Source organism: Poecilia reticulata, linkage group LG5 (assembly GCF_000633615.1).
Source record: "Poecilia reticulata strain Guanapo linkage group LG5, Guppy_female_1.0+MT, whole genome shotgun sequence".
In the NCBI taxonomy this organism is placed as follows: Eukaryota; Metazoa; Chordata; class Actinopteri; order Cyprinodontiformes; family Poeciliidae; genus Poecilia; species Poecilia reticulata.
The window spans coordinates 11,474,449-11,533,509 of NC_024335.1; the positions used below are offsets into that span (position 1 = coordinate 11,474,449).

Genomic DNA, 59,061 nt, shown 5'->3' on the forward strand with positions numbered 1-59,061 from the left:
ATATATATATATATTGTATTTACCTCAAGAACATGTTCTCGAGCTCGTTCGTCATATCTGGTACTGTACTTTTCTTGATCATCCATTTCACCCTTGTTGCGAACCCATGTAACAGTTGGTGGTGGCTCGCCACTAACCATAGCTTTAAAAAAGGCTTTTTTACCTGAAGAAAGTTAAAACAATGACGGAACGGGAAAGTGCAAAAGTGGCATTTGACCATTTTATTTTAATTTTTTGTATATTGTGCAGTATGTTACTTTACCCTCTTGAACAGTTGTAGTCATTGGTTTCCTGGCAAAATCTGGTGTAGATTTTCCTGCAGGAAGGTGCTCTACAAACTGAGTTATCGTAACCCCAGGGACTCGGGACCTTTTCTTGATGGCCACTGTTGGGATTTAAGGAAAATATATTTAATATGGAAGAATCATTGTTGTATATTTGAATAATATACAACCAAGTGAAATAATATGCTGGTAAAACAACTGAAAGCAGCATGCAGATATTTCCAAAGCATCCCAGAGTGAGGTAAAGAATGTACTTAATTTGGGGTTATTTACAATATGTATAAAACTAAACTTTTGAAATTAGAAGGTTGAACATAAGATTAACTTAAAATTTCTAATGTTAACCATAAACCGAAACCTCATTTTCATCTATTTAAGCAGCAACATTAATCTCTATATAATCTGGCGTAAACTCTACAGTGAAAACATTCGTTTCTAATTTATTACCCCTAAAATGTTTTCACCTTTTGTCATATATCTTCAAACTTTAACAAAGTTTAATATTTTAAGTAATGGATCCAAACAAGTTGCACATAATTTTAAAATATTAGGGAAACTGTTGTTCAAATTGTTTTTAAAGAAAAGAGTATGATACTTCCACAACCATCATATGACCAGTGCACCTTCCTCTACATACTGATTAATGCTCTCTCTGCATGACTCTAATTTTAGGTGGATGACTGTGTGTAGTTAAGTTTACAATTATCCATCCATCCATCCATCCATCCATCCATCCATCCATCCATCCATCCATCCATCCATCCATCCATCCATCCATCCATTTTCTGTACACCTTTTACCCTAGCGGGGTCAGGAGGGTTGCTGGTGCCTATCTCCAGCGAACGTTTCGAGCGAGAGGCAGGGTCACCCTGGACAGGTCGCCAGTCTGTCGCAGAAGTTTTCAATTGTGCAAAAGTGAATTCATATCTAAGCTATACATTTTGTAAATAATTTTACAAATTTCATTCACAATTTTTCCCTGGCCCAGTTAAGTACTATTATGTGCTTTTCTATCAAATGGAAGTCCAATAAAACACACTCACATTTGTAGTTGTCACTAGATAAAATGTAAAGAAATTCAACAGACACCAATACTCATTATGTGCTGGCTGGAGTTTAACATCAGAATAACACCAGGGGTCACTGTTGACTTTCCTATTTGGCCAATACCTATAGTTGTCTACATAGTGACAAATCATGTTTATTTATTTGATGTAATACCATTTTATTTGTTAGTTCTTAAAATTATTTTTTTATCTCTAAATCAGCCAAAAATTCACAAATGTATACATTTTTGCCCAAATAAAGTATATTTTCATAATTTTTCCAGTCTTGTTTTAAATGTGTGTGATGATTTAGTAGACAACATAAGATTTAACCAAAAGCTACTGCAAACACAAACACCAGCAGACCATCTGTTTCAGTGCATCACCTCTGAACTGCTCCTGTTACCCTCTAGCTAACACATTAAGTGTATCTTTACTGCTGCTTTACATGAATAGATCAATGATCTACTTACCATATAGCACTGCTGTGTGAAGTGTCAAACTTGCCAACAAACTTCTGCTGACTGCGACTTATTTGACTCTAAAAGTTTTCACACTTGTTTTGTTTAAAAATCATACAAACTTACTAGGAGCTTACTTAGAAAAAAACATATTGTGAACATGATTTTATGGGAAATTAGTCAAATTAGTATAAGCAAGTGATTATTTTTTTATAAATATACAGTCAAGTCCAGCTTATTTATTATTGCACTTTGTCCTCTATGAGTCATTTATAGACTATGCATTTGGCATAATTATTTCCCCAGCTGGCGTACTGCAGCTTTAGGACATGCATTGAATATTCATCAAATTGTGTGTCATCTCTCCAGGGAGGAAGGTTTATGTTCTTATATCATTTGAATGCAGGGAGGATTCTTGTAACCTTGTTCCTTAAGCATTGATTCTCTCAAAATCCACGTCTGTTCTGATAGCAGTCTTTCGTTTTCTTCTGCATACCAATTGCTCCCAGAAGAACTGTTGGATTTAGGCGGCAGAAAACTTGAGGATATCTTCCGTAAGAAAATGTGTTGGCTGTTCTTGCAGATATTCCTGTCCTTAACCATTCCGAGCCACCACTTTTTGCCTTGAGAATTACTGTGAGTTGCTTTAAGACACTTTGAAGTAATCTTTCTTGAAGACAAAATGGAATGGTACATTTCATTTCCTACATAAAATGTATAGGATCACATCTTTTCTTTTTATCTTAACTACATAAAGCATTAATTTCTGGTTATATTCCCGTTTTTCCAGAATTTTTTTTTTACAAATTTTGTAATTTTTGCTAGTAGCTTTTAAGGAATGATAAGTCTGTACTCTTTATATAGTTTTATTTTACACATCTTAAGTTTAGATGTGTGAAACAATACAAAACATGTTAGGTTCAGCAATTTAGAATTATATTAGAATTGATGGATTAGCTTCTATGTGTTAATACTTGTTTACAATGTTGTGAATGATAAAGTTGTTTCAACAGTGTTTGCTTAATTACTTTAATTCCTGAAGTGTGAACATACTGTTTATCATGTACATAAAAATTGTGCGTAATTTCAGATAATATTTAATTTTGTGGCACTAACATCTGCCGAAATGGTAGTGAAGGCCATGTATATCATTAGCTCTTTCCACACAACAGTTCCTTCATATGAGCTAATAAAAACATGTCCTTGTGAAGCAGCTGATGTTCCACTTTCATATTTACACACAGTCACCGATGCAGCTCATAAAATTACATGTGGGATAAGCCAGAGGAGAACAATATTGTGTCGAGAGGAGAATTACTTTCACTTCTCACCTATTCTGCTCATGCATGCCAGTTCAGATTTGTGACTTCCTTCATGTCACAAATCTGACATGGAGGGCACAGGTGTAATTCTAATGGATTTTCTTCAAAGTCTTCCATTTCAACTTTATTTTTTCCAAGTTTGCTACCAATGGAGTGAGAGGGTTCTCAGGATTGTCTTCAGAGCGAAGTAGTGGGGCTGGTGTGTTGCATTTACAAGCATTTGTTTAAAGGTATAATGTCTATAATTTAGTGATATTTAGCACACAGTTATCTAATAAATATGCAGAATAAATTCCCAAACTTTTTTTGTACACAAAATTTATATAAACCTGTGAATCTCCACAATTTTGAAATCCTTTGTCTCATAATTGTTCCAGATGTTTTGCTGACAATCATCCACACACACACACACACACACACACACACACACACACACTGATGCCTATAAAAACAATTTATCAAAACACTTTGACTTATTAGGACTGGATGAAGCAGCTGGAGTACCAAAAAGGAACCCACACATGCATTTGGGAAAACATGGAAATTCCATGTAGAAACACCTTATTAGAACCCCCAAGGCCTTTTTGCTGCAAGGCACCAATGCTAATTGCTCCAAGAAGATGTCCGTCCAGAAAACAAAACACACAAACAACAACAGCTACAAAGACAAGTAATTAAACTCACCCGAGGATTTTGGTTGCTCTTGGGGAATTTTAGAACTCATTGTAGCTTTTGTGTGTGGATTGTGACTCAATTCTTGATGTCTTTTGGCTAAAGTAGAAAAAAATGAAAGATTATGAAAACTGAACTGCAGTTGTGATGTGATATTATGTTTTATTGTGGTCTGTATTTATTCATATGGCTATTTTTTTAATTTACATTATTTGTTTCCTTTTAATTTATTAACTATTGCATATAGTTCTGAATTGGTTTATTTATATATATATATATATATATATATATATATAACGTGACATAAATAGGTTATAACAATTTTCATTCAGTCAGGACTTTACGCTGACTCTAGCCCAGTGGTTCTTAACCTGAGTTCGATCAAACCCCAGGGGTTTGATGAGTCGGTCTCAGGGGTTCGGCGGAGCCTCTGCCGCGGAGGTAAAGACACACTTGTGTAACGCGCCCCGCTTTGCCATCACTTGCTGCAGAGGATCACGTCACATTGCTTAGCCAATCAGTGCTGCGGAGGAGCACTGATTGAAGGAGTTCCACTCTCAGCATGGATTTGAACTTTTGTGTTTAATTACTTCAGCAAAGCTCACATTTTTTACCAAATTCTATAGTCTAAATCTGCTCCTTAGTCGCATCCACTGCTCTAGCCACATGCATAACAGATAGATTCCAGTAAAGCATTGATTAATGCCTGATTATAAAATTGGTTAACTGGACTTGTAGCCATTGTTTGGTGCCCATGTGGCTGGACACCACACGGCACGATTGAATCCAATCAAACCATTATACCTAGGATTTCTGTCGGCTAATGTGTGGTCGCTCAGGTTTTGAAAATGGGCGGACAGTCGGCTGACAACTCGTGTCGTGTGCGCTGGACATTACACTAATAAAATGAGGAAGGGAGGATCAGTGGAGAGCACCGGAGCTGAGCCTTTTCTCATTCAGTGTCATCAACAGAAAGAATAAAAGGCAGGAAGAAACGATAAAGCCGATAACTAAAATGAGGTCGATAAGTTTAATTTATCGTGCGATTAATTGATTTATCGCGACAGGCCTAGATTACAGTTTTTATCATTCTTGAGCAACTCTTCCCTCATGGCTTCAAATAACGCCAGTGTAACACCTAAAAACAGAGCCATGGCACAGGAAAGGTTAAAAACACTGTCTTGAAGCTTCTCATGTGGCAAATGTTGCCATATGACATCAGTCTGTCAATTGGGAAGCCATGAGCGCTGCGTGACTTGTGGAGACAGTTGGAGACAAACTGGGAAACTGTAAATGAGGAATGTGAAATCCCACCTAGTGCATTGCTTGCCAGCAATTTTAACTGCTTTTGGACCAAACATAGCAAGGCATGTCATAGCAACCAGACAAGTAAGAGGCATATTTTCAGTTAAGTAGTTAAGTGTTTTCATGCCTTAGGTTATGTTTTGTGTCTTTATTTAAAAATAAAAGACATTTAAATCATATTTTAATGATTAAAATATTGACGTTGAAGCCTACTAAATATTTTAGTAGATTTTTGTTATACTACAGCTACAAACGCTGTGCGTTTTTGAAGCATAAAATAAATAAATCTTTATTTTATTAAGTTTTATGATAAAACTGCCATTTTAAAATGCCATTCCAAAAATTCCAGTAAATCAGAAGAATAGAAGTATAGGGGTCAATATTTTCTTAGTTCAATGATTCTGATATAAGCAAATCAAGACTTTTTAATTAAAAGACAAAAGAGAAAGAGTTGGGAAAGACATTTATCTCAGTGATGTTTTTGTTCTAATTTTTTTTAGATTTAAAAAGACAGAGTGTAATTTTTCAAAAGCTGCAAATGTCCTTCAACATCTATGGCTTTGGAAAAAGTATATTAAGTCTTTGATGTGTCACACATTCTGTTTGACAAAATGATCACAGACTCCTGCTCATTCGTAAAGGTCACATTCCTCTGTCACTTTCTTTTTTGTAATATTTGATCATAAGTAAGGGTGTTTTCAGGACGTTCAAACTATGTTATAGACTTGCCTATAGCATGTCAGGCTTTATTTCTTTGGATTTTTGCTCTTTAAATGATCCAATGTATTAAAATGTTTGAGAGTACATCATGTCTCCGCCAGTTATGTTGGCATTTGACATTATGACTCCTTCAGTTTGCCATGAACAAAATTCCATGCAACATAAATATGTTCTTCAATAATGTCAATGAAATCTACCTGTATAAGTCTACTGAACGACAAACGCAGTATTTACTTTGACAAAAACAAGTTGGAACTATCGTATCTGAATGGTTAACCCTGTTTTTTCAATTTATGTCTTGTTTTAATAATTCTGCTAGTTTTCTGACAATCGGAGTAATTTATTTAAGGACTAATTAAAACATTGTTTCAGTTTTCTAATTATAAAAAAGTTTATACTTAATTACTGATCATAGAACTTTTTTCTGAATTAATAATAAATCATACTTACGTTCAGCTCTCAGTTGATTTTTCTCAGATAAACGTGTTTTAGCTTCTGCTCCTCTCACTAGGCGATATTACAAATGTGGCGCCCCTTTTTGTTTGGTGATTAAAGTTTGGAATGCTTAATAACTCCTTACAAGGACACTTTGTAAATCCCATTTTACCACAGCGTGAAATGATATCTCTAGGAAAGCGATCACTCTCCAGTTGGCACTGAACAATCTTTATAACTGTTCATTCAAACTGATACCAACATATCAAGTCAACATCTTTCTATCATTTATATTAAGATCATAAAAGAGAATGTCAGCAATATATATTAATATCAGGAATGTAAAACTAGGATAAATTGCTATGCATCACTATTAGCAGTGCATTTGTAACAGACATCACAGTACCACACAGAATCTGACAGATAAATCTCCATTACATGTGTGTTTTAGTTTTTCTCATGCAACATACAACACCATCCACAAGCTTTTCATTGGCAGCATCATGCCCTTTTAGTAATGTGACCACTCAAGTATGGACTTTATTGGTCTATTAAGATCAACATGATACATTTTACTTAGTAAAATGATCCAAATTTTTTGGTATTAATGGATCCAATGACCCAATAATTATCCATATGCATCAGCTGGAATCTCACAGCAGGCCTGTGGAATTTTATTGGTCACGCTGAACCTGCTGTTGCATTATAAAAAGACAGCTAATCGCTGAGTGTGGGATGCTCTGGACACTGTGTGCAGAGACTTTTTTTCAGTTTATATTGTCATAGGCTAAATACGCTTGACATTTTCAGACAGTGTGAGAAGGAACCCCAAGCTTGTTAAAGAAGGTGACACAGGTTTGATTCCAGCTTCCTCCTGCCACATGTCGATGTGCCCCTGGGCAAGGCACTTAACCCCAAATTGCCTACCGATCTGCGTATCGGTGTAGAAATGTGTGAGCGTTTGAGTGCGAATGGGTGAATGTGACTCTAGTATAAAGCGCTTTGAGTGGTCAAAATGATTGGAAAAGCGCTATATAAGTTCAGTCCATTTACCATTTTACCATTTACAGCTGAGAAATGGTAAGAAGCTGAGAAGGAGCCTGATGACATTTGTGCAGATTAACAGAAATGTTACCCCTGACCTGGTGGAGAAAATGAGGTAATCTCTCAGATATAATGCCAGGCTGGCACTGTATCTGGCACTGCCAGCAGAGTGTTGGTTGTCAAAAAGTCTGAACTTATTACATATAAACTTTCTTCTCATGGCTTAGCTGTTGGTGAAACAGGTGATACATTGCTAGTCTGCTTGTTCTGGATGTTGGAATATCAACAGATTACTCATCTTAGTTTGTAGAATGAATGGAGTGTTTACCTATACAATACCTATAATTATAAAACCTTAGAACCATTGACAGAAAGAAGTAAATATAATCATTTTAAGGTTTACAGACATGTTGACATGTGGATATAGAAATCCAAAGCAGTGTGTACTTTAAACGTGAGAATTTATTAATTCTGCTTAAGAGAACTTTACGCTTTCAATATTTCTTTTACATATGTTCCCATTGTTTTTATTACTTTCGCCATCCTGTGGTCTGCACCAAGGGTCATCCTTACTGTGGAATCCCCAAGTTATCATCAAACTTATTTTAGAGTTTGTATATCCTACTTGTTCTTGGCTTGGATATGTCTGAGAAATCTGTTTCTAATATTTTTATTATCATTAATTTAAATTTCAAGATGGCTGATAAATGAGCTGTCTAACAGCATCATTAAATCATACCACAAGTGCTACTGCAGGTGGTCATTAGTGATTTAACGTCACTGTTTCTGTAATGTGGAGGAGGAGGCTGAGTTTTTTCATACAGATTATGATTACTGAGGTGAATGGTGGGCGGGGAGGTTACTATTTTTTTAACATTGCTTAAGTAAAAGGACGGTTTGAAATTATACAAAGCATTTTAAACTAGGAATCTGAAGCAGGTTCTTTAGGAATTTAAGATGCATTGAAAAATACAATAGGTGGGAGTGTATGCGGGAAAGAAATCTAAAAGAAATAAATTAAAAACAGCAGATTTACAACTAATACTGACAACCATGCTCATGTTGTCAGTATTTGTAATTAAAAGTTTCTTGCACTCCAAATGAGTTGTGACATTTCAACTTGACTTTAGAAATGTCAGCACGTAGGTCACTGGGCAGATAGTCCTTCATGGGCTGCCATAAATCTTTTTGTGGTTAATGTTGCGTCTTACATTTCATTTGATGCTCCAAGTGAAAAATTAACAGATTTTCATGGTTTAAGAAGAACAGTTTTTTGTGTATGTATAATTACATTTAGTGGGAATAACTACCAAAGCAAACTGATAATTGACCAAATTAAGCAGAAGAACCACTGACTGATGATTGACCAAATGACCTTGTGGTAATCAAACACCTTCCTCTGCTATTTCTTTCTTTCTCAGTCTTTGTGACTGAAATATTTTTTTCCTTTGTGCATCAATCAGAACATTACTGTTTAAAATTGCTGTAATTTGATAGTCCCCATCACTTGCCTCACAATTATTCTTATTGGTTTTGGGATCATATTTGGCCTGGTTTCTTCATGCTTAAGAAATATCTATTATTTTTACTCCATGTTATCATTAACTTTTTACCTCCAATGTGAACTTTGAAGAAATCAGTTTTCCTATTTTAAAAGGAGGAGAAAAGATGAGGGATAATTTTAGACAGAGCAGACTAACCAGGGCTGGAGAGAATGCACGCTTCATAATCTACCCTTGTTCAACTGGGGGCCATGGCCTCCAGTAAAAACATCTTCATTGTTGCTTGACAACAAAGTTTCCCAGTATTTGGCACTTCGAGATAATCTGAGGTGGGAGTCTTCAGAATCCAATCACTGGTTTCTAACCTGCTTTACAGACATAGAAAATGCTTGTGAAGTGGATTAAACTAATATGAATTAAACTGTTACTTTAGTTCAAAATGATACACAACTTATAAATGTACATTTTAATAACATCTTTAAGTAAAATTTTACTTTTGCTATTATGATGACCGGTGGGAGATTAATAGTAATTTGTGTCACAATTTGTTTTCCTCTACAGCCTGTCGTTGCTCAGTGTTGCCACCATCCTGCAAAGACATGCGATATTCTAGGGTTTCAACAGTATGGGGTTGCGAGTAGATAAGTTAACCATTCACATGATAGGTCACATGCTGTGTAAAACTCTGAACCTCTCACCCTAAGCATCTTGATATGCTTGTAAATCACAGTTGACAACATGACATGAAACATGCTGTGCAACAAATTTTAACCTTTCTGTTCATATCTTCTGATATTTTGAGGCATAATTGATACTTCAGCTTCAATTCTGTGTTTATTTTTTTTCCAATACAACAACATTTTTTTTGTTCTATGAAGCTCATATGTACTACATTCCTAATAGCTTTACGTGTGAATATATATGTTTAAATATAAATGTTCCTGACTTACTTCATATGTAATACTGGTAGTGAAAAGCTAAATATATTAAATTCAGCAGCATTTTGAAACCTGACCTTTAAGATAATTTCATCATTTAACATTTGTTTTGACTACTTGGATGTGATTTTGTTGAAAGTCTACATTGCCATTGCTGTGAGAGGGTTGTGTAATGTTTATTTTTTAATCCTAAATAGCTTTATGTGGTTGTTGCTGGCTGCTGATCTTAAGGCAACCAGCTGCTTCTGTGACCAATGCTGCTCCCAGCAGGAGTCCATATCCTCACAGATACTCAGACCAAGCTGAAATTATTTAATGCAAGGCACAGCTAAAGGCAATTTACAAAAGCTTATGGGTATCTTTAAAGAGGCTGATTAGAGCAGGAAAAGTTAAAGTTGTGAGTTCTGCATAATTTGTAATATTAGGTTCAAATATTGGGGACTGAAAAATGCAGACACTGAATAATTGCTCCAATAGAAGCATCCATATTAAGATTTTGGTTATGCAAAAAGAAGTAGGAATTAGTCCAAAGATTCTTTATCATACATTATATTATTTTGATCACTGTAACGCAAAGTACAAATTAAAGTATGATTAGTGTTGCTCAAACATAACGCTTTGCACCTGGGATTTAAATTCATCTTAAATCTTGAAGGCATTAAATACCATTAAACTTTATATTTAACTTTCTAACTCTTTTTTTATTTATTTATTTTTACAAAAATTTTTGTTTTTAAATATTGAATCACACTCACAGAGCTGTGGGAGACAGTCGAGAGACAGTAGGGACCTAATTTTTAATTTTTCAAACTTTGAGGCATGAAGCAACAGTACAATAAAGCATGTACAAATTTTAATTAAACTTTTCCAATTATTTTTTAATTAGCAGAAAGCTTTCTCATAAAAGGCAAGTATGAATCTCGTTGTTGAAATTATGTTTGCAGGAAAATCTCTGGGAGTACATACACATTTAATTGCATGGTTTATTTTGTCAAATGTCAATGTTAATACAACTAGGCCAGATTAGCCATGGAGATTCTAGCAGGATTTGGATTAGAAGTAATGTTTTAGTTCTGGATTCATTTTATATAGAGAAGTATTTTCAAACCAGTGAGTCTTTGTTTTTTGTCTCTTTTCAATCCCCTGGTTTGTATCAGAGAAAAGTGGTTTGCGCTGCTTGGTTCTGCTGAAAAAAGGGAGACATTCCTTTCCACTCCATCCATTCTCAGTTTGAGGAGTTGATGAAGTTTTAACACCTTTGGAAAGTAAACATTCCCTCTTGGAACATCTTTGCTGAAAAGAAGAGATTGTTGCAAAGTCCATGACTCAATGCAATCAACTGGGTTTCCATAGATTAAAAACCTTGTACCAAATGAATTTAACTGCAATATAGTAAAACTATGATTTAATTAGTCTGGTTCAAATTAAAATTGTCTATACAATTGGATTAAGTTGATGATGTACATAAATTGGATCTGTGTAAGTGTAGCACCTTGAGATAACACACTTTGCAAATTTTATTTAATTAAACCCCATAGAGAAACGGGAGAGAGAGCTAAAGATGAGTGAGGCTTTACAACCTCAAAGATCTTGAGTTTAAGATCAAAAATAAAATTGTCAAATACCAGAGTAATCATTCAAAGGGGCTTTTGATTACTGTAAGGTCAGGTTTAAACTTTAATTATTCAAAGAGGTGTATATAATTTTCAAAATATTTTTGACTTGTATATTGTTCATAAATCCCTATAGTTTCTTCATTAATTTGTAAAGATGATCACTTATAAGCTCATATTTTTCATTAAAATAAAGTATAATCTACTAATAATAAAAAGTTTGGAATATTTGAAGAAAATCTGAACATTGATTTTGGAGAAATATACTTTTGTTCACCTTAGTCACCTAGAGTTGCTTTTCTATTTCAAAAGTCTTCAGGAGACGGGTTTGTCTGAACTTTGAACCACCATTCTTGTCTTAGTAACTGAACGATGCTCAGCTGGTGGGGAATATTTCAAGCTATGTAACAAAAGGAACTACAGCTGCTCTGACGCATCAGAAGACAATGTGTGACTTCATATTTTCACCTTTCATATTTTTTTACTTCAACAGGTCATTGCTCTCAAATGTTCTATATTCTGGCTGATGAAACCATGGAGAAAACAAGCTAACATGAGTAAAAGTGCTGGTAATAAAGGATCATATACTTAAAATTTTACTTATTTCACAAAAATTCAATGAATTTCAACTGAAGGAAAACACATTTCACAGAATGCTAAAACACATCATCAACAATAAAGATACTAAGCTATGTTTGGCTTGCTGAAAAGCTTAGCCAGGGGTGTCAAACTCCAGTCCTCAAGGGCCGCTGTCCTGCAGTGTTTAGATGTGCCACAGGTACAAAACACTGGAATGAAATGGCTTCATTACCTCCTTCTTGTCCAGAGCCTTGCTGATGACCTAATTATTCTATTCAGATGTGGTGCAGCAGAGGCACATCTAAAAGTTGCAGGGCAGTGGCCTTCCAGGACTGGAGTTTGACACCTGTGGCTTAGACTGTTGCCAGATGGTAGCTTTTGTTTTTAATATCATTACATTTTGGTGAGGGTGATTGTCAAATATTCTTTCGTCTTTGTCTGCAGGTCCACTCTAAGTAGAATTTCTTGAATTTAACGCTACTAGTTTTATATGATTTTAATCTTTATTTTTCAGTGCTACAGTTTTATTTTATCAGACTTGATTTAATTGCATTACATTGTTTCACACTTAAAATAGAATCAACAATGCTGACAGACTTCAAACTGATGCATTTTCTCCATTGATTTTGATGCAGCGGGGCTCGATAGCAGGTCAGAACTGCTCCAGCATGTTAATCTAATGGAGTAAAAGAAGAGAACAATGATTAATGTTTTTCATTGGTGTTAAATGTTGTGTGTAACATTTTATATTTAGGTTTTTTTTACCTTTCACATCAAGTTTCGTTGAGCACTCTACTCTCCCCAGAGAATTTTCTGCAACAACAGTGTAATCCCCACTGTCTTTGTGCCCAACATTGAGTATTAGCATGGAGCAGACTCCACAGGTGTTGGTGATGTAGTAGTTAGTGTTGGTGTTGAGACTGATGTTATTTTTGTACCAGGTAACACGGGGCCTGGGGTTCCCTGTCACAGCACAACTCATGTAGCACTCGTATCTTTGAGGACTTTGGTGCATTTTTAGGGGAACAGAAAATGATGGAGATGTCTCAAGGCTGCAGCTCTTGGAATCTTGAAGTTTCAATGAGAATTTCTCTGAAAAAACACAAGAAAAATTTAGCACATAATGACTATTTAATAACTGAATCATTTTTAGTTATCTTCTTGTGAAGATAACATTAAGCATCCGTACTAAAATAAATATTTTTTTACATTTTTAAATGTATTATTTTGTAAGGGAAAGGTCATGCTAATTTGCAGTGCCAAATTTATCTGCATTGCTGCATTGCAACGGTCACTTATGTGGCAAAGCACAATTATTGCAGCATGTTACTTAACCAGAAAATATCCAGATGTTGTCCTTCATATATGATTTTACTATGAAATGATTCCTTGTGAATTTCAAGATGTAAATTCACAATGAATCAATGTGCATGTGACTATTAAGAGGACACAACTTTACTTGATGAGTAAACACTAATTCATCCAGTCTTTTGTTGGATCTAAAGCTGTGCAAGAAGGATATAAATGAAATAAATGCCTCTTTATATTAATAAAATACCTCTTAGGTGCCACATTGTAACAAAGATTTAGATTTTCTTTTCATTTGGATTTTTATGTGACATTTTATGCATTTGTAATGTGGAGATCTACAGTTAAACAATACTGCATCCATATTTATTTTTACCTTGAGTACCTAATGTGGTCATTCATAAAGTTTTCATGCATAATTGCATCAAATAATGTAACATTAATGTTAATGTGCATGGGATGAAAGTATAAGCTTTTGCACTAAGATGTGGCAGAATTACAGAGGTCAATCCAAATATTGTATACTGACATAAAAAAATAGTTTAGTAATGAAAACTGCATGTATGTGACAATATGTCAAAGAGTTGAAAATGCCTTATTTCCTTTTTATTTTTGACTTAGTTTCTGCATAGTTCATTCAAAATAATTTACTTTTAACAAATCAGTTCTTAAATCACAGATTTGCTTCAAAGCTGTTAAAACTTGCCTTTCTTTTTGTTTACTTCCCAGATTGGTGACTCGGACGCTGCAGAAAGCCCCATGTCATTCTTGGCATAGATCCTGAACTTGTACTGCCTTCCGGGCATAATATTGACAGCAGTGAACCTGTTGTTGAAGAGATGGTCAGCCACAGTATGCCAAGTGTGTTTAACAGAATCGTGCTTGTCGACCACGTAGTGCAGTCTGTCATCTTTCTTCTCATCTGGAGATGCAGTCCATGAAATGGTCACTGTTCCCGGCACATTTTCCTCAAGTTCTATAGGGCCTGGAGGCTTAGGATCATCTACAGACAGGTAAGAAATCATTCTGATAATTACTCTAAAGTAGAGCAACATAAAAAATGGCCAATACTCAACACTAGGCATTATTTCTGATCACAGAAATGATCATTTTATAAAAAGACAAAGGAAAAAAATTAACTGACTTGATTGATATCTTAGCTTTTCTCTGTACCTGTGACTCTTATTTCAACACTGGAAGTCTCCTGACCAACAAGGTTCTTGACAACAATTGTATAGATTCCAGTGTCATGGCGCTCCGATGAGGGTATCATTAGCTGTGATGATGTGTCGGTGTTGCTCACTGTTATGTATTTGGGTAGAGGCAAGCCATCCTTGAGCCATGTGATCACTGGCATTGGAGAAGCCTGTCAAAAAAGCATGTTTTTGTAAGCAAACAAAGTAGCAAAGCTCTTTTGTAAAGTAAAAAAGATTGATCATCATCGATCAGGTTCCAGCATTGAAAGAACTCATTCACTCAAGCATAAGTATGTAAATGAGTAGAGGTTCACATTTTAGTGATTCCTTATGGTTCAATTTGAATACCTGGGCTTCAAACAAGATGCAAAAGACAGAGAATGCATCCATGTTACTAGCTACTATTAGCTTAATGATTGCTATTGTCTGTTGCTTATATTAAATACACCATTGTTTGTTGTAATGGAAAATGTGTTGATACCCATTTTGTTACTAAAAACACTATTAATATTGCAGTGTGCAACAAAAATTATGAAATTTACTCCCAATGCAATCATTTTGCGTTAATGTTAACCAGCAGACGATTTTTATGAGTTAAAAAAGTTGTTGGAAAGTTCAGTATAAATAGTGAAGATATTTTGTGTTTAGGAGAATCACACAAGACACTGAATCATAAATAAGTTTTTGATTTTAACAATATGCTAGACCAGGGATGGGCAACTCCAGGCCTTGAGGGCCGATCTCCTGCAACTTTTAGATGTGCCTCTACTTCAACACACCTGAGTCAAATAATGAGGTTGTTAGCAAGACTCTGGAGAACCTGACTACACTGAGGAGGTGATTCAGCTGTTGGATTCAAGTGTGTTGAACCAGGGAGACATCTAAGAGCTGCAGGACACTGGCCCTCTAGGACCAGGATTGCCCACCCCTGTGCTAGACTGATGTTCATTTAATCAAGAAAACAGTACCTTAAAGTTGAAGTTGATTCGAACTGAGTTCCCTGCCCTCACAACCATAAAGTTCTTCATTTTTTTGTCAGTGAAATGAGGTCTAACTGTAAAGATGAGAAAATATTTTAAACACTGATTGTAAAGTTTTAAAGCAGTTTTGTAATTTTCAGTGACTGACCTGGTGGCGGCATTGCAATGATGTAGTTGTCTAACTCTTGAGGCTCACCGTCTCCGCCTTCATTGGTGGCCATAACTCTTACCCAGTACATTGACATTGACTTAAGACCCACAATAGTAAATGTGGTCATAACAATGGGGCTGGTGTTACATCGGCCCCATTCAGGGTTTTCAGCTGGTCGTAATTCCACAAAATATCCCTTAGCCTCATCTTTTACACCTTCTTCTTCTACTGGTTTGGTCCAGCTCAGCGATAAGGTGGTGTAGGTAGAGTCCGTCACCTTCAGGTCAGTAACTTTACCAGGAGGTTCTGTAGGTGTAATCAGTTTCACAGTTACACATTGAGAGGTTTGTGATTTCAGAAATCTTAAAACTATTTATTTATTTATTTTTAAGTTATTACTTACTTTTTGGATCTCTGGCAATCACAAATTCTGAGGGTTGACTTGTGTCTCCAACTCCAGACATATTGATAGCTGACACTCTGAACTCGTACTCTATGCCTTCAACAACATCCTTTACTGCATATTGTTTTGCTGTTGAGATGAAACACTTTCATGTGTTAAATGGAATTTGTTTCTTTTTTAAGACTTGGAAAACCAAAATTAGTAATATTAGAACAGCCTGACCTTTGATGGGCTCATCTGGTGGGTTGACCGTGCCCCACAGATTACTCCCATTTTTGCGTTTCTCCACATTGTAACCCAAAATGTTTGCTCCTCCTGTATTTGCCGGTGCCGTCCAAGCGAGATTTATACAGTCCTTGAAAGCACTGACAATTCTTGGTGTTGAGGGAGGTCCAGGGTATGCTAAAAAAATCATAAAGTGTGCAACAAAGCGGCCCACAAATGTAAAAGTTTTCGCTCAACCACACTGTATTTCCAATCTTGTGAAAACTCACCCTTTGTTCCAGCCTGGATGTCATCAGTCTCTATCATGTCACTTATGCCTTGTTCAGTTTCAGCCCTGATGTGGTAGCAATATTTTCTGCCATGATCTACATCTGTGTCCCTGTACTTGGGCTCCGGACCAATCTTACCCAACTTTTGCCAGCTGTTGCGTCCAATTTGCTGGCGCTCCATAATGTAGTTGGTTACAGGGCAACCACCACCATCTTTGGGAGGTCTCCATTTGAGCTCGATGCATGATGAAGAGCTTTCAATGACATCCACAGGGCTTTGTGGTGGTGTTGGCTTAGCTGTATTAAGAAATTGACCATATGGATCTGATATTTGTACTGTGTAGTGTTTACAACATACATTTTTTTCGAATGTGGTGGCAAACCTTACCTAGGACAATAAGTTTTGTGATGGCCTCAATCGTTCCACATTCATTTTTAATTTTGATCTTAATTTCTCCAGTTGTTCTGCGTTGGCACTTGGTTAGCAATAGGCGGCTATGGGAGGAAGACTTCTCAATCTTAATATTGCTCTCCTCCATCAGCTCTTCCCCATCATTGTACCACTGGATTTTCATTGGTTCACGTCCAACAAATGTTAGCTTAAAGGATGCATCTTTTCCAGCTTTGATTATTACAGGTTTCGTAAACTCGGCAAGGTCATCAGGATTGATTCTTGGAGGATCTATGTCAGGGAAAAACGGTGTTTATAATCGTGTCCTAACAAAATTCACTGAGCTATGCTTTAATTTTTAACTGTACCATTTTAGTTGAACAACCCTTCAACATAGTAGTGTGGATGACTTCAGAGAGATTATATTACCTTCAACGTTCAACATAGCTTCCGTCTTACGCCCGTCAGCTTCACATTTATATTTTCCAGCATCCTCTTCTTTACAGTTTTTAATAACTAGTTTCCGATAAGACCCCTCTTTAATAATATTAATGTCCTCTGTTGCTGTTATCTGAAATTGATGTAATGTAAATCTTTTGCCATCACAGATGATGAAGGTGAAGTTATTCCTTAATGAGTTTAAATAATCTTTACCTCTTTTCCATCTTTGTACCAGGTTGCGTCACAGTCCTCGCTGCTTAGCTTACATAGCAGTTCTGCATCATTTCCTATAACTGCAGTTACATCTGAGAGTCCACCAGTGAAATAAACTCCTGGGTCTGAAATAAATACATCATAACCTTTGGACATGATATACAATATTACCAGCAATACTCAGAATAAATATAGCTTCTTAATGCACCTCACCAGTTACAGTTTCAGGGACAAGTGGGCCTGTTCTCACTCTTTGTCTTTTCTCTTGAACATATTCTTTCTCTTCAACAACAACCTCCTTCTCTTTTGCAGGATCTGGTGCAGGTTCTTCTGTTTTTCCTTCCTTCACTTTTTCTTCTACAACTATTGGTTTAGAATCTGCTACCACTTCTACTTTTGTCTCTGGCTTTATTTCTGCTTGTTTCTTTGGTTGAGGTTCAGTTTTAGGTGTGGCATCTACCTCTGGGATTTCTACAAGTTCTGGTTCTTCAGTTGCTGCTGCCGCTGCCGCCTCTTCCTCTGCCTTTTCCTTTGCTTTTGCTATCAGCTCATCTCGTTCTTTTTGTAACTTCGCCTGCTGCTCCCGAGCAATTTTGAGAATATCGTCTCCACCACCTCCTGCACAAGTTGTCTTGCGAGCTTTCTTTTTTCCAACCATACTTGGATCCTTGTTACCTATTTAAGAATAAAAAGTGGAAGGAAAATATTTGCTTCGTCGACTCTTGTAATATTTTTAGGAAACTTAGTATACTGCTAAACATGGATAGTTACTGATGTATTAACTGTTCTAACAATCAAACCAAAATGAAGTGATGAATAATTGTCAAGGAGACACTCTACTCCAACTATGGATGTTTATAAAGTGGCCTGTCCAAGTTGTGCAGATAGGAGTAAACATCCATCCATCCATTTTCTTTACACCCTTGTCCCTTAGTGGGGTCGGGAGGGGTGCTGGTGCCTATCTCTAGCTAACGTTCTGGGCAAGAGGCGGGGTCACCCTGGACAGGTCGCCAGTCTGACAGACCAATTAACCTAACAGTCATGTTTTTGGACTGTGGGAAGAAACCGGAGTACCCGGAGAAAACCCGTGCATGCACAGGGAGAACATGCAAACTCCATGCAGAAAGACCGGGGCTGGGAATCGAACCCAGAACCTTCTTGCTGCAAGGCAACAGCTCTACCAACTGCGCCACTGTGCAGCCGGAGTAAACATCATTTATGATAATCATGTTTGTGGAGACCTGTTCTAACAAATAAATACTGTCAATCAACTAGAAGAAGACATCCTCCATCGTCTTCTGCTTATTTAGGATGAAGTTGGTGGGGGGTAATGTGAAAAACCCTGACCTCCTTCTGACACCAGACTCCAGGTTATTTTAGGATATCTCAACCAGATTATGAAACTTTTTATTGTATCTCCTAGGTTAAAACCAGTCATTTTATAGAGCAGGCTCATTTCAGGCATATGTGTTTGGGATTTTCTTCTCCAATTATATACAATATCCCATGACTATTGGTGAGAATTGGAACACAGACATAATAAATTGAAAGTAATGTTGAAGTTTTTGATTTTCTCTACCCTGACAGACCAGAGCACTGACCTCATCATTTAAAAATAGGCACAATTCAGTCTTCAATCTTTCATGCTCTACAGTTAAGCCAAAAAGACTGATCCACAGGGAATAATCCACTGGTTTCCTGTTGAGACTCATGGCTTCAGACTCGGAGAAGCTGACTCTGAATCTGAAGTAAATATATATTTATTGCTTAATCCGATACCATTATAATTTTGAATTTTTTTTTGACAACCCTTGTTTTATCATAAAACATTAGTTAATTTGCAATAACATATTACTGACTATTAATGCTTATATATGATGGAAAGTGTAGATTTTAATGTTATAAACTTGAACAAGATAAACTTCCAATGCACCATTGAACATAATTTTTCCATACCCTCTACTATGAGCCAGGCACTGCAGGATTTAAGTCCAGCCACGGCTGAATAGATTCCTTTGTCCAGTAGCAGGCAATCTTTCACCACTAAAGTGTGAATCAGCATGTCGTCCGATACGGTAACGTCATATTTATCTCCTTGCTCTACTGGGTTGTTTTTCCCCATCCAACAGATTTTTTTCATTGGATGTGAAAGCACACACTGAAACACAGCATCCTCTCTTTCCTCTGCTTTCACATCTTGAATTTTAACCAAAAAGTCCACATCTGGAACTAGACAAAAGAAAAAAAAAGAAACAAAAGAGTATATCTGTTTAACATGGGAAAAATCCAATATTTATATAAATAATTTAATAATTGAACAAAAGCCTTAAGAAATACATATTAAGTTGTTTATCCTCTTACTTTTTAATTCAGTTGAGAATATCTTGACTCCATCAATTTCCAGTTGATATAGTCCTGCATCCTCAGGATTAACTCCATTTATGCTGAACACAAACTTCTTTCCTACTCTTTTAAGTCCATGTTTTACCTCTGTTTCAGCATCAAAAGGAATCATAACTCCATCCTGTTGTAACAAGATGGAGAATAAAGTTGAATCCATATAAAAAACACAATTGTTACTTTCAGAAATTTTAATTTTTCTACTTTCTACTAAAATTTTGTATTAAAAGAACATTCACCTTGAATAGGAAAATGTTGCTGTTGGGGTTTTTCAGTGACATCTCAAGTTCAAACTCTGCTGCACCACTAGGTTTCAGTTCAATGGGCTTGAGGTTACAGAGTTTTTCAACAACCTAAACTCATTTAAATCAAAGAAAAATATATTGACATTCATACAAAAATATTTGCATATGTGGTTTCTGCAGACAACCACGTATGTGTGAAAACCAACCTTTTCCTGCTCTTGCTCTCTCTCTAACTTCTTCTCGTTTAGCTTCTTGAGCAGCCAGCGAAAATCGGTGACCCCATATTGTGCACAGATGCCCTCATATTCTCTCTTGTCAGCACTCAACAACAGTTCCCAAAATTGTTCATCGATTTCTAGCTTTTTCTCTTCCCTCGACTCAAAGTCCGCCCTCAAAAAGGGGAACAAACAAACATTTCAATTCAATTCAGTTTTATTTATATAGCACCAAGTCACAACACATTATCCCAAAGCACTTTACAAAAAAAGTCAATTCAGTCAAGTCTTTCAGACAGACACCCATTGAAGTACCTACATTTCAAATTGAACATGGTTATGAAATAGTGCACTCAAGTTCAGTTGATTATTAAAATTGGTTAAAAAGTTTTCTAAGAAAATCCAGCAGATTGCATCAAGTCAGGGACTTGCAGCATTCATTCCTCCTGGATGAGCACTTTTCAACAATTGCTATCTTTGTTAATAAAAAAAAATAGTAATGAAATGCTGGTTAGTTTTGGAAAAACAAAGCACGGACTAAAGGACAAAATATATAGTTAGAAATTTGTTTTCCACTTACGTGCTCCTCAAGTTCCTTTTGAAGTCTTCTGGTAACTCTCGAATTGCTAAAACAACAAGCAGCTGAGTTATACTTATTTTTGTTAAAAAAGGGATTGTCAGAAAAGTGGTCTGTATACCTGTTCTGGATTCTTTCATCGCTTTACTCTTCTTGTAGCCAACTAAATTAAGAAAATTTGAGTCATATTATAATTTTCTGTCTTTGAAAAAAGACACAGTATCTTACCTTCAATGACATTGAGGGTAACGGTTACAACTGCTTTTCCAAACTCATTTCTGGCATAACATTTGTAGGTATCCGCTTGATCTGCACATACATCAGGCATCTATCAAGAAATCCAAAGTTTCTCTGTTTTTTGAAAAAGAAAATTGTACAGTTTGTCATCCTCAAACAATGGAAATGACAAATACCTGAAGCTGATGTTCACCAGAAATAGAATCAAATGTAAACTTGTATCTCTTCTCATCGATTTCCCCATTGTTTCTCATCCAAGTCACAACTGGTGTTGGATTACCAGTAACTATTGCTCTGAAAAAGGCCATTTTTCCTACAAATATGATAGAATTAAAAACTTGCATAGTAGATTATGTCACAAAGACGAGGAAACTAAGCAAATTTTACCTTCTTGAATTGTGAGCGCGATAGGTTTCCGAGTGAAATCAGGGGTGCTCCTGCCATCTGGTAATACTTCCACATACTGAGTGATCATAACTCCAGGCACCCGTGACTTCTTTTTAATTTTCACTGCCATTCAATAAAAAAATAATAATAAAAGAAATAATCTGTACAATTTGATAAAGAAAGGAAATTCAGGATAGCATTGATAATGTCCATACTGTTAAAGTACCGTATTCTGAACAGTCCTTTTATAGGTTTAATCAAGGTTCTTGACATGTAATTTAGTTGGATACATTTTTTAAAAAATCCACTTGTTTTTTGACTTACCCTGCCCCGGAGCAGTTGGTTGCTCTTCCTTTGCTTTGCACATCTTAAACATCTTCACACCAACTTCTCTGTTAATGCAGAATAATCACAATGCACTCTTAAATCACTTAATGTTGTTTTGTTTTTTACCTGAGTGCTATTTGTATAGCAATTTGTCTCAATTTTCTTGAGTGAATGCCTGGGTTATTTGCTCTGTACATACCATATTACTAAATTTCAGTGGGTTCTGAAACTGGTCACTGTCTTTAAAATAATTTATGTGCTCCAGATGGTCTAAATATATTCTGCGTATCACTTGTCATTATGGAAACTGGAGGTTTATGGTTGGATGTGTTTTCAGAAAATGCAGTGTTGGTGGGAGTGTTGGTATCAATACTAAATAGTATAGATTTAATAGGCAATAGGCTAAAAATATATAAAATATAAGATGTACATTATTATGTGAAAATAAATGGTGTGTTTAGACTTGTGCCATGATGGCCTGTAGTTCACTTAGGCAGTCGTTATTTTACTGCTCAAGAAATTATCAACAGACTTAGTAAGAGGAAAGGCTTGTTTTTTTTAAACTTAGTTTCTGAATTAAAAAAGAAAACAAAAAAAACTGTTATTTTGCCTACTTTAAAAGTTCCTTTTTATTATAGATATTTCTATTTTTGCATTACTAAGTTTTTATATTGACCATTAGGCATCAGAATAAGTCCCTGAAATATATGTTAAACTATATTGTCAGATTTCTGTAACAATCAATTGATCACATTTATTAGAATACTTAGATCAATTTGAATAATCTTTAAATCATAACATCATACTGTCAAATTCATAACTGGAAAAGGTATAAAGTTTTTATTCATGTAACTTTATGGATATTAGCTTGATGTGGATTATATGTTTTTCCTATTCAAACAGCTTTGCTATGGCCTTATTTATTTTTCATTTCCTTCTCCAGCCCAAAAGGAACATCTTACTAACTACGTATGCACAATAATAATTTAAAGTTGGATTGAAAGAGCCAAGCAGAGTTCTCATATCACTAAAGTAGATACATATGTTAAAATTGTAGAAGTCCACATACTGGGCTATTGTGTAGATGTATATAAAGAAAAAAAACCTTTTACCACTGGTGTTATGAGTGCAGTAACTTATGAATGTCAGGTTTCTTAAATTTCAGAGCCCCCTCTTGAAACAGAACATATATTTTTGCTAATTTTTTTTACAGCCTTTTAATGTCACCGTTTGGAGGAAAGTGTGAAGAGGATTTTGTCATGAGCATATAGTTATTCTGATTGTGAAGTACATTTATAATCCGCAGCAACATTTTTGTTCTACAGTAATATGAAATCAGAAAATGTATTGTCATTATTCATCCCTTGGCAGAATACAGAATCCCCTGAAAAGTAACATAAGTACACAGCTATCGGACCACTATTGAAATTTCATAGTAGAACCTTAGAGATATTCTTACAAATTGAACCATTGGACCACTTTTTTACTTTAACCATGAAGTTAATTTATAAAAACATGCACAAAAACACTTTAGAAATACACAGATTACATCTGGTTTGATGTAGAAATCCAGTCACCTGCTACAAACAACAGATCTTACTGTAAATGTACTTACTTTTTTTTAATATATATATATGTTAGCTGCTTTCCTCTGCAGTTTGGTGACAGCCAAGGTCCAGTGGATTCCTGAGTGTGGGTTCTGCCTTTTAAGAGGCCATAAAGGCACTCAGAGATCCTGAGAGCAGCCCAACCCACTGCCTTTTTACAGTGGTACATGGAGATAGGTTTACTTGCATATTCCACCTTACCATAAAGTGCTATAGGCTACAGGTTCAGAAAGGGTAACAACTGAGAAACAGTCGAGAATTTCTGCAATCTTTATGTCTCAAAACTGGGAATCATAGCTTTAGGATGCCATTGGATAGTGTAGAAAGGTAGTTTTCCTGGGTAGTTTTTTATTCTCATGGTTAGAATACACATGAAGCCTCTTCCATGCTTTTTCCACATTACTTAAGAGGGAAGAGTTTTTATTTATTTTGCTCCAACACCAGATTGGATTTTGATAAGAAATGCTAGTATTGAAATATAGTGAATTTGCTGAAAGACTATCATAAAAGCTGAGCTATAATTTTAATTCTATTTTTTTTATGAAAAGCAAACTATACACATAAACCAGAGCATGTTTTTGTAGCTTCGACTTGCATTCAGGACTTGCATCCAGAAATTATTCATGTTTTTAGTTGTTTGGGCTGTTGACCTTTCCTTCTTCCATGATGCTTACGAAGGGATGTTGAACAATTCAAAAACATGAACAGTCACAACATGAGAATGGTAGACATACATTATTCAGACAAACTTTAATGAAGCTTGACATGTGGGATGAATTTTGAGGCACGTTATATAAAGACTTGTTACATGCGTCGTGGATGTTCTTTTTAGTGAATCAGTTTTAAAACTTCTGCATAATGTATTTTTTATGTCTAAAGTACTTGACTAACTCATTGTTCAGTTTTAAAAAGTTGCATCAAAATGCAATGTTCAATATTTATTAAAACTTTTCACACAAATTGGCATATGAATAGCATAGTAATTGCTTAAAACTGCAACCTTGCATGCACAAACATGGATATTTTCACAATGACCTACTAACATCTAGTGTTATCTAATAGTAATGTTTAATTGAAGTTCAGCATACTTTCCAATTCTAAAACAGTTCCTGTTTTCACTCCTCTCAGGAAGGCTCATTTTCTCCTACTGAGTTCCCACTGTGAAATCTTAATGTTTAGGAATAAGGGATTCAAAACTTGTCAGCATGTGGGAGCCCCTTAAAGCCCCGAGGAGCCTGACGTTTGCTCAGAACCCATCTCGTATGACTAGATTTTAGCAAAAGCAAAACCCCGCAAAACAAACAACTTTTTACGTATTAATCCTTTTTTTTTTTTTTTAGTTTTTCTGTTACTTTGCCTTTGCACCATATTTCATAACAGTTGGCATAATTCTCTGGTAAACTCACAACAGAATACAGGCAACCAAAACAAAGTCTGTGAGAATAAAATGATGGCAACCATCTATGTTGCAGAACAGCCTAATGAGAAACAGCAGAAAATTATATCACCTTCATGTTAAAATCATTAATTCAGGCATTGACAGTAGAATCAAATCAATAAATCATTTCAGGTACTCAAATGGCAAATAGTTAAACTAAATATATAATTTGTATTTTGTATATTCAGCTTTCTAGTTTAATAAAACAGGTTAAGTACTAGGTCTATAAACCTAGGTTTATTTTTTATTTGCACATTAAAGTTTTGACAATCAACTTTTCAAGATGAGGCTTCATCTGTGACACTGAATGTACATTTTACACACGTCTGGGATTTGCTTGATTGTAAAACACGTCAGTTTCCAACTATGTGGCTTATGTGGCATTGTCTGTAGATCCCTTTACTCTGCAAAGAAAGCAAATGGAGATCATTAGTCATTTTTATTTAACTGACTGGTAAATTAAAATATCAAAGTTAATTTATTTGAGTAATTCAGCTCATAACTCACTCATATTTCATACGCAGTGTCATATGTTTTGTATTTATCTTGCTGTTAATTCTGATTAATTTTCCTTACAGCTATTAAAAACGTAAAATTCTGTTTCTCAAATTTTAATATTGCATAGGACTAATAAATAAAATATGTCTAATACAGAAACTGGCCTTTCAAAAAGCCTGCCCATGAACTGTGCGGCATGTGCTCTGGATTCTTGATAGAGGGGTTATTTGCCATGAATTACTGCATTTATAACATAACTTGGGGTGACTAAAGAAACCGACAAGTTATTTTCTTCACATTTTTTCAGGTTATCATCTTGGCACTGGTTTAAAAGCATCTGATGTTCTCTCATTTTCTTAACTGGCTTCAGAAAAGAATGCAACAAGGATAACTATTGTTATCCTTGTTGTTAAGTGCAGCTATTTTTTACCACACATTTTCCTTCTACTTAACTGTATATGAATGTGCTTGAATGCAGACACACTTAAAAGTGGATTCTTTTGCATTTTTTGTCTTGCTCTCCTTGAGGAGAGGGGCTCAATGACTGTTGGCTATACACTATCAAGTTAACAGTCCTCCCTAGATTAGGTAAGCCATAAGTAAATATTTTTGTGTTTACATGTTTTGTATTTTATAGCTGTGAGAAATAATCCTTGAGGGGTAAAAATAAACTCTTAAAATGTTTTTCTTTAGTTTGTTTCTGTCACTTTTAAACTTAAATTACTAAAATAAATACAATTTTGGATCGTATGCTAATTTATTGAGATGTACGTGTAATATTTCCATTAGTGCAAAGCGTTCTGTTAAGGACTTACCTCTGACTGTGAGTTTAGTTGAACTCTCTGCTCTTCCTAAAGCATTTTCTGCAACAATTTTGTATTCCCCCGTATCCTTGGTTCCCACCCTTAATATTAGCATAGAGCAGACCCCACAGGTGTTGGAGATGAAGTAGTTGGTGTTGGTATTCAGACTGATGTTGTTGCGGAGCCATGTCACATGAGGTGTTGGATCTCCTTTTACGGCGCAGCTCATGTAACATTCATAGCCTTGTGGAGCAGTGTGCATTTTCAGGGGGACAAGGAATTTAGGAGGACATTGCAGGTCACAGGCTTTGGACTCTGGCATCTTCACAGTGAATTTTTCTGCAGAGAATCAATATAAAAAATTAATTGGAATATAACTATTGACTTAAAAAATAAAGAAGCAGTTCTTCACACTCTAGTATTAAAAATGCCTCTTTTGACAAACTTGTTATGTGGAAAAGGGCTAGAATCTGTCTTGTTAAGTAAAATATATTTGGTCAGCTTTATGAGTATCTGAGCAACAAAATAAAACTTAAAATTGTTAAAATATTGCATTTACTTTAGGATTTGTGATGCGTAGTTGCACAGTGTTGCAACATATGTTTCTAAACCTGAAAAGCAGATTCGGTCACCTTTTTTGGCAGGAATAAGCCACTTTGCAGATTCGGATGGTTTAGAGGAGCCCATGTCATTCTTGGCATAGACTCTAAACTGGTACTCTCGACCCGGCATGATGTTGCAGGCCGTAAATTTGTTGTTGAAGATTCGATCTGCAATGGTGTTCCAAGTTCTCTTGACTGAATCTCTCTTTGTCACCATGTAGTGCAGCCTGTCATCGCGCTTCTCGTCTGGAGATGCGGTCCATGAGATGGTTACTGTGCCAGGAACGTTTTCATCCAGATCCACAGGACCTGGTGGCTTTGGCTCATCTAGAGTTCAACATTTTTGTTACTCGCTTTACTGAATTATACATCAATGGAGAAAGAAGACCACTATTACTTACCTGTGACTCTAATTTCAATGCTAAATGTTTCCTGTCCTACAATGTTTTTAACAATGATGGTATAGATGCCGGTATCTGAACGTTCCGCTGAAGGAATCAAAAGCTGGGATGTACCCTCAGCATTGCTGATGGTGACCTTTTTAGACACTGGCACGCCATCCTTTAGCCAGGTTACCTCTGGCCATGGTGAAGCCTACAACACAATATGAAAACATTACTTCCAGGAGTTTATAGGTATGAATTAACTTCTGTAAATCATCTGATAAAGTACCTCAAAGTTAATGGTGAATCTTGCAGAATTTCCTGCTCTCACAATCATAAAACTCTTGATTTTGGCATCTGTGAATCGTGGTCTCACTATTTAAAGAATAGAAAGCAATTGTGTTTTTATGAAAACTGAATAGACAAACACATTTCACTGCAAAAAGACAAAATAAATTTCAACTACAAAATTATACAAAATTGTCCTACGCACTACACTGATACATACGATGATTCTGTATAACTTATAATAGCGCTGATTATACAGTAAAGCACATCTGTAAAATCATATCATGATTCGTCCCATCTTTTTTTGAGATATCCTGGAAATACATTGAAAAGAAAAAAATATATCATACTGTTTAGAGATAAACTACACTTGAAGCTAAAAAGAACCAAATGTCTCCCTGTGCCCCCATATTGTTCAAATTACCAGGAAATCTTGTTGAAGTATCTAATGGTCAGACATGGCCTAACATAACCAAATAAGCTATTCAATATAAGTTATGTTAAAGTAGCTATTAAAAGATTAACTAAAATGAATAAGTTCTGCTGAGTTACATCCAGGTAATCTGCAATGTATCATTTTTGTTCTAGATGGTACATCAGTTTCTATGTTTATCACTTTCAACACTACCAAGTTTAGAAACTTGGTAGTGTTGAAACAAAGCTATCCATACTAGGTGAAATGACAAATTCATCCATTTACAATGGATGAAGTAAAGTTTTTCAAATCTTTATTTTGGAAAAGGTTTATAGACTTTCGACCACTTTACTACCCATGTGGAAATAACTGGCCAATGCACAATGCAGTTTTAGCTGTCTCTGTCCTGTTAGCTTATGTGGAAGATAAGGTTCATGAACAGGTTTTTAGTTGAAATTTAATTCAATTTCTAATAATTATTGTAACTTGAATGTCCCCCCAAGCAATAGAGGATAAACTGGCAGTGCCTGGTTTTGCATGCTGTTTCTTTAAATGTATTTTTAGAGACTGATTTAGGTGCAAATGTACTTACCAGGAGGGGGCATAGCGAGAATGTAATTGTCCAGCTCCTGAGGCACTCCCTCACCTCCATCATTAGTAGCAATAACTCTCACCCAGTACATGGCCATTGACTTCATGCCTTTTACCGTATATGTAGTCATGGTTATTGCATTAGAATTACATCGATCCCAGTCTGTGTTTTCTGCAGGCCTGATTTCCACAAAATATCCCTTTGCTTCATCCTCCTCTTTCTTAATGTCTTTGGGCTTGTTCCAAGACAGGGACAGGGTTGTGTAGGTGGAATCTGTCACTTTCAAATCAAGCACTTTACCAGGAGGCTCTGAAACACATGATTTGGCGCCACTTTTAATGTCACACAAATATTTTATGTAGATTAACAATGACAGCTCTGTCACAACATTTGTAAACATCCACCTACTTTTAGGGTCTCTGGCAAAAACAAACTCAGATGAAGTGCTGAATTCGCTAGCTCCAGAGTCATTGATTGCAGACACACGGAACTCGTACTCCATGCCCTCAACCACATCTTTTACAGCAAATCCTTTACCTGAATAGGAACATTAATGAATACTCTTGATTAGTTTATCCTCAAAAATAACAAAGTGCTAGGAATTAGCAGAAATCATAGATAAATTGTAAAGTAACCTCTAATAATCTCATTTGGGGGGTTAACTTGGCCCCAGAGGTTGCTGCCCTTCTTGCGTTTTTCCAGGTTGTATCCCAGAATGCTGGTTCCTCCAGTGTCAGCAGGAGGGGACCATGTGAGGTTGATGCAGTCCTTAAAGGCACTGGCAACCTTTGGTGCTGATGGAGGTGCAGGATATGCTGTATGCACAAAAAACATACATTTGTTTCAAGTTGTTTTTAAATGCATTTGTTATAATATTTGTTTTAATTCCTTGATTCACGTAAATGTCAGGTGTCAAATTTAAGATTCTGTTATCATTGAGTTAAACTGAAGACATGTGAGAAGGGGAAAATCTACACAATTTGAATATCTTCACATGCTAACTAAGTTCAAATTTGTTTTAATTATCAATTTCAAGTTCCAAGTTTTCCATTTTGTTTTGTTTTTTCATAAATGACTACTTGGAGAAATCTTTGTGTGGTTTTGACTATTTGGGTAAGATTAAAAAAAATGGAATTTGGTAAAGCACAGATCATTTACAATTTAAAACAATAATTTTGACACAGGGGAAATATTCATTTTACCACTATTTTCTTATTGAGTATATAAAACCTGGTGAGGACTTGCATCAAATTCAGGACGGTTACATACGTGTAATAAGCCTGCTTATAAGGCACAGAACACATCTGCTGTGAACAACACTAATTGTTTCAGTTATATTTCTCTTCACTACAGATTGGTTATTTCAGTTGCTAAAAAAACCCCCGATGCATTTAACTTGAACTTACCTTTTGTTCCAGCCTGAATATCTTCAGTTTCCATCATTTCACTGGTTCCCATTTCAGTCTCCACTCTGATACGATAGCAGTATCTCCTACCATGATCCACGTCGGAGTCCCTATACTTGGCCACAGGACCAATTGGTCCAACCTTCTTCCAGGTGTTCCGTCCAACTTGTTGTCGTTCAAGGATGTAGTTTTGTATCTTGCATCCACCACTGTCCTTTGGGGGTCTCCACTTGAAATCAATCACAGAGGAGGAGGCTTCAACAATCTCCAGAGGTCCCATTGGAGGTGTAGGTTTATCTGTCGGAATGCAACACGTTATGGTAATATAGTATTTTAGTTGATCAGAATGTGTTATGCTTACATGTTACTTTTGTCAAATACATACCAAGTACATTTAGCTGGCTTACGGCCTCAATTGTCCCAAACACATTTTTCAGTTTTATCTTGATTTCACCGCTGTCTTTGTGCTGCAGCTTCATCATCAGCAAACGACTGGTTCCATCAGAAGTCTCAATATTTATATTGCCTTCACTTGAAAGTTCTTCACCCTCAAGATACCATTGGACTTTTATTGGCTCCCGGCCAATGTAAGACAATTTATAAGTAGCTTTGTGTCCCTTCTTTATAGTCACAGGAGCTTTAAATGCTTCTAGCTCCTCTTTATCAAATCGAGGGGGATCTGAAACCAAGAAAATGCACAAAACCTTTTTTAAAATTCAGTTTAAAGACTTGCATTCACACTCTGGTATATTATGGAAATGTTTTTACCTTCAACAGCAATTTCAGCCTCGGTTTTTCGGCCATCGGCTTCAAATTTATATTTTCCAGCATTTTCCTCTGTGACTTTGTGGATTTTAAGCCTGTGGAAATATCCTTCTTTTGAAATTGTTAAACTCTCAGAAGCCTGAATCTGGAGGAAAAAATACAAACATTACAACATTGCTTTATTGCTTCAGCGTCATCCAGGTATTCTTTGCTGATAATAACTGCTTTAGGGGTCTGAACTCACCTCAGCTCCATCTTTGTACCAGATTCCTACACACTCTTCACTGCTTACTTTACACTCTAACTCTGCTGCTTCTCCAATAATGGCTTTGCAGTCAGAAAGTCCAGCGTGAAAGTGAACGCCTGGGTCTGAGAAGCAAGTAAGTTAATAAATGCACGCATTACCCTCCTTTTTACAATCATATTTTCTAATTTTTCTCTTCTTTCTAAACACGAACACAATTAAAACCAGAAAAAATATGACCTTTTTTTCACTGTCTGGCATAAAATCAGTCTACTTGGGGTGTGCTGTGGTGGCTCAGGGGTTAAGCACAACCCACATATGGAGGCCTCAGTCCTCGACGCAGCCATCGCAGGGTCGATTCCCGGCCTGGCGACCTTTGCTGCATGTCTTCCTCCTTCTCTCATTACCCTGTTTTCTGTCAATTAACTATCAAATAAAGGTCACTAGAGCCAATAAAACCGAAAAATAAATAAATAAATAAAATCAGTCTACTTATTCATCATTTTAGGAGAGTTATGATTTAGTTTTTGGTTGCTGCTTTCTTCAAATCCAAGAATTCCTACTCCTATATCCTACCATCACTATGCATGTATGTAATTTTGACCAAATCACGACAATAAAAAAGTTCACAACATTTCAGTTAATTTAATGCACATCTGTTGATTTATTTTTAACTCAATCCCTTAAATGCACTGCTTCCATGTGTGACGTGTTGAAAAAAATGTTTTGCTAAAATATCAGGAAGAGAGTTATGAACCTCTGTTTGACCATTATTTACTTAATTATATCTAAACCATCCCAGCATCATGTTGTGTGGTTGTTTTCCTGCAGGAGGTGCTGATGGATTTCACAAAACACATCCCAGCATCACAAAGAACATTATTCAGAAAAATACAGAGGGTTAAAGCTTGGACACAAACAGGCCTACCAAATGTAAATTAATCCTCTGTGTTGTCAAAATAATCTACAGAGTGGTTTCAGTACAACAGAGTCAATAGTTTAGAGTGGCCATTCGAGAACCATAAAGTTGGCAGAGGAGAAAATGTGTGGGAGCGAGGTGGCCTCCAACCCTTACCAAGTTTCACCACATCTGTCAGAAAATATTCAACCTGTCATTCACATTAAAATTAAATCAAATCAAATGCTAAGATGTTGTGTCAACTTCTGAATTTGAAGAAAGTACAAAAACTAATTTCACATTTTGCAAGTGGAAATAATTTTGGTCAACCTACATGATCTTAATTAGGAAAATATGACTTCATGCCAGACAGTAATGGGGAAAAATGTTGTTTTAAAGCAGTGTTTGTGAATATGTGGATTGAACTTTATATGAATAAATGAACAGTCTTTCTTCTCTGCATACAGACTTACCTGCATAATATTACATCTCAAGTAATGTTTTAAATTTAATAGAATTCATGTATGAAGTCAGGAAAAAACATCTCAAAGTGTGTTTTTCCTTCATTTGAATTGAAGACATCTTCATGAACATGAAACTTAAATGGCTTATTTTCTAGAGGCTTTCTTCAGTTTGACAAGTTGAGTTCTTAAAGCTTAAAAGAAAGTCTTCTGTGCCATTCATTTTCCTCTATTCACTTTATGTTGACAGAAATACAAGCTGTTGAGAAAGAAAATTACCCCTTCAGTACTGAAAGTTTGTTCTTCATTTGAAGAACTTCTTATTTCTCTGATGGAAAGTCAGTCTTTAGTAAATGTACAAAAAGTAGGAAAAAAAATATTTCTGGGCATTACCTCCTCAAAGGTCAGCTCATCTCTTTCTTGATTTTTCTGTTTTGTTAAAACCTCATTTACACAGTGACTATTTCAGTTGCATTGTCTTAAGCAGTGTGTCTATTACTCTGTGTTAAAATCATTTGCCTGAGTGCACCATCTCATCCTGAATTAATATTTGAAACACCAAGCAGGAATGTTAACACAGAGGCATTCAAAGCACAAAAGCTTTCAAATTGTCCACAAAAGACAAACATTGAGACAAACAAAAGGATTTTCTGCTGATGTCCAACCTGCAGGTCAAAGAAACACAGTTAATGACTAATCTGATATTCACAGACTGACAGACTGACAGCCAATACTCCACAAACATAACAAAACCAAAATTGGAATCAGATGTATTTAGTATTCCTTTAAGGCACAATCGTGGTTTTAATGAACTCTTTTGTATTTAAATTTATGGTAATAAACAGCTTTTTGCCTAGTGGTTATGGACGTATTCTGTTAACCTACATACCATATCTCTATAAATTTTATCAATGCATTGAATAATTTAATGCAATGATTATACCTCCCATGCAGCAAATAATGCAGTACTCGGCAATCTTACCGCTAACTCTCTGCTCGATCAACGGGATGTGCCGTGCACCCCCTGAACATTTGCCAGCTGTTGCTGGCTCACCTTCATCTGCACCCTCATCATCACAGCTTGCTGCTCGCCCATGCAACTTTCACCTCGGGCATATCTTCTTCCAACGTTATTGGCTTTTCATTTTAGTTGATTTCATTTTAAATAGCATCAAGTCAATTTTTTTTTTCATCTGCTGTAGAATTAGCCTGACAAATAACATTAATAAAAACAAAAAAACCGTTAAAGATTAAAAATCACCATAGTGAGAAGATAAATTGCAACAGAAAAAAGCAAAATGGAGAACAGGGTCATGGAGAAGATCAACCATGGGATGCATTTTGCATGCTTTGTGTAAAGTTTGCTTTTATGTACTCATTAAAGCAAGTGTGCATTTAAGTCCATATCTAGGTTGATTTCTACCATTTCTATTTAAATCCTGCCGATTTGTTCTCAGTTTTTATAAATCAAACAAGAGGTTTATAACACAATGAAAACAAACATGTTTACACACATATAAGTACACTTATTACACAGAAAACCCAAATATGCCAAATATATCAAATACACTGTCTGGCCAAAAGAAAAAAGTTACTGCTTGATTTTCACAAGCCAATTTGTGAATTTCCTCTTCTTTTCTGGATCATTTTTTCCCCCATCTTTTTATGTTCTATCAGTAATGATAGTCAATTTTATACAAAATTATCACAATTTATGTTGTATATCAAACATTGCTTGATATACAAAACTTTTAAAATAATTTTACAATACTTGTAAATAAAGTAGATAATAGAGTAATGTTAGGTGTTGGTTTTAGACTGATATGTGAAGTCAGCTATTTTTGTTGGAAAACTTTCGTCAAGTATTTCCAAAACCCACCATAAAAAAAAAACACATTTTCTGCATTTACACATTTTTTGCTGAGTAAAAATAAACCTAAAGGAAAATTGATTTTGATGGTAGTGAAAATGAAAATAATATGAATTTTATGATTTAGTTTCTTACCTATAACTTCATCAGGAACCAGTGGGCCAGCTCTTACTCGTTTTCTCCGCTCCCCTCCCTTTTCTCCTCCTTCTCCTTTCTCTCCTCCCTCTTCTCCTTCACCTCCCACATCCCCCTTCTCTCCTCCTTCCCTTCCTTTTGCTCCCCCTCCTCCTCCCTCAATGTCCTCATCTGAATCTTCAAATGAATCCTCATCGCTTTCGACCTCAGAACCTCCTTCCACATCTCCACCCTCATTGCCTCCAGCCCCACCTGCAGCAGCTCCACTCCCATCTCTCCCTCCAACTCCTCCAGCACCTCCTGCACCTCCACCTGCGGCACCAGCTAGACTACCTGCTGCGCCGCCTCCACCTGTAGCACCAGCAGCTCCGCCTGTAGTACCAGCAGCAGCTCCACCTGCAGCACTACCTTCACCAACACCTACAACCCCCCCTGTGGCCCCACTGACCCCGTCGGCGGCAGATCCTTCCCCAGCACCAGGTACTTTTTTCTTAGTTTTCCTAACAGCTCCATCTTTGCCAGTGGCCGCTCTCTTTGCCTTTGCTGCAGCTTTGGCCTCAGCCTTTGCTGCAGCTTTGGCCTCAGCCTCTGCCTTTTGCTTTGCTCGGACAGCTGCAGCCGCCAATTCCTTCTCTTCTTGAGCTTTTTTGGCGAGTTGTGCTTTTTCTTCCATTTCTTTCTGATATCTTTCTTGCTGTTCCTTTGCTATTCTCAGCAGTTCTTCATCATTGCCTGCTCCAGCAATGGTGGTTTTCCGTGCTGCCTTTTTGCCCTTTTTGGCTGGATCTTTCTCCACTGTAAAAAAAATAAAAGTAAAATAAATACATAAATAAATAAACAAAATTGTGGTCTTGTAATTGTGTTGTCTTCATATTTGAGGTATTTTTGATCGGTCAGAAGATTATTTCCAAACATCAAAAATGGGCAATAAAAGTTTTCTCACCTTCAACCACAAGCCAGGCATTGCAAGACTTGATTCCTGCCACAGCAGCATAAATGCCACCATCCAGAGGCAGGCAGTCCCGCACAATCAACTTATGGATGAGTTTATCTTCAGATACAATGATCTCATGCTTCTCATTATTTGTCAGCAAAGCACTTTTGCCATACCAATTGATCTCATTCATTGGTGCAGTGAGTACACACTGAAAGAGAGCATCCTCTCGTTCTTCCGCCTTGACTTCTTGAATTTTGACAGCAAAGTCAACTTCAGGCACTGCAGAGTTTGAAGAGGGAGACAAATGCCTTTCATTACCTCTATACAAATAATGCAACTTATCTAAGTCTCATTGATGGACACTTTGTGTATGTTTGATTCAAACAAACATCAGTGTGACATTGGGTGAGATATTTTACATTTTAAAAGCAAAAAAAAAATCCCAGCAGGTTTGATTTTTATTTCATATAAGTTAAATGTTTGTTTCTGTGTTAATTAAGCAGTCAATGGCTTAGTTCTGTGTCTGTTAATGACCATATCTTTGCATGTTTAGCCCAGTTCTTCTGCAATAAAGGAGACATTGCTGCCACCACATTTTACTTTGGCTTTCATCTTGGATATTTTACCACTGGCTAAGAGTTGATATATTTGACAGTGTTCCTGTCCTATATGTAGTCACTAGAAGATTTACTGCTGCCAATAACTTTGTGTTTTTCTTTCACAAAGCAGGTATTCTTGAGCCAGTCCTGTTTTTGGAGTCAGATGACATTTCTTCTAAACTACCACTATATAATCACAGAAAAAAGTGGCACAAATCTTACCTTGTTTTGCTGGTACATCTTAAAGTTTGAATTATGTTGTGAATTGTAAAAAAGGAACAAACACAAACATTTCAAGTTGCCTTAAACCTAATTGGCTCTTACCTTTAAAATCTGTGGAAAATACATTGACTCCCTCCACATCCACAGAGTAGAGCCCAGCATCATCCTTACTTAGGTTTTTGATTGTGAACACATATTTTTTGCCAACTTGTTTTAAGTTATGCTTCATTCCTTCTCCCTCTTCATTTGAGAATGGCACCATGACACCATTCTGCAGAGATTTTCAATTTTATAATAGTTTGCTTATCAAAATTCTTCAAAATAAACAAGGATTGTCCGTGTGCCTCACCTTATACAGAAATATTTTGCTGCCAGAATCTAAGAGGTCCATATCCAACTCAATTGTTGCACAGTCATCATCTTTGACCTCAACGGGTTTGAGCGTCCTGATATGTGAGATGAACTGTAGCAAAAATAAGCAGGTGAACGTAAATTATGAAAAAAATAAATCATGCAAGAGTACTTTTTTGCTTTTGGGGAATATCATAACTCATCCAAAACAAGAAACAACAGGAACTGTACCTGTGCAATCTCCTCTTCTCGCTCTTTTTTCATTTCAGTAAGTTTCTTCAACATGCCACGGAAGTCAGTGATGCCATACTCTGCACAGATTTGCTCGTAATCTTTCTTTTCTGCACTAAGCAGGATTTCCCAGACCTTTTCATTTGCATCCATTGTCTTTTCCTCACGAGTTCCATCAGGATTACTGCAAAATGACACATTTGTTGTGTGGAGCTTGACTAAAACATTAGTTCTTGTGGTTGAAAAGGTACTAGGCTACCATAAAAGATAATACATTTTACTGACCGTGTTTTGAGTCTTTTTCTGAACTCTGTCACATCTAGGGAAGATATGAGACAGTTTATGTAAACAGACAATTTCTTTTCACAATTCACTGACTCAAAACACATCTGTCTGCAAGTATGGGATATCTTTCTATCTTTGAAATGTAACTGTTTTCCTGAACATGTTAAACATAGTTATAGATTACTAAATTAAAATGTCTAGACAAAGTAAAAAGTAGAAAAAAAATGTTTTGTCACATTTATTTTACATGATTTGTAAGAGATGCCAGTAAATGTGGCACTAAATATAAAAACAAAAATATATCTAATATTTTTAAAAGGAGATTTTTCACTTAATAAAATTACGCAAGTAATTACAGAAACAAAATTATTTGTCAAAAATTGTGGTAATGTACTGCTGCAATGAAATCTTATTTTAGCCTAAGGCTTTTTCAAAGTCTGGAATGTGTTTAGTAAATCAGCATACTAGCAAAAGCAAATGAAAGGACATTTATGATTTTGTAAAGATTAGTTGTGTAAGATTTACCTTCTCCTTGAATCTTTTGAAGTTCCTTGGTCTTAGAGAATCCCACTGTGAACAAACGATACAAAACTTTAATTCTGCTTCACAATGTGTCCACATGATCTAGAGATACCTTTATCAGAATAAAACAACTTTAGTTTTACACAGTTAATCATACCCTCAATAATATTCAGAATAACGGTACAAACAGCTCTCCCATATTCATTGGCTGCATAACACTTGTATGTGTCAGCATCTTCTGGAGCTACCTTAGGGAACTATTACAAGGGTAAATAGAGGAAATGTCAGTTTATTGTTTTAGTCATAATGTCAATGTTTCATTGTTATGTATTAAAATTTTTTATTTATTGTCGATGAGAGCAATTTGTATTTTTTGCTTTATTAAAACTTACCTCGAGGGTATGTTCATTTGATGCCTCATCATATTTTTGCTGACACACATCAGGGTGAAAAATGATTTCTCCATTTGCTCTGCTCCATGTTACAGTAGGTGTTGGATCTCCCACCACAATGGCTTTAAAGTATGCAAATTTACCTGCAACATAGCACTCTTACAGTCAACTTAAAAAGAAATGAACAAAAACAAACTTCAAAATAAATTGGCCATGAACCAAAAGTAAGACATATTTTTCAGATGAGTAAATATAGATAATGTTTTAATTGAACAATTTAGGATTTTAAAAAATATATTTTTAATGTATTTATTTACAAAAAATAATGAGAGTTTGTTTAGTCTGGCTGACATCAGATTCTGTCTCGAACAAAAATATGTGTATTTATGGATATAGCGGTAATTAAGTAAATATTTAATATAATTAACACACATTGTTCCTGGAACGTGATCATATTTCAGCTCTAGGTTCTTGTTTAATTGGACATGAAATGCTTTCTGTAATGTTTAGGACGTTGGTGATTGAGATGGTGAAGCTCTCTAAGACACCTGAGTGAGGGTAACCATAATGATCTCTTAAAATGTAATTGGAGAGATCAAAATATTGCCAAAGGGAAAATAAGAAATAACAGCTTTGTTAAAATTCTAATTGTCTTCTGAAATATTGATTGTGACATTGTTTAAAATATTGTTTAATAAAAATCAGTGATGAAATTTTTGTTACGTATTGCAAATATCTTATCAGAGTTGATAAATCCATCTCACATTTTTCTGTCTTTATAGTTTTTTTTTTAACTCTTTACATATAACCATTTATTATCGTGAATATCGTTTTCTGTTTTAGACGTGGGGCTACATATTTGCAATACATTACCTTGTGGTTGTTTATATTGTCCTACTGCATTGATTTTTCAGCTGTTAATTGTGGTAAGATTGCAGTTTGACAGAAAAAAAAAGTCTAAAATTCCTAGTTCTTGCAGAGACCAGACATGTGCAAGTGTTTTGAGTTGTTTTTCTTAAAGGCGTGTATTTATTTTTTTTAAAGGCTCAAGCCTTTGAGCTCAGATTATCTGCCCCCAACCATTCTGCTCCTTTCCAGGTAATCTTAAAAACACAGTTCATATTTGCAGACAGGAAAATCTTACCCTCTTGGATAGTGAGGGCTATGGGTTTCCGTGTGAAATCTGGAGTTGTTTTTCCTTCAGGAAGTTCCTCCATAAACTGTGTAATCATGACACCAGGCACTTTTGATTTCTTCTTGATGCCTAAATGAATCAAGAACCAATTAAGACCCAATTAATTAGCTTACAAACAGAATAATGCAAAACCAAGTTTAAGTGCACAAATAAGCAGAAATTCCTTTAAATGTGTATTTTAATCATTGAAATAGTTTTTTTTTTTTTTTTTTTTTTTTTTGCTCCATCAGATACACAGCATAACACAAAAAAGACAGTTGGACAGCGCTGACATTGATTTCCATAATGAAAACAAAACAAAAATTAACAGGCTGTATGATTGTCTTTTAAGGCCCACTCACACCAGGCTATGACTGCTGTGTGGTCTGAAAGAGCTGCACAAGAGTCCAAACATTGATGGATTGCAGAAAATCTGGAAAATCTTCTTCTATGTTATCTGTCCTGATCCGATATATTTTCGTCTTCTGCTTTCCTGGTCACCCTACCACAGTCCATGAGAATCACATTGCTTGGCGATTTCTGGATCACCACTGCCAGTTTCAACCTTACTGTAAAGAATGAAAGACATTTAGTGTTTTCAGCATGTTAAAAGCAGTCTATACAGACTGCTGTGCACTAATAAGCGTGCCATCTGGAGCACATATTGTAATCTGCTACAAGACACCATTAGGAGGATACTTGTGAATCAGTCAAGCCAAGCCGCTAAAGCCTTAGGTTGTGATTTGAGTCCCACTGTGAGTGTTGTAAAATTAGACTGTAAAACTGCAAAATAATGCATTTAAAGTGCAGTCTGAAAAACTCAAGTCTTTCTTCAGTCGTTCAATAATCACAGCCTGGGGAGAATTTAGAGGTGTGTAATCCTCTCCCTAACTGGGTGTCCTTCTCCAGCAATGAACCAAACACTAACTAATTTATTTGTCAAAGGGGGCCTGAGCACACTCCTATAGCATTGACACTACAGTGACTTGTTCACTACAGTTGACTGCTTATGTTCTTTTGACTAAAGCCAGAGACGTGGCTTAATGCACTGCACATAACAGCCATAGTGCCAAGAGAATTATAGTAGCCTTAGCATGAGGTCAGCATGGCCAGTCCAGCTTCAACTTCTCAGAGGAACAAGCCTCACAGCTGTGCCAGCTCCACTGCTACTGGTGCCGTTACACCCCCCATGCCTCTTCAAGGACTTCTATGCTGGCATTACAAATAGAAACCACAACAACTTATTTCCTTACATAAGTTGTGTCAAAGTTCAAAACAGTCAGGGAACTCTCATGTGAATAATGTGAAGCTTGGTACGCTTTTAATATTTAACAGATGAACTCTCCTAGACCCCACAAGGTTTTTATGCCATTATGCAGTTTTAATCTGGTGTGAGAGGAGCCTACATATCAGGCATGTATGTTTACCCAAAAAGAGTGTGATCCTGTTGGGAAAATGCCACTAAAGCGGAACAAACTGTGACCCAAACATGCTGTTACACAAACCCACAATAGATTTTCACTACATTTTGTTCCATTTTACTAACCTAACATAGTTTTATTTTAGCCAGCTGAAGTGTGAAGGGAATGGATATTTGGTAAGTTGCCATTGTTTGACCCTGCCAATATTTTTTTTTCTCACTCTCCTGGTTTTTACCAATCCCACAAGTATTCTCACTGGGATAAAATATAACTTGTTTAATTTCCATTCCCACCTACTTTGCTTCTTTTTGCATTCACTTTACCCTGAACTCTCACCAACACATGTAGCACTAAGCAGAGTTAATGGAAAATGCTTACTGTGAAAGAGCAAGATAAACTGTTAAATCTTTCTTTTTTTCCAACAGGAACATATTCTATATTCATACTTGGGTTAACAGAGAGGTTGTTTTTAAGTAAGAACTACCTCTGTTTTACATCATTCACAGCTCATGCATGAACTAGAATATATTTAAAGAATTTCTGAACTGGTTTTCCTTTTACCCTGAAATGTATAATGAATTACATTGTCTTGAAACTGCAAATGTAATATGCTATTAATGTGTATTCAAAATATCTAACTCTCCTTTGCTCAGTGATTTGAAAAAGCTTTCCCAAATTTACCTAAAAAAACAAAGCCAATCTCTAATAAGAGTTAGTCTTTGTGTAGTTTGTCTGCCACTAAGGTTCTGCTTCAGGAAACAGAACTTAAGAATGTTTAGATCCTTAACCCCAAGTTCAGGAAAAACTTAATAAACCTTGGGTTTTTGCTGTACCTCACGTCCTATTGTCTTTTCATTTCTTCATCCAAACAGTGGATGTCAAGATGCAAAACAAAGTGCATTTTTGTGCCAAAGCTTTGTCTGGAGGAAAGTGTGAATTTTTGTTGTTGTTTTTATTGTCTCCAGAGACATACATCATATATAAATTAAGGACAATCCTATTTTGCTACCAATATTTCTAAGTTTATCTGTAATCTGTTTACAAAAAAAACGGGCTTCCAAAGCATATCTGGTTTTAAAACCAAGATGAAAACTACGTAAAAGGAGAGATCACATTTATTCTACTTTAGCTTCTCTCTATTAGCTCCCTGTTAAATTCAGAATATAATTTAAACATCTTTTTGTACATCAAAGATTTGATTGTTCCATATGTTAGTAATGGGGTACTTTGCTTTCAAACTGCAGGTTTATGGAACATCTGCGCTTGACTTACCCTGCAGTTACAAAAAGCGACAGATGGAGCAGGAAGATAATAAAGCTAAAAGTGGGAAAAGTTGCTCTAAGCAAGTAAAGAGCAAAATTGGAGATCTGGAAAAAGTTTTAACTGGTAGCATTTTAAAATATGTTGGGGTACTTTGGGCACTGGCCTCTAATTAGAGTTAATTAGTTGGGTTGGATCAGGCTTGGACACAATGTTTATGGGGTTCAGCTGGGTTGGGCTGTATTTTTAGGCCCAATCTAAACTCAAAATGTTTTTTTTTTTTTTTTTAACAAATCTCTAACAAAGCCCTGAAAGCTGTAATAAAGCTGTGGCTAAATTGCAAATGGCTGTATGTTCCTTTATTATGTGACTTTTTAAAGTAATTAGTTGGACTGGATGTTATATAGTGGTATACGAGTAAAAATTGATTTTCAAATGGTAATTTCCACATTTCAGATTTTTATTAGAAATCATTTGTGATAACCATGTGCTCATCCATATAAAATACGTTGAAGGTTGGAAACTGTGGAAACATTCAAGGAGTATGTTATTTTACAAGGCTTGTACATGTCAGGGGTGTCCGTTAAGCTGCTTATCATAAGCCTTCAATGTAGGGGTAAAAAAATGACTACACATTTAGTAGTTTTTGTATCCGAGCAACTCCATGACAGCAATATGCCAGAAAGCATAAAGAGGTCAAATGTTTCAGAAGTATCTATTTTTTTTAAGTTTGCTCTTTTTTATATTTTCTCTGAGAAACAACAAACATTTATAATTAACCTTCCTTGTGGGTAAATGATCCAAAATTTGACTTATTTTGAGCTTAATGAGAATAAAAATAGCTAATTTTATCAGTCACTTTCTCTGGATTGTCATGTTGTATGATGTTTCCTGCAAAATAGATTCCTGAGTTGAGCTTGAAGGTCACATTTGGATAGGACAGATCTGGATTCAAGGTTGTCAGTAAAAAGTGGCATTTTCCCATCGACTCTCAAGCTACAGTAGAGACATCACAATCATTCACAGCGCCTTCTTGTTACAGCTTGTCACAAGTTTTTACATGGTATGAAGGTTGTCACAATGAAATGCATCCATTGCGGCACAGAAAGGTTTGTCATCCATTTTTGGAAAGCACCTTTCAAGGTTCAAGGACAGAGTTGATAAGGATAATGGAGATGTAATTTTTCATGCAACGAAACCCAGCATGGCATCATGCGTACAGAAAATTATTCATTTGTATTTTGATTATCTTTTTTTCTTGCATACCTTTGTCGTCCTGGTGTACTCCCTCAGAACCGTCGATTTAACACGCAACATGACAGAAGGAAAAGGCACAGGACAGGTAAATAAAAATCCTGACAGAAGAACCATGGCAGGTTGGAACTTTGACAGGATTAAGAACACAGAAGAAACACAAGGGACCACATATTTAGAGTTTGTAACTCAAGGTTGGGTGGACAAATACAACACAGAATATCTGCAGATCAAATATGCAGAGACTGACAACACAACAACAACAACTATTAGTGATAGACAAAAGATAATGCAGCATGTTAGCATATGACTTGGAAGAGTTGTGCCGTGCAACTGTTAAGACTCAACACGAAGCTTTCTTACATATTTCCACATTGCAGGCTTCTCAGGATGATTTCTGCTTGGTGCTTGAGATTAATTCAGGTAATACTTGGAGAAAAGCAGGTTGTAAGAAAATCCATTTTAGAAAGATATTGTTTCAATTCCGTGACTATTTGAAAGCATCCCTAATGTGGTGCATTGACTCCTATGTGGCCATCAGGTCATGTGTTGGACGTTCAGTAATTTTTTGTTGCCACATTTCATCAGGAACAGAGGTTTCCTGTGATTGTTCTTTGGGGGATACAGCTTGGTTAAATTCAATCTTCTTTTACTATATTTTTGTGATTCTGTTCTTGGGAAAGAGAAAAGCACCATAATCAGAATGCAGTTCTGACCGGTGTAACTTGATAGTTGTTTCTTGTCTTTGTGATGCATGAATTGGGTGATCTCATCACCATTTCTCTCTGTATCTTCTTTGGTGAGATATCTTGACATTAAAGGTTAAAGAGCAAATAAATTGTCACTGGCAGTTTGAGTTCCTCCACTTGATTTTATTTCCTCTGCAATTATTAGCTGTTCCCAGCATTAACCAAAAATGTTGGGTTCCACATCTTCAAAGATCTTTCAAGACTAGATGACATTGGTACTGTCTTCTTTGCTGTTGCTGTTTTGTTGAGTATGTCCACGTCCTGAACATATTTGATTCTTTTGTCGCAATCTTAAATGACTATGAAGTTTACTTATAAAGTTTAGTTAAGTTTTATTATGTTGATGATCTCTGGATTGAAAGAAAATGAAGGGTGAGGCAGCTGGAATACCAACCTTTGGCTGACTTCTGCACTTACCTGCCTGCCCAGTGGCAGTTTCATCGGCCACCTTTGTCTTCTTCAACATCTTTATTTCCTCTTCAGATCAGCAGATTCAGAGGACTCTGAACAAAAGACAGAGAGATAAAACAAAAACCCTTAGCACCTCATACATACATATCTCATATTTTCCCCAGACTTTGAGGAGACAGACTTAACTTAGAGATGGCTCATATCTTATTATTAACGAATTCTCTTTGAAAATATAAGCACAGACCACTCAAAGATTCTTACAGAAATATCTGCCATTTTCGGAACATTGTTTTTTTTTACTTCAAGTTCAAAAGGCTTTTTAGTTATACCACTCCTTCCCGCTGATTGCAGTTACCTAAACCTGACAGTAAGAGGCAGCAGCTGGTGTTATTTACAGTAACTGTTGATCATAACATGATCTGAGTTCCTGTCTCATGAGGTCTTCACAGGCAGCTGTAAATTAAGCACAGATTTTAGTGAAGACTTAAAGATGCACGAAGAAGAATTGGATATTTAAAACTATATAAAGTGGCAGTGTTTGGACATTTGAAAATAATTTACATATTTTTAGAAGGAAAAATCTGCAAGAGAAGCTACTTTCAGGTATAAAAGACATTTGGTGGTATAATGCCCTGGGAAATGTGCACAACTTGGCAAAGCTCTGCGTACTGAAGCAACAAATTCATCTGTAGTTTCATGCAGACATGAACTGACTAAAAGGGTCATACTTCCTATCACATACATTTTGACAAAAGCTATCGGTGTGGTTCTTTTTATCCTGGGAATTGAGGCTGGGTTAGCTTTATATAATGTAAACAAGTGTTAATTTGTAAACATTTTGTAATACTGATGATAGCTATCTGGGCAGTACGTATTACAATAGAAATGCCTCTCTAAACTCATATTCTTATGTTTGGAATGACACCTTTTGGTTGGTTGGTTTGGAATGTACACTCTAATCATTATAGTTTCATCTGTCCGGATTGAAGTATATTTTTTAGTCTCTTCATGTTTTTTTTGCTGTATAATTACCATGTTGTTAAATAAAAATACAGGGAAACTCATAACATCCAAAAATACATATAAGTAAGAGATTCAGGGACTTGCTGTATCTCTTCTAACATCTCTTTGGTCATAGATTGACTGACAAACTGCATATGCTGTACTGTGATTTGTTTCAGTGACGGTCCTTTTGATGCATAGATGAACAAATGGTAGATATGAGAGTGCTGGTGTTGAATTTAAATGTTCAGAAACTCTGTTTTAGTTTCTGTCTGTTGCTGTGTAAACTTCTTTTCAGTTAATCACATCAGCAGATTACACACTCAAGACTAAATGTTGAATCTAATCATAATATTACTTACTTAGCCCACAATAGTTTTCACCCATGACAGATTTAAGTATATTTTTTAATCGAAAATTACTTTCAACTGAAAAGTCTGCTTCTGATAGAAAATGAGACAGACATCTTTGAAAGGAAAAGAAAACAATGTGAAATTAAATTGATTTGATTTTAATTGCAAAGTCAGCTTTTTTGTAATTTTATTTAATTTGTTTTAGCACATATGCAGCATATGTTTTTAATATACATGCTTTTGCATTTGTACTATAAAGTGAGGAGTTCTTGCAGCAACATTGTACTATAAACCACATAGGTAAGACCGAAGCAGTCTGTTGGTGAAGATTTGCTGGCTTGAGGTTCTGTTTAATAAAAGATATCCCACCCTCATATTCTCCAGTTTTGTTTTGTTTTGGATATTTTTTTTTAGCTCATTACACGTAGGGTGCAATGTTTGGCTTTTGCACTCTTAATGTCTTAATGAATTCTGACTTCTGGAGGAGGGGTACTGAAGACAAAATGGTTCTGAATCCACCCTGAACAAGACTGTGATTTGTGCTGCAGGCTACATTTCAGGAGACACTTCTTTGGCTTTGAGAGTGAAAAAAATGCATGCCTAATAATGCCATTATGTACATACAAAGAGGCAGGTTGTCATTGATGGTAACCTGAAAAGTTGTTCAGATTAAGGTAAGAGGCAGGCTTTTGGAAATGTTCAACCTCTGAAAAGAAAAAAAGAAACTCTGAGCAGGATGTTACATCAAACCATTCCTTATTTACTATAATTGCTCAGGTATAATATACAGGAATAATTCATCACACCATAAGAGCATGAATATATAGGTTCTCTCTGTAGATGACAAATGTGCAAATGCGACCCCTTTCTTTTTGTGTTCAATCCTTTATTTCTCTCCTAAGCGAAGGCATTAAAGATGTTGCTTCAACTAATTCTATTTGTATTTCCTCCCATAGATTTTACCACTAACTCAGAGCTTTTTTGAAAATTTCCTCTCTTAAACAAAGGAAGTGTTTCTCTTTTCTTGAGTTTTCCTGTCTTCTAAAATCTGTGGTCGATTGTGACTTATAAATGTTCACACTGAACCAGGTTCTGCAGTAGTTTTCTTTCTTTTAAAAGGAAGTCTTCTTTTCCATGTTCACAACATCCATGCACATTATGAGCGATTTCTGCAAAGTTAATAACTGAATGCTTTAAAGCCAGTAGCTCAGTTCAGTTGGGTGGGTATCCTTGGAAACCTATAACCAATTAGTGTGATAAACTGAACTTAAGGACACTGTTTTATTACTAGGATTGAATTGGTGTGTATGTAATTGTCTTTGAATGTGCCTCTATATTTTGATGGAAATTGTTTAATATTTCAGTATATTGATGTATCTGTTTGCCTCCTGGCATTTATCAATTGGCATTGTATATATGAATAAATTGAAATTAATTGAACTGAAATCTAAATCGGTTTTGACTGTAAAACTGACACCAAGCAATATTGGACTTGCATTTGATTTACTGTGGACATATTCAAAACTTTATAATTTTGTATACACTTTAGTAGCATGTGTTTTAAAGAAAACACAAATTTGAAAACATTAATATGTACATAAATATCATTGGGTAATGTTCTTAATCCTTTACTGTCTATATAGCTTGCCTTGGGCTATACTTGACCAATTCCTGCAACAAGAACAAACAACATCTTAAAAGAAGAGTTTTCTGAAAAGTCTCTGAAGTCATCGCACAACACAAAGTCAGAACATACTTAATATAATAGCAGTACGTGACATCCAGCTTCCACCCACTTCAGCTGACTGCACCACTGACCACATACTCTGAAAATGGCATCTAGTAGCTTCTCAGATGTCGCTCCCTGCTTTTTTTCCTCCAACATGTCAGTGATCGCAGCAGAGTGAACAAGACAGAAAGTGGCTTGAGCAATGTAACTCACAAAACTCAGCTTAATGGTAAGACCTTTGGTGACAAATGAGCTCTAATGGTGCTACATGAACCTCCCTTTGGATTTGCTCATGTGTTCAAAAATAGCATGATGTCAAATTGAAAATAAAAAATGTTTTGTATTTTCTCCGTCTTAGAATTTTTTATTTGCTTTATTTTATTACATTGAAGACATTCATGTTTCTAACGATGATCTTGATATGCATACATTTTAAGGTGTACCACATAAAGATGCATGCAGAAGTCAACATGAAACACAGCTCTGCAGATTCTTCAACGTCAAAAGAAATTGATCACTTGCCAAACTACAGTCCACTTCTTGCTTCCCAGCTCCTAAAGCTCAGGTTACTATTGAATTGATACCTTCATCTAAACTTAGTTGTCATCCAACAGCTTCACATCTCTGACCATATTTCACTGATCCAACCTCTTTAAAAATGTGAAATTTAAGCTCAGTAACCAGGATACGGTGATTTCAAGCATCAGAAGCAAATATGCAACATTTAATCTACAGCCTAATGAATAATGTTTTAAAATACTTTGCAATGTAATGCTAAGTGTGCAAGGTACTGAGTTTAAAACGACAAGCTTTATTCTTGGACAAGGATAACACTCATGTTTTTTCTACAGTTCCACTGCAACTGCCTAGACTAGTGCACTTATCTTTTCTATCCCATTATCATTCAACATGAAGCATTAATCTGGATGTTAGCATGTGGAAACATGCAAAAAATATATATCTCTTTTACTCCCCTGCTCTGTAAAATTTCTGATCAAGCCTTCATTTTGTGAACCACCTACCTGTTCCCTTCTCTTTCAGACAGCACTCTGGTCACACTGTGCCTTCCCTTATTTTTTTTAACCGCAATAGATCCTTCCTGCAGCTTGCAAAGCAGTGCTTGATGCTTTACTTCAGCTCAGACCCAGTGACTGCCAAAAGCCATTTAGGCTTTTTACATGTCAGTGATGACTCCAGAGGCATTAGAGGTCAAGTGGGCGGTGAAGCAGGGTGGGTTAAATACTTCATAAAGGTTTTTTTGTACTTCAGTCTGGATATGCAAGTTTGGCTCTAGATTTGAGGTGAAAAAATGCCCTGCAGCTTAGAAACCATGAATGTTTAAGGCGTGGCATCCTTAAATTGTTATTCTCTTATAAGAGGTGCGATGCTCAACTGCACAAGTTTTTTTTTTTGGATAAGTCTTAAATGCACAAACATAAACATCTGTGCAGACTTCTATGTGCTGTGTCATGCATTTATAATTTCACAGACTGATTTAGACATTCACCTCCACTAATTGATTCTTGATGACTTGAACATAGCAATTACTTTCCTGACAACGTTAATTAACAAAATAAGCTGTCTTGAAATGGCTAATATTGATTTGAAAAACTGGGGAGGAAATAATGACAATAATGTCTATTGGATGAAGGTTGATACTTAGAGAAACTGTCATCTTTGACAATTTTTGCTGCAGACACTTTAGAACTGAAGCCATAATCCATATAGTCTTATAATTAGAAGTGGTCAGACAACAATAGTATCTACTATATCATATCACTTGAAGAAAGCGTACTTAGAGTTAACGAATGCAGCTGGAAACATGTTTGTCTATTAAATCCTCTTATACTACATTTAGTCATTGTGAGTAGATGTATTATTTAAAGAGAAGGGAGAAGTAGCCAGTCACTGTCCAGAAACACTTAAATAAAGAGGCACATTATTCCATCCCATCGCATGTTCAGCCTTTACTGGAGCCAGGAAGGCTATGTTGTTTCTATTTCCAACTGAAATTTGATCTAAAGCATCCACAATCATAATTTACTCAGACAAATAGACATTCACCTTCACAAATTCACATGCAGTGGGAGACTATTAAAAGCACCTTTAGACAAACATTGCAATTTGATCCTTAGCATCCAACAACATCCAGTGACCAAGTGATATCCAATTCTATTTGTACTCTTCTTACAGTATCTGTTCTTATTTACTCAGTATTTAAAATTTGCATCCCCAGTAGCATCAGCATGTTCATATCGTGCATATCGGAGTGTTCTGTTTTATTTTTCATATAGAAAATGGCAAAGCCACCCACAAATGTTACCAATTTTACCAAATATTTTTAAACAAACACAGACTAGCATTCCCCTTTTAAACGTGTTTCTTTAGCCACATGCCAGTCTTACGGCATTCCCCAAATCTTTATGGCTTTAGCAGTAAAGTTTGACTTCAACACACAACAACTATAAATCTGAAACACTGTACGCAAAGAATTCTACTTCCAAGTGTCATCTTCCAGGGGATGGTAGATCTGTCTGTTTAGGCTCAGAAATAAGAGTAAATTTGTAGCTGATTGTGCGTTACCACATACAAACTTCCTGTCAGTATCTCAGGAGGTTTTAGTTTCTGCAAATTTTGACTTGCTTTATTATTGCATTATGTATTGAATAAATTGACTCGGTCAAGTTTCTCTGGTTATGGTTAAGGATACATGATTTGTTGTGTTGTGTAATGTAATGTTTACTGGTTTTCTCAAATGTAAATTGTGTGATGTTTTTATAACTTAAAGCTCTTTGAACTGCCTTGTTGCTGAAATATGCTGTACAAATAAGCTTGATCATTGATCACCAGGAAGTAGTAACTGATCTGAAATCTATTGTAAATATTCACATAGAAATGTAAAGATTTAGCCATTTCAACATAAACATAAATTAGTTGTGATTTATAACTCGCCAAATCTTAGCTAATGTTCTTTCTCAGAATTCTCACCTCCAACCCACCATCCAGTTATAAAACTGTATTAATTATATTAAGCCCATCCTATTCCTTGATTTAAGTCTGCTTCCTCCATCAGTATCTCTTCTGCTCTTGCCATTAATCCATTTGAGTCACAATGGTATGTCAGAGCTTTACTACTACAAATTAAGCGTATATCCATTGCAGTATCCCTTATTTGTGTATTGTACATCTTTTGGTTGAGTAATGTTTGAAATTTAGAGAACATTGAGACCATTCATAGTTAAAATCAGTCTGACATGAAACCAGTTTTCCTCCAGCCAGTGGTGCAGGTCACTAGTTTTCCTCCTCTGGGTGGCTGCCCCATATTTTTTGTCTAGATAATTTTAATAGTCTCATAATCAGAGAGACATTTTTATCAGCTTCTCGTAATGTTTTAAAGCTTCGGGAAATGCACCATGCGATCAGGGAAATTGATGCCTCCAGTCCTTGTAAGAGGCGAGAGGCTGATGAGGTCCCAACATGAGCTTGATTTACTGCTCTGCTAGCTTTACAATGCTAACACACACAGTTGGGACTCAGGCCACAGCAGCAGATGGATAAATCTGGAAGAATTTTCTATTCCTTAGAATGTAAAGAAATATGTACCCGAGTTAATACAGTTTTTTTTTACAGATCAGTTCTCATTGCATGTATGCTACATATATAGGATGGAAATGTGTTGGTGTAAAATAGGTCCCTGTGTTTTTTTAAAGTTCAATGGCAGATAGGCAAAATTCTTTCATGTCTGGCTGTAGTTGGCCTCCATCTGACCCCTGAACTCATATTTCAAGCACTCACATATTGAGCAATAAAAAGCTGCTAAACTTCTTACTTTATCCACAATAATGTAATGCTTGCTCTTCACAGTTCTCTGATCTTAAAGTGGTGCCTATCATGTTCCTGTCACAGACTCAAGAGCATGGAAAACTCAAATTGAGATGAATCGCACTTTTAAAATATTGCTTTACTACATCACCAGAAGACACTGATCAAAGACAACTTTGACTAAAGCAGCTAAGCTCAAAGAACCTTTGATTAGATTTGTGTGAAGTATGTGGTGTTAACTCGGCTTAATGTTAAATAAACACATGCTTACAGTCATTCTAAAACTATTCTCACAACGGAAGCAGCACCAGTGAAGTTTGTATTACAAACCCTTCAATTACAGTCTTGCTTAGCATCAAGCACAGTGTGATATTTAGCATGCTGTGTGCTGTCTGTGGTTAAAATGTATTTCACTTTGAAAGTGGTGCACTGTGATGCATAGTCAGCAGCAAGTTAACACACAATGTCTGTCAAATTGGTTTTGCGGTCAATGTGAAAATGGAGAATCTTTACAAGTCCCCCACTGATTAGTGGATCATACCGCTCAATTTTCGTTTCTTTGTTGTTTCTCCTTCTATCGGTTCCATTTACATGATGATGTTATTTTGGTAGTTTTAGCAAACAGTGGCATCTTCAATGATAACACAAGGAATGGGATGTGCTATACTTGATATATTTTGTGCACATGGAAAATGCCCATTATCTGGTTGTTAATTTGAAAATCCCCACTTGTTTTGACTGTGCACCAAAAAAGCTGTAAAAAAAACAAAAACAAAACAGGGCTCCCTGCTGGCTGCTGCAGTAGACTTTACACATTCTACTTCTGGTATTAAAGTTAGACAAGTGTAGTTATTAACATCTTGCAAATGAGACAAGAACCCAAGATCACAAAGCTGAGTAAACGGCTTGGATGACTGTTTTCTCTCTGCTTCTGCACTACCTATGTTCTCTGATTTCTGCTTTCTGGTAAGGACGTGTATATAACTGACAGATTTAATAATTTTTTGAAACAGAAAAAATGAATTTTGTGTGAAATTTATTTCTCAATTCATAATCAGAAGTTGTTTTAACTTCAAGCCCCCCTCAGGTCAAGGATAGGTTTGCCTGGAGTTGAATTACAGGGCAGGAAAGAGGAGGAGTCATTTGGAATGACTCTTTCCAACCAAGAAGCAATGTGGTTGTTATTCCATAAAATTAATCAGAAATAAACACTAGACACAAATACTTTTTTAACATTATGTTTTCTATACACTGCACAGCCAGAGTAGAGAAACCCCTTCTTGTTTGTGCTACTTTCCTATCATGGCAGTAAACCCAGTGCTGTTTATGTCATGCAGCACTTGGGGCACTCATAACGGTGCCACCTGTTTCTGGTGCATGCCGCAACACTTAACTTAGAATACTGCAAACTTGGCACTAGTAATGTACTCCTCCCACAACAGTATCTTTTTACTGGTGACATGAGTCCAATTACTTCTACTAGATCCACTGCAAGCATAAGGAAGACTTAACCTGAAGAAACTGAAGCATATTGGATAATTGCCTCAAAATGTCTCTTTTATGTCTCATCTGTTTTTTCCTTCATGTACTTTTGAAATGTTTTATGAAAATGTTATGATGTAACATGTTTATTAATACAACAAGATCCTTTATTCGAAAACCTGGCAGTGATGAACACTGCTAGGTGTTTGTTTAACCTCCTTCTGAAAACTGTAGAAGTGTTAGATTTTGTGATAATCTAGTGTAAATCCTATGGTTAGAGGATGACTGCCATCCTTGCAGGGATAGAAGGCTATCACAACTTATTTCTTCTAATGAAAACTGTATGTATGTATTATATATTGTAACCTTCTGTGGGTTATTATCAATAATGACACCACAGTTGAACAGCAGAACAGTCTTTTAATAACACTAGAGACAGCTCAATATAACACACTTGTGACAGGATCCAACATAGGATACATAAAATGCTGCAAAGTACTCTGTGAAATACAGTAGGTAGTCCACCCCCAACAGCCACTAAAATATGCCCCTCTGGCATATTCTAGCAGTAAAGACGACCTTAACCACAGTAATGTAAAATTAACCACAATCTTGCAACAAGAACATAACCAGATCACAACAACTTCTCTTTATAGATCAACTACTAAATATGTAAGACTTGTTAACAACTGCCATTTTCTATGACTGGCGTGCAGAGTCTCACCTAGGTCAACCCGTGGGGAGGGAGATGCCTCTGTTGGAGAAGTGAGATGTGTCTTAATCTGAAGGCACACCTGTCTGGGATGGGACTAGGCAGTCACAGTGAAGAACCACAGACAGAGGGTCTAGCCTGCTGGCTGGTAAGCTTTAGGACAGTCGGTTATTCTACACTAGGCACTCAAACCTTGTCCCCAGAACAAAGTCCACAAGAAGGTCATCCAAGTAGACAACACAGCAGCTTCACAGGACATGGGCCAGTACCCATCCCATTAGCAACTGCAGAGGTCAGTGGTACCGAACCAACTATACCCAGCAATATAGTCAAGGGTGTCATCAATGCCTGCGAGGAGGTATGCATTTGTGTTTTCATTTAGCTGCCAGAAGTTGATGCAGACCTGCCAATCTTTGTCTTTCTTTTCCACAAGGACCACCCAGCAGCACAGGGGCTGTTTGAAGAGTGTTCAATGTCAGCCTCCTCTTCGATCTTATGTTCCACAGTAGCTCGCCTTCCAGAAGGTATTCAATGACGCTGTAGATGCATAGGTCTTGTCTCACTAGTGTTGATCTTGTGCTGGACCAGATTGATGCGGGAACACTTTGGAATAAAAAATATTATCATTGATCTCCAGGAAGTCTTGTACCTTCTCACCCCCTACCTGGCTCGGCCCTGTACTATTTCTGACATCTCAAGCAGAGTTTGTATTGTTTCTGTGAATAGTAGCACAGCATGTGCCTTGCCCATCAATACTGAGTCACCAGGTGGTGACGGTGGGGACCCAATTGCGGCCTCTCAATTGTGTTGTTGTGTTGACTCATTGCACCACCTCCTGGCCATGGCTTGTGGCCCACTAAAAGTATGGCAACATCTATTGTGTTCCTATATGCTGCCAGGTAGGCCCAGTCCAACAATGCATGGGTCTTGGATGTAGGCTAGCAAGAACATATCAGCTATTCTTACTGTTGTCCTTTACGTTGAGCACCCACTAGTCGCTCACCTGTGGCTGTGGTAGTGCATTTCTTAGTTGGGACTTGGTCTTTTAGTGGTAGGCAGTATGCCTGCTTGGACCATGGAGACAGTGGGGTCACTGTTCATCAGGGAACTGAGGGGAATGCCAATGAGCCTGATGTTATTTTATAATCCATGCAATCTGCCTTGCCAGTCCAACCACAATGCAGTTTCAGTAAGTGGAGTGTCTTCTAGTGGTGGTAGGCCCTCCTCAGCACTACCCCCATTCAGCTGAAAGGGGGCAGTAAGTTTATCTTACATGGGGCTGGAGCTAGACAACCACGAGTCAGGTGACCCAGCTTTCCAGATCGGAAGCAATCCACTCCTCTTTGTTGCCGATGAGGTATTTGCAGAGGGGAAGTTCTTCTTCTCATCACTCTCACTACTAGCTTGGGTTGAATTAAAACTTGCCACAGGGCTGTCATTTCTGACATTCAGCATGGACTCTGTCGTGGGACCTGGCTGGACTGGTTGAGATCTTTCCGGGACACACAGAAAACCCAAGAACAACAAGGAAAGTTTCCCATTCGACCAACAGCCGGGAACCAACAGAAGAAGGACGTGTTCCTGCCACCAGAAGAATACAACAAGTTAACCCTAGAACAGAAACGGGCCCTCCGTGACTCACGCAAGGCCGGGACCGGGGGGCCATCGAAGTAATTACTTCGAGGTTGCGGGTCATCCTGGACAATGCCTACTGGGAGGGGGATGAAATCTATGCGATGGTGAAAGGAGTACCCTACCTAGTGGACACCGGGGCGGAGGTGTCCATGACCCGAAGATGCAGCTTTAACATTGTACATTAATTACAACTGTAACAAATATTTTTCTAGCAATCAGACATTACTAGTGATTGAATTTTAATTCTTGTAAAAGCTGAAGCAATGGCTTCCTGCCCCTTGCTGCTACGACTTACCCCTAGTGAGTAAATTATGGTAGTTTTCAACATGTAACGCGTGTCTTCACAGCTCACCTAGTCCTGTGTATGAAATATAAAGAAACCAGAGAAAAACCCAATTAATGATGCATTAAATTAGTGTTGTGGGTACAGTAACATCAGAGGCATTTCAGTGAGTTACTATAAGTAAAAATTTACATCAGACCATGTGTGTTATAATTCCAACCAATTTTAAATAAGTTTTTAATTGCTTTTACCTAAATATCTATATCTTTCCTGCAATTTCTAAACATGTTATAGTTTAACATGTTTAAACTACAACATTAATCTTTCAGCATCTTGTTAATTTTTTATCATTAGCTTAAATGACCTTAGTGTCACTAGTTTCTCCTTGTCCTACTCTGCCCGGAAGATGATGGATGATACTCTGCTCCAGAGCTTCTGACCCATTTCAGCTTAATTCTTGTGTAACAGTAAACAGAGGCGCCTTTGACATTTGAGCTGCTTGCACTCACACTCGCATAGACAGCGTTTTCCAATTCCCATAGTTCCACTGTTTTTTGTAACAATTATTTTGAGAGTTTCCAATGTATTTTTATGGTTAAAGATCAAATACTGATTATATACTTTTGAATTAAATTAAACAGCAATAATACATGTAATGTGGTGTGTATATGAATTTCTGAAATTAATATATATATATGTAAAGTAGACGATTAAACAACCATTCAATAGCACACATATATAATCCTAACTGGACTAAAAATAAGTCAAAAAGAGTTGGCAACATAATCGGATTATTGATATATCTTTAAAGAAAATATAAACATTTTTACACAGACACATGCAGACGCATAACATATAAATGTATATATGTTCGGGTAAAAACGGCACATAGTCAAGATGGATCTTGTTCTAAACTTTCAGAGAATTATTGATTTACTTAAATTAAACATGCCTTGTTTCTTGAACCTTTAAGGTAGCAATCTATAACAGTGAGATGAAGGTGGGTTCTCATATAAGTAGTCTGTGTCTGGCCAGCAAGGTTTAAAATAGTTCTTCGAAAACTGATAGTCGGTGCTGAGCAGCAGCAAAACATGGATCCAATTTCTTCAGAGTGCATAAATGAGGATAGTCATACAGGACCTTATGTGCATCATGGAATCGCACTAGACATCAGTGATTGAAAGACTAGTTTGAACTGATACATTTTTGTTAATTTTAAATATGTTTTAGTGGTGAGAAGAACACAATTTTGTTGTTTTATCTGGGTAAGCTTCTTTTGCTGTGGGTATTGCCACTAGATGGCATTGTTACACTTTAGTGTATTATATTACCCTCCAGTGACAGGCCTCCTACTAAGCAAGAAATTACTTCTATACTTAGAAGAAATCTTGGGCTGAAAGGTCTTCTGAAAAACATAGCCCAGAATTTATTGAGCCTGAATTTTTTACAACTGTCTCAACCACCTTTGTTGTATTACTGTGCAGCTGCAGTTGTTGAAATGAGGCATATTATATACACCCATTTCTATTCCAACTGGATCCTGTTCAGGGTGGTTAGGGTGGGCTTCTGTCCATCTTCAGCAGTCAACAGGGTACAACTGGAAAAGTGACTAGTGCATTAAAGGGATTTTATAGAGTAAAGAATGTAGAGTAGAATACAAAATAGTTTTAAATGAGATGCATCTTCAAAAATGAAAATGCCTTAAACTTTCATATCTTATTGATCATCTATTTCTTATGAGGTGTTCTTATGCGTGGTGAAGAGAGACAAAGACCGTACCACATTGACGCAGGTATTTTGTTAAACAGATTTTCCCTGTTTAGTAACATATTACTTTGCTAAACAGAATTTTTTTTTTACAAAAACACAAGTTTTCATTATCAAAAAAAAAAAGATTTAGAAAGAATATATTCAAGTAAATTGTATATCTGGAAATGTTATCATAGAGGACCACTATTGACATGCCCGCCATAGCTTTCTATGCAAGAATCCACAGCAATAAAGTGGAACTGTTTTTATAGGTTGGGGAACATCTGTCCTGCTTTGTCTTGGCTTAACATCAAATATAAGTAGGTGAAGTGAGTGACTGAGAGGAAATGGAAAAAGGTACCAAAAAACACCAACTCACACTGTCTGGGGACAACTTCCTGTTGGATTAATGTAATCCAACAGGAAGTTGTTGTTGGAACAGTATGTATGGTATTGTGTTAAACTATTTCAGGTCTTTGCTACACTGGAACACCTTGTATCATTTAGTTATTGTAATTGGACAGAAAGAGCTCACCTGGACTTAAAGATTTTTGTAGCATTAAGAACCTACGTGGCGTTGTGCAACAATGAGAGTCTTCCTTGGGTATAAATAGCTTTAAATAATTTCTTAGTGCAAGTATTAATAAAATTAGTAATTAAGATCAGAATAACTAAATCAGAGCACCACTTAGTTATCAAGAAAGGACGCAAATCATTTAGTCTCCGTTTTTGAGACAACTTCTCTCAAATATACGAATCAGATTGATCACTTTTAACATGTTTTGTCCACAATTGTTGTCTTAGTCCTACGTTTTCATCCAGGGTTATAGGGTTCCCATTGTGTCGCACGGTCTCCTTCATGAAGCTCCTCCTCTTACTTTTGCTGGAACCAGAGTAGGTCAAAGCAGTTCATTTATCAATGTATCAAAACTAGCCTCCTGTATTCAGTCCTTGGTGGCTGGAAATCCAACAATGGTTATCGTAAATGGATTGATGAATGAATGGATGGATTTGTGAAATGAGAATAGTGAAAAAAGAACATGTCTGAAATGTTCATTGTGAAAATGCAAGAATTCATTTTTCAAAAGTTCAGTAGATTGTTGTAACTAGAACATTTAATTTTTTCTTCCTTTATAATATTTTCTTTCTTTTTTTTTCTTTTCTTTTTTTCATTTCTGTTTGACCCCAACATTTAGACATGATTTTAAAAAATTACAGCATATTTGGCTTTTTTTAATTCTTGAAGCATCATTTCAAAGCAAGAAGCTTCAAAGAGAAGAGAGTGTCAAGGACATTATAAGGCAACTTTGTAAAGATGATTTTTTTTTAAATGGCTCTGCTGAATTCATGCCTTCACCTTAATGTGTAATCTAACAAAAGGCTGCATCGTGAATTACCCCGCATTGCACTTTTAAGATAATTTGCATACTTATTTGAGAAAAAATAATTTCAAGCATCTAAGTGAGAAATGGCTTCTTTTCAACACCAGTAACTGAATAGGCTTATTCATAAAATACTGTTCCTCAATTTAGACTTGGGGTTTTTTCATGTGTATTTTAAAATCCAAAAAATAAATTCTTGCCTTTCGTCTGACTATTCACAACATTCCAACTTACAAGCACAAGTAAAGATTGTGTGGCTGAGTGGTAACAAATCTCTTAATAAATGCATATCAAAAATGTAACTAAACAATACATTTCAAATGAGTTTAACACATTCTGCTGCAAATATGGCCAATATTTTGTTTTATAATAAATTTTTTAGCATTACTTTGCTATTGTGAATATTTGATGCCAAATAGGAGATTGAAATACAAATTTGATTAATTGTACATCCTTCATACATACATATATAGCCAATAACTACACTTTTGTACTTTTTTCTCTATCACTAAGAGGTGGTCTGTTTTTTTCCTACACCTAGAAAAAAACAAGTCAATGATGTGATCATAGGGATTTTCAATGTCAATGTCAAATTTATTTATCTAGCACCAAACAGGTTTAAAACTGCACCAAAGTGCTGTACAAAAATGACAATAGAATAAGTTGATGCAGAGATAAATTATACATTTATATATAAACATTTATTTTATAAAAATGATATATATATATATATATAACATCCCTATGATGTGATCATAGGGATTTTCAATGTCAAATTTATTTATCTAGCAAATTTATTTTTATAAATAAAAA

At 36.2% G+C, this 59,061-nt stretch overlaps 3 protein-coding genes across 5 annotated transcripts in view; all 3 read right to left on the minus strand.

The window, feature by feature from the left end:
* LOC103464716 (immunoglobulin-like and fibronectin type III domain-containing protein 1) overlaps window positions 1–6,415 on the minus strand; it is a 16,524-nt gene extending 10,109 nt beyond the window's left edge. The window contains exons 1-4 of one of the 2 annotated variants that reach the window (XM_008409013.2): window positions 6,261–6,415; window positions 3,798–3,884; window positions 263–385; window positions 24–163 (exon numbers count right to left, since the gene is read on the minus strand). In XM_008409013.2, the coding sequence (XP_008407235.1) occupies window positions 24–163; window positions 263–385; window positions 3,798–3,837 (303 nt within the window). In that variant the 5' untranslated portion in view covers window positions 3,838–3,884; window positions 6,261–6,415. The remainder of the gene's footprint in view (window positions 1–23; window positions 164–262; window positions 386–3,797; window positions 3,885–6,260) is intronic. The other variant, XM_008409014.2, reaches the window with a different exon arrangement.
* A 6,019-nt stretch (window positions 6,416–12,434) lies between these two features.
* igfn1.3 (immunoglobulin like and fibronectin type III domain containing 1, tandem duplicate 3) lies at window positions 12,435–23,756 on the minus strand. Its single transcript, XM_008409012.2, has 24 exons — window positions 23,502–23,756; window positions 21,884–21,951; window positions 21,560–21,682; window positions 21,349–21,485; window positions 21,164–21,263; window positions 21,057–21,098; window positions 20,939–20,984; window positions 20,350–20,533; window positions 20,138–20,251; window positions 19,860–20,022; window positions 19,455–19,727; window positions 17,712–18,173; window positions 17,499–17,623; window positions 17,274–17,415; window positions 16,842–17,135; window positions 16,454–16,750; window positions 16,182–16,361; window positions 15,960–16,088; window positions 15,554–15,862; window positions 15,394–15,479; window positions 14,403–14,595; window positions 13,936–14,232; window positions 12,687–13,013; window positions 12,435–12,597 (listed from the first exon to the last, which is right to left on the minus strand). The coding sequence occupies exons 1-24, from the start codon at window positions 23,660–23,662 to the stop codon at window positions 12,593–12,595; spliced, it is 4,257 nt and encodes a 1,418-aa protein (XP_008407234.1). The 5' UTR covers window positions 23,663–23,756; the 3' UTR covers window positions 12,435–12,592.
* Window positions 23,757–24,224: 468 nt separating this feature from the next.
* Window positions 24,225–48,350, minus strand: igfn1.1 (immunoglobulin like and fibronectin type III domain containing 1, tandem duplicate 1). 2 transcript variants are annotated; one of them, XM_008409018.2, is made up of 24 exons: window positions 48,206–48,349; window positions 44,106–44,191; window positions 38,975–39,094; window positions 37,831–37,973; window positions 37,596–37,695; window positions 37,442–37,486; window positions 36,917–36,950; window positions 36,632–36,815; window positions 36,399–36,512; window positions 36,152–36,320; window positions 35,235–35,507; window positions 34,292–35,086; window positions 30,928–31,052; window positions 30,687–30,828; window positions 30,304–30,597; window positions 29,919–30,215; window positions 29,148–29,327; window positions 28,921–29,049; window positions 28,513–28,821; window positions 27,507–27,592; window positions 27,236–27,428; window positions 26,865–27,161; window positions 26,245–26,571; window positions 24,225–25,335 (listed from the first exon to the last, which is right to left on the minus strand). In XM_008409018.2, the coding sequence occupies exons 2-24, from the start codon at window positions 44,152–44,154 to the stop codon at window positions 25,331–25,333; spliced, it is 4,410 nt and encodes a 1,469-aa protein (XP_008407240.1). In that variant the 5' UTR covers window positions 44,155–44,191; window positions 48,206–48,349; the 3' UTR covers window positions 24,225–25,330. The 2 variants fall into 2 exon arrangements, with proteins under 2 accessions (XP_008407240.1, XP_008407241.1); XM_008409019.2 differs by lacking the exon at window positions 24,225–25,335 and having other exon boundaries at window positions 26,433–26,573; window positions 26,866–27,161; window positions 48,206–48,350.
* Between the last annotated feature and the right edge of the window lie 10,711 nt (window positions 48,351–59,061).

What these genes read in the sequence shown, in the direction of transcription:
- igfn1.3 (XM_008409012.2), bottom strand. Translation starts at nt 23,662, where the DNA reads ATGTACCACTGTAAAAAGGCAGTGGGTTGGGCTGCTCTCAGGATCTCT. An exon ending in GGTACAAAGATGGAAAAGAG is followed by an intron (nt 17,416 to 17,498) that starts GTAAAGATTATT and finishes CATCAATTTCAG; the next exon opens with ATAACAGCAACAGAGGACAT. An exon ending in CACAAAACTTATTGTCCTAG is followed by an intron (nt 16,751 to 16,841) that starts GTAAGGTTTGCC and finishes TTCTTAATACAG; the next exon opens with CTAAGCCAACACCACCACAA.
- igfn1.1 (XM_008409018.2), bottom strand. Translation starts at nt 44,154, where the DNA reads ATGTTGAAGAAGACAAAGGTGGCCGATGAAACTGCCACTGGGCAGGCA. An exon ending in GAGAAGAGGAGATTGCACAG is followed by an intron (nt 36,513 to 36,631) that starts GTACAGTTCCTG and finishes TTTTTGCTACAG; the next exon opens with TTCATCTCACATATCAGGAC. An exon ending in GCTTATTCCTGCCAAAAAAG is followed by an intron (nt 26,572 to 26,864) that starts GTGACCGAATCT and finishes GATTCTCTGCAG; the next exon opens with AAAAATTCACTGTGAAGATG.